Source organism: Zosterops lateralis (genome assembly GCF_965231275.1).
Source record: "Zosterops lateralis genome assembly, chromosome: 1".
NCBI lineage: Eukaryota > Metazoa > Chordata > Aves > Passeriformes > Zosteropidae > Zosterops > Zosterops lateralis.
The window spans coordinates 60,065,612-60,137,700 of NC_139762.1; the positions used below are offsets into that span (position 1 = coordinate 60,065,612).

Here is a 72,089-nt window from a genome sequence, read left to right on the forward strand (position 1 = left end):
CCATTTAAGGGATATTTTATTGTAATCCATAAAGTGAATGTAACTAGCATGGCCATAGGTAAAGACCAACAGTATTTTGAAGTATCAAAAGTGTCAAAATGGGTTCACCAATAAAATATTCAGTGTCTTACTGTGATTGTAAAAGATATGTAAAAAATGTGTGACTACAAATTAGACCTAAGATCACTAAATGTGGTAGGATCTGGTATAAAATAGCAGATTGTTGACATATCACTACTTGAATGCAAGACCATTGTGAGGGTTATCAACATTTTTGTTTTTTACTGAAAAGCATATCTTTAATAACAAAAATTTCCTTTCAGGTTACAGTAGTTCAGTGTTAAACAGTATTAATTCGAGGATGGCAAATGCTTGGCCCTCCCCGTTATTAGTTGGAAGGAGATCAGCAGCAAGTGGGGAAGTTCAGCTGTTAACCAGTAACAGTAGCATGTCTGGCTGCCCTCACCCTGAAATTGCTCTTCTTGTAATGGTTAACTGCCCTGCTGTAACTCACAGCAGGGGGGTAATTTTCTCGTCAAAGGAGGTAAGATAAAAGGGAACAAAATTCTTTCCATCCCGCGTCTTAAAGCCCATTTGAAAAGCCAGTAATCACTGTACACTACACAAACTCAGGTAGGAAGGTCTAGTGCATTTTTAGACTTGAGACTATCGGCGAGGAAAAGAGGTTGTTAAAAGAATTATATTTGAATTGAAGGCACTTTTGTTTTACTTTCTCTCAGGTTTTCCGGCTTCTCGTCCCCAGGGTGTCCCAGAGTGCGGTGGGGGCGCCTCGGCGTTTCCCCGCTGCTGCCGCTGCCCCTTCCCTTGTGGGGGCAGGTGGGTCGGGCAGGAGGAGGCAGAGCAGGGGTTTTCCTCTCTCCCTCGTTCGGATCCCGTCCCCGCGGCCCCCTCTCCCCCTCTGGGCACGCCGCCCCCCGCCCTCCGTGCCGCGGTGTCTGTGCCGGGCGGGCTCCTGGCAGCACACCCGGGTTAACTTTCCCGAGGAAAGCAGGGCGGTGGGGCTTCCCCTCATGGCACAGCCGGGGGATAAAGGTCCCCGAGGCCGCGGGTCCCCGCCAGTCCGTGTCCCTGCTGTGCTGTCACGCCGCGTTTTTCCGCCTGGCTTGGCGTTCCCCGGACCAAGCTCTCCTGGCGCCCGGAGCAGCGCGCTGGTTGCCGGGGAGGAGCCGCTGTGCACAGGCTACAGAACTGTGTACAGGCTGCAGCGCCGTGTACAGGCTGCGTACAGGCTGCAGGGCCGTGTAGAGGCTGTGTACAGGCTGCAGGGCAGTGCCCAGCCCCGGCGAGGCGCGGTCGCTCCCCGGGAGGTGTGCCCGTGGCCCGGCGGGGGCGGTGTCAGGGCCGGAGGGGTTCCCGGGCAGGAGCCTCTCCCCAGCAAACAGGTGCGGGCGGCCCGGGCAGCGCAGGGAGCCGGGAGCCGGCAGCATGACTAGTCCTGGCGCTAAGGCGTCGTGGCTCTCGCAGCCGACCGTGAAGAGCGTGCTGGTGTATCGCAACGGGGACCCTTTCTTCCCGGGGCGCCGCATTGTCATCCACGAGAAGAGAGTGTCCAACTTTGATGTGTTCCTGAAAGAGGTGACGGGCGGGGTGCAGGCGCCCTTTGGAGCTGTGAGAAACATCTACACCCCCCGGGGTGGGCATCGTGTCCGGCAGCTGGAGGAGCTTCAGAGTGGGGAGCAGTACGTGGCTGGTGGCAGGGAGGCTTTCAAGAAACTCAAGTGAGTGGCTGAAATGTCAGATTTATACAGAAATTAAATATCAGCGTTTGGGGTTTGACGCTGTGGCAGTGCTTCAGACGACTCCTGACCCTTTTATTAGTCGTTGTGGAAAGAGAACTTAGAAGCTGTGACCCAGGGCAGAAGGAAAAGAGTTTTAGAGGTGAGCCCCAGGAAGAATATTCATACCACGAGTCACATAGAGACAACTCCTTGACATGACAGTAGAAAAGGAGAAATAGCCATTTAACCCAAAGGAAAAGCAGAAATGGCATGTTGTTGTGATGTCTGTGCTTAGCTGAAGGGCCAGAATCGGTATTTGTGCTCAGGGATAAGAGAGTGAAAGTAGTAAAAGGTGGAGTGTTGACAGTCCTGCCACGAAGTTGTTGAGCCTGGGAATTCAATTCCCAATGCTTCCTTTCTTGATTATTTTTTAAAGTTCCAAAGTATTCTACCCAGCTATCTGAGTCTCTATAATTTCTGTTCATTTTGGGTATATATATAGCTTTTTAATGTCCCTCCTGGTATTTAAAAGATTACCATTTACATTCCTTTTCCTACCTGGACACCAAGAATTAAGCTGCCACTTTGTCTGTTTTCTACTGAGTCACTGAAATAATGTGAAGTAGTCTGGGCCCTTATGTGTGTTTCCAGAGTGGCTCTGCATGCGATCAGTTACTATTCTTAATTCTGTCAGTGGTCTCAATTGATTATTATATCTTTTGCTCTTTGTGGGCATTTTTTCTACAGCTGAATTTATAGAAATGAATCTCAAAATTAACAATCCCTTTCTGGAGATGTTTGAGAATTTATATCATCAACTACCACCTTTACAATGTCATCTTCATCTTGGTTCTTTGGAGTTGAGGACACTATATTTTTCAGGAGGGCTCATTAGTGGCTCATTATGTTTCAGGACGAAACTCTGTGTAATGAAGAGGATCTCTATCATCACCCTTACCGTTTCTGTCACTAGCTGCTTCTAAAGATTTATTGAAGCTTCTTGCACTTCAATAGGAAAGCCAGCGGGAAAGATGTATGGCAGGCTAAATAAAAGCCCTTTTCCAGCAGTACTTACCCTTTTCCATGTCAAATGCAGTGCTCAACTCTAAGAGATATCTACCATTTCTTTTTAATATTAAATCCTGTGATTCTCTGGATGGCTTAAAATTGGTAGCTATCAGCGCATTGTGCTACACCTCCCTAAATGTGTATTGTGTTTGATAGGCTACAAGTAAGTATTTGGCATTAGCACACACTGTTTAGAGAATTTGGCACTCCAGATTTATATTGTGTGGAGAAAAGCATTTTTTTTTTTTTCAGTTTACACTTTACGGTCAGAGTTTTATGGTGAGACTTTTCCAGACTTTTATGTTTGCAACATGCAACAAAGTACCTAGTTATTTAAGGCCAAGAAAGAGAATACTTTAAGAAAAGCTAACCTAAGGGATTGGGTAAAACCAGACTGTTTTATACATCCCTTGATAATATGTCCTAGTCCTGTGCAGTAGAGATGAAAAATGGGATGACTTGAGAGCTCTTCCATTTCTTCATTCAGAATTGGAGTTGTTCACTTATTAGTATTTGTTTACATAGTGCTGGAAATCTTGGCAGTGCTTTTATGAGCATTAAAGTTAAACGGAAGGGTTTAATGTTGAAGTTGTTCTTAATTGGGTTGTAGACAGAACAGTAATTAGAGAGACATCTTTGGCAGAAAAGTCAGAGGAGAGGAAGGGTTGGTTGGAAGGAACAGTTTTCTGGAAGGAAATGAAGGAATTAAAGAAAAGCATGCATGTTTGTGTAATGTGTCACAGGTAAACAGTTACAGTGTGACGGACCAAAGCATCTGCCCTAAAGGATGTGAATCTAGTCTGATGGCAGCAAGAACTTTAATTTATTACTATTATTATTATTATTATTATTATTATTATTTTCTCCCCCTAATGATTCTTATTGGACATATTTGTTGCTATGATAGACTATGCAGGGCTGAACTTGGAAATGGAGGCTTGTGGCACTGATGTGTGGGAGCTGGGGGAGTGTAATGGAGAAAGTATCCAAGGAGTAGCAGAAGTTGAAAGTGTTATTGTTCAGCTTCAAGCAGTGCATTTGTTTCTTCTCAGATGACTTACACTGAGAAGTGAATCTTCTTTCCTGTTCATGGTGAATTTGATTAAACTGTGCTCACCCTTAGCACATGAGCCAAACCCTGACTTTCAACATTTTGAGATAAACTGCTGAATAATTTTTAAATAAAATAAAACAATCAGCATTTAGAAATTCTGCTTTTAGAAAAAAATGTAGACATTTTCTTTAATGGAAGAATTTTTAGCCAATGTTGGTAATTTTTGTAGCATATAACAAGTTTTCCATCTTGTTTTCTCATTTAGAGATGTGCTAAGTTAACACCCCTTTTTTGGTGCATATGTGGTAAGGTGTGTTGGTATATTGTAGTTGTTGCAGTGGTGAGTGAGAATGCACATGTAGGCTGCACCCCTGGGGAGCTCTTCCCTGAAATGAATGGGCAAGGAGACCAGCTCCTTTGTAATGCCCTATTAAGATTATCTCTAGGTGAGGGCTCAAGGGGTCGCGCACACCGCCACTGCTCCCTATGGACAATGCAGGGGAGGAGGTGTTCAGCTTTGCCGCAGGGCAGAGCTGGGGCTTCCTCCACACAGGAGTCCCTGGGAAGACCCTTAACTCATTGTCAAGTCCAGGGTAGTCCTGCAGAGAGAATACTTGCAGTTATGGTGACCAGACACGAAGCCCCAGTGGGTAGTCCAATGCTTTTCTCTGCTCACTGATGTAGTTTGGAGTTCAGTCTGGGCAATGGCTCGCTTGTTTTAGGGATTTTTTGATATCAATTCCTCTTCCTCTGGGGGCTAAGGCCCATGGGAGTCCTCTTTATTTGCATGCCGGGTAGTGTCATTGGTTGCCGTGCGGTTGCCACAGGGGAAGCGGCGGGAGGGGATGGGAAAGATACAGTTTCAAAGGAGTCTGAGATAAGTATCACTTATCATTTAGGAAAGGCATTTGCAGTTATAATAGGTCTGAGATAAGGGTATCTAATAGAGAAAGCCTTACAACAGGTAAATAGTATCTAACTAAAAAGGCATCGTATCAACACTCAACTGAATTTAGGAACTTTACATTCCCCAACCCTCAGCTTCCTGAAAGAACACTGTCTATGCTGGATCTGGTTTCGATTTTTACCTTTTTTTCAGCATGCTACTTCTCCATCCTCCATCCTCCTTCCTTTGCCCATTTGCTTGGATCTGTGCTCATTTATCAGTGGTAGATTGTCCTCTCTCCAGCTGTGTCTTTCCAGGCAATGCTGTAGTTTTATCGCTGGCTTGGCTAGCGGTAGGTTGGAAGAATTTCTGCTTTCTTAGTAAGCGAGAGTAGTTTTGTAAAGTTTTTTGGGTGCCATCATCTAAAAAAAAAAAAAAAAAAGCGCCTTTGCTCCTATTTAGGACTTTTCTGATTTGCAGGTCCTTGAAATTTGATGACTGGATGCCCTGACTTCTGCACAATGAATTTAAGCCTTTGACTGTGTATTTGCTTTTCTTTGTCACTTTTCTTTGTCACTTTTCTTTGTCACTTTTCTTTGTCACTTTTCTTAGTTCTGGGTGAAGTAATTCCCAGGTGTTTGGAAAACAAGAACCACAGTCAGCAGGTATTATTACAGGCTGTTGGAACCATTTTGTCTGAGGCACTTATTTCTTTTCAATCTTTCAGACTGTAAGACTTCTTGGTTTTGGTCTAAAGAGAACTCCTCCCTTTTTATACTGAGATCTTGGAACAGTTGTTATTACTTGTTTTTAAACATGAGACTTTAAAAAAATATTATCCTATGTCTCTACACTTACCTTTTTCAAAGCATTGGCCTGCACTTTCAAGCATGGCCTGACAGCTTTGCTGTGTCTTACTATTGCCTCACAACAAAGCCTTGAAATCACTGTGACCATTCTGTGGTACCTTGACAAATGATTGCCATTCCTTCAAAGAAAGAATGATGCTTTTTCTTTCTCTCTCTCTTTTTTTTTTTTTTTTTTTTATTTTTTTTTTTTTTTTTTTTTTTTTTTATTTATTCTCTTTACTGCTTTTACACCTTCATTCAAGTCCCATGAATTCTTAACGTTGGCCAAATAAGAAAGTTTCTTCTGGCAAATGAATCTAATCCCAGTTATTACCTATAGAGTGTGACATTACTGAAGAGCTGCCAGGTGTGTTGTGAGATCTGAGGTCTTTTTTGGTGAGCCTGCAGTGATGTTTGGCTTTAGGTATACCTGACTTCTAAATAAGGTCTTCTAGTCTGAAATGTCTGTTAAAGCACCTTCCCACTGGAAGTGAGATCAGGGAACATTACAAGGCTAACATAATATTGTCCAAATTGATGTATTTTGTTTGCTTGTCCAGTCGAGGCTTGTATTTTATCCTTAAAATAATTATGAAGCTACTATTGATTCATCCAGCCACAAGAAAGGAGTGTTCAGATGTGTCCTCATTCTATGAAACCCAAGTGTAAATCCTTTTAAACTTTATCTGATGCCCTGAGTTAAACTCAGGTGTGCAGGAGAGCTTTAAATCTATCAGAGACTTACTGTGAGAAACTCAGAGGCAAGATGATGTCTTTGAATACTCAGGTAAGGTGATACTGTGCTGAGAGTTATTGATCCACCTCACAGCTGTATATGAGCTTCTTTCTGACAAGGAGGTTATTGATGGTCTGTTCTAATCACCAGTGACTTGAAGGTAGGTGGTTGCTTCTCCCCTGTCTTTTATTTTAGTCCAGAGGTCTAGCCTGAAGATTTATATTAAGAGTTAATTAATATTAATAATTACTTACTTTTTCTGTTATTTGGAAGCATAACACGTTTTAAAACCTTCAAGTATGAAAAAAAAAGTGTTGAATATTTGTATTGTGTAAGTTAGATGCTCCTGTAAATAATCAAACTTCTTTTCTTTCCACAGCTATTTGGACATTGGAGAAACAAAGAAAAAACCTGCTGAAGTCAATAATGAGGTAGGATGGCTGAAATATTGAAGAAGTAAGCCTGCAATTTATGTTAGTGACACGCCTGCATTCGTGGCTGTTTTTTTTAATATACATTTGTTTTATTTAATTTTATAATAATACAATTATTGGTATTCTGCATATATTTATTCAGTGATTATTGAGATTATTAACCAACTCTGGTTGCTCTGATTATATGTTTACTGTCTTCAGCTTTCTAAGTTGCCACATCCAGTTAAAAACTCAGTAAGAAAAAAGATCTGTTGTCTTCATTGAATCTGGTCATAAACCAAGGGAGATTTGTATTTGCAGAAAAAAAAAAAGGTAGGAATGAGAATTTTGTGAGTTTTGGACCAGCAAATTTTCTTCAAAACTTGGTATTTCCTCTTAAGAAGGGACATTTTTGTTTGAAAACATGCCAATGTAAACTTCTAAGTATTTCTAGTCCATAATTTGCCAAGCTCAGTCGTTTCTCTTCAACAGCACTTACACTGTAGTAGGAGGAGATAACTGCAAGCTCCAAAAAGCATCATATGTGGATCTATGTGAGATGTGTGGCTCTGCATTGTTTTTACTGCTTTATTGTATATGGAGGTATCAGTGACTTCAACAAACATTGGAATGATGACTTCTGCCTCACTAGAAGCATCAGCTCACTTGTTTTTCAATTTCTTTTGCCTCATGCCCTCATGCCACATTTTCAGCAATTCAGTGGTTTGTATAGCAGGTGTCTTGAGACAGTACACAGGCCTTGTACGAGAAGATCCTCAAAATTCCCCTAATGACCTTGACTGTGATACTCAGATACTTCTTACTCAGAGGCTATGAAATACAACAATTTTATAATTGAGCATAACTTGTCACCTGTATTTTTTGAATGGACTCACTGAACAAGAAGATCAAATTCAAGCTGAAGTTTTGATATGCTGCTACAACTACCCTATAAATTTATTCTTAGTTGGATAGTTATCAGTACAACTACAGCCTTGCTTTTTAAAGGCTGGTTTTAAGGCTGATTATTTTGCTGCAAATCCTTAGAAGATTTTTGATATAACAGGAAGACTGTGCAGTTGAAGAAGTACCTGTAGAAGTTGTGGGGTTTTTTACTTAGAATTGCATGTTTGATAAAAGAGGTTTTTATTATTTTGTCTGGAATCAGTGCTCATTGCATATTATCTTAACACTTTCAGCCATATCTCAGGGCTTTGAAGTAACTCGGTATAAACCCTCCATTATCTCAGCTTTCTTCTTCATATTTGACTTATGCTTTTAATCTCCACTGTCTCCCTGTGGAGAGCTTAAATCCCTGTGCTGAGTTTTAACTTTAACTGATTTAACTGATTTATTTGGGGAGAGGAGTCATAAAAATGAAATGAAACATATTGATAGTCTACAGATTTTTATCTGGGCTTATGAATAACACAATTGTCTTCATGCCCTAATAATTTAATCCTGGCAATGAACTTTCAGGGGACTAGTAACAGAAGTTTTAATGCCTAAATTAGTTTTTGTTAAAATTATGAGGCAGCAAGTCCTGGTTTTACTTTTTTTTTTCAGATGTTCACTTAGAAATCAAAACTCTAGATGTGTTGTAGGACTAAGAGAGAGAGCAATATTCTCGTCATGTTTAAGTACAAGGATGTCAATTCTGATTGTATCAAGCACGTGTAATTTGGCATTTTCTCCACTAAAACAATTACAAATATTTGTTTCTGCTTCTGGTTAGTGTTCAGGGAGTCAAAACAAAGAAAACTTTATACAGCAGCTGTACACTGTATATTTGTATGCAGCTGTATGTTTTCTTTTGTGTTAGTTAAACTGCTAAATGCCTGACATCTGCTTTTGGGAGCACTTTAATGTTGTTCTTCCAAGGCAACATCTCAATTACTTTAAATTTGCAAATAACTAGAAAATGTGTGTCAGACTGGAATTAAGCAAGAAAAAATTGATGTTCAAGATGTGGTATAAATCCTCTGGCAGAGCCATCATGCTGTAATAATATGCCTCAAAATTTTAACAGTTGTGTTACTGGTAGGAAAAATAGTAGAAAGATTTCATCCTGACCCAAGCTAAAGCTTTGTTACAAACTCTTTCTCAGGTGTGTTTCTATCTATCACTTCTTTTGGCAACTGAGCTTCTTGTTTTGCAAGAGAGATCTCTTTTGTACCAAAGCCAATGTACAAGTCCAAATACATGTTAAATGATGTGCTTGAGGAATCTAACAATTAATCTCTTGAGAAAATACAGACCAACGGAGTTACCAGTTGTTTATTATAAGCTTATTTGTTTTTAAACGGCACTGAATGTTATTTTCCAATTATAATGTGGAAAGTATGGTCATTTATATTTCTCTAGGCACTCTCTGATCTAGATGGTCTCTCCTTCTACACTCAAAATGATGAATTTTATTTGCCATTGGGGCTGGGCAAGCTGACGAAGAATCAACTGAGCTTTTGTATTCACAAACCTTGTTGAAATCTATTTATTTTAAGCTCTCTTTGCTTCATAAAAATGTATTCAGCTGATACCTCCTTTCTTCTTTGACTTCTTATGACAAATTACTCTTTGAACACACTGTAATAAATGAATCTTGCCGTGTGATATTGTAACAGCAAAGAATTACAGGTACTCAAGAAAAGCAGAAGTATTTTGATATTGAAGAATCAGTCTCTTGCAACTGAAAGAAAAAAGGAAGGTTATACTCTCTATATGGAGAAGCATCTGTTATCAGAAGGCCTAAGGAGGCCTGCAGTAAACTACTCTACTGTTGATACATTTGCCCTGTGTTGATTTTCTTAGGTAATAAGAACACTGAGGTTTTTGGCAGCACTTCACTTTTTCTCCTGGACTTCTAGGGCAAAGTGATTGTGTGGGCAGCTCTGACACAACTATGTCACATTTTCCCAGTGATAAATCACTTTTTCACTGTTTTACATAAACTTATTTTGTTGTTCCATAACTCATTTTCTATTGCAACTTCTTGTTTTATTATTTGGTTTAGATGTGCTCACATTTGTAGTATTTTTTTTAATGGAATAATCAAGGTTTTTATGAATGATTCTTTAGAGAATTAGTAGATTAGTCAAAGCTTTCCTGCATGTATGCTCAGCATATTTGTATCTGCATACAACCCCAGAACATCTCTTCCTAGTGAAAACACTTACTGATCACTAAGAATTGAGTGAATGTCTGAACACTTCTAAAATTTAAAACTTGTTCTGATCCAGTGCCTATAAGTTTCCACATTGGTAACATTCTGGATGACACAGACATGGGGTAGGACACGGAGTAAAGCACTTTTGCTTGCTAGGGAGCTTCACAGAATGTGTTTGTTGCTTCTGGTGAAGTGGGACTGCAGAGTGAAAATGTGACTGGCAGAATGTCTTCTACTGGTGGTCTCCAGGTACAGCCCATCACTTAGAAGCTGCTAGGGGTCTTCTGGATCAGACATAGTTGATTGGCAAATCTCAGTGTAGGTCAGTTGGCCGCTGTGTCCTTGGTGAGCTCCTGGGACAGGAAAAATTCCCTGTTATCCAGTGCTGACATAAGAGATGAGTACCATGGCAGAAGAGTGTGAAAATACAATGTTTGAGACTTGGTAGATATGAACTTGGAACTAAAATTTTCCCCAAAAGCATTTAAGATTATGCTATAAAAGTATTTTGAAGACTTGCAAGTCCTGCATTTCCCTCTGTTCCTCCATATTTCAAAATTAAATTATTCTAGTATCATTTTTGGCAATTGTTTTTCTTTGTCCTTTGTTACTTGACAAAGTCACCAGTTGCCTCTCAGCAATAGTATGTTTGGACTTATCTGTAAAAATTACATTTTGGAAGTTTATGCTGTTGTCTTGGTTTCACAAATTATTTTGGTATATTCATGCTGGATATACCTCGTTTCTAATTAAGCATGAGTAATTATTTTTCAAGTACCTTCTCATGAAAAATCAGAGTAGCTGTAATTATTTTTTATTTCAAAACTACTATTTTTCATATTTGACAACATACATGTTTAATCATAAGGAAAATCTTGTCATTTTTCAATTATTGGGCTCTTGATTCACTTTGACATCTAGCTGTCAGTTAGAAATGGTTCATGGATATTTTCTCTGTGCAGAAGATAGTTTTGTAAAAGGGACTGAATAGATACTAGAAATGATCCCAGGCTGTGCAAATTGCAGCCTTTTGATGTCAAAACAATGTAACTACATAAGATACTCTTTTCAGCTTTTTTCCTAAGGTTTAAAAACCCTCAAACATTATTTGTGTTACCCAAAATCGCTAAACACAAAATACTGTATGACTGGTAACAAGTTGTGTATAAAGGTCTTCTTCATATTCCCTTGCCAGAATCCAAAACTAAATCCTCTTGCTACTCCATATCTGACCCATTTGATTTCTTCTACTGCTGGTGTCACAGTCTGGGCAAGAATTTTCTCATTTTCTCATGCTAAATTATTCAGTAATTCTGCTGTATGTGTATTTTAAGGAAAAAAAACTGTTAAAATGCAAAGTTAAAAAAGATGTGATATATGTCTTTAATCTCCTGAGCAACATCTTTAATACTTAAATGTGATCTGCCATTGTTTGGTATTTTGTATCCTGGTAACATATTTAGCACAACAAGACATACAAAACAAGTACTCTCCTGAGTGTTCACAGCCTAATACCAGGAGGAATCAGAGAAGAACTACCCAGACATCATTTAGAAGATAAGCCGTGCCCTTTTTTTCCTTATTCAAACTATGGATGCATAAAATTTCTCTTTGTATACTTCTATATTATTGTGCAATTTCAAGTATTTTGATTAGCAGCTTGCTTACAAATGGATTTAGTGAATTTTGAGCAGCAGAAAGACTTTGGTTCATGCTACTGGAGAATTCCATGGTCTTTATTGAGTTTGATCTGAAACTTGAAAGTTGTTCTCTTCCTTGATTAACACCTGCCTTGCTCAGTAGGGTAACTGGTCTTCCACCTGTGAGGAGGCTGGGAGCAAGTGAAGAGGTGACAGTACTGGAGCTTTTAATGAGGCATGTGTTAATCTTGTTAATAATTTGTTGCTGCATATTAAATTGACTTACTTGAAACATTAACACTTTGCTGTTGGTTAAAAATGGTGAAGGAATAAAAAGATTTTTTGGAGGAGGTTGTTTTTTTGTTGTTCGTCTTTTGACAATTCCTAGCCTCAGGTCCTTCTGATGAGCTGTAAAGGCCAGAGACTTCTTTTTGCTTTAATTAGTCTAAGGAATTTGAGGAAAATACACAAAATGTGAGAGGCTTAACCAGTCAGAATCAGAATCATCACTTTGATGTCAGTGTCAGAAATTAATATCAGGATCTCTTTTGCTTGAATAAACTCTGTGTTATTGATGCCATCACTGTGTGTGTTGTAAACAGTGTGGGTACAGCATCATGCAACTGAGAGAAGCAATGGGGTCTATTCTTGGGATCCAGAGGGAACACAGACATGATCTATTTTGGAGCATTGCACAGGCTAAGTTTTTGGGTAAGGCCATGCCATTGTCTGACTTACCCCAGCTGAAGATTCGGCCACTAGTCCAATATCCTAAAACTGTGGCAGATCCAGACTTAAAAATTTTTCTTTCCAGGGTGTAATTAGCTAAGGTGAGATTTACTCACTAATATACCATTTCACTTACCATCGCTGAAAAGGAGGGTGATTTACCTTGGAGGTGAACAGGTTGGCTTCAAACTCTCTAGGAATTTTGTAAGAGCTTTGCAGTCTAGAAGCCTCCCTTAATTCTCTGCTGTGGAATAGCTTATTTCCAGCTCATCCATGTTTTATGTGGGCTGAGATGTTTGTGTGCAGCTGTGGTCTTGTAGCCTATTGCTCAGTAGATAGCAGTTTGAAAATTGCTTTATATCCACACCAGTAGATAAGCTCATAGTCTGTGGCTCAAGGCTGTTTTGTACTATCCAGAGTACCATCTAGCAGTGCAAGGTAGCCAGGGAAATGTGGATTATCCAGATTAGTTACTGCATAGGATAACTGAAATGGTGTTGTACTAGGCAAATGCCTCAGTGAGTTTGACTCTGCAACTTTAGTCAATGTGTAAAAAATGTCCATTAAAAAAAAAAAAGGTCATGTTTCTATGAAATAGGTAACATTTCCTGTGCTGTAATAGCTTTAGAAAACTTATTGTTCTAGTTTGGTTTTGATCACTGAACCTTGAACATTCCTTTCTTTTACATCACAGGGTGGTGATAGTGTGTATCAATGGGGTTTTGGTTCTTTTGACCCCAGTTCTACCCCAGGGAAATGTAAATATTTGTTCTCAATTTTCCTGGGCACATTGATTAATAAACCATTACAGGCCATTGTAACAAACTGGCAAGGCCATGGCTCATTGCATGAGCTGATAAATTTGGAATGTGACATTGTGTTGAAATATTTAAAGCTTCAAAAGGTTAGTTATAAAGTGATGTGAGTAATGAGTGAGATGTTCGTAGCACCCAGGAAGTTGCTACTACACTGGTAGCAACAAGAAAGGCCAGCTCTTAAATACCTACAGGTAAAAGCAGCACAGAGCATCTGGTTCAGACACATTTGACTCTTGCTTTGTTACTGTCCAGTGTGCCTTTGGAAATATATATGTTATCCTGTAAATCATGCAGCACCCCCTTTGATGGGAGGGCACTTCTGGTAAGGAAAGGAAATACATAAGTTAGTGATAACATTTCTTAGCTATGGGTAACTGGTATAGGCATTCATGGCAGCACTGTGAAAGTGCTGCCAGGCCTCTGTATTTAGCATACATCTAATTACTTGATGAACACTGAAAGGAAAAGCAAAGAATGGCATAATTCTGTTTGAACCTATTCTTGTGGGGAGCGCCATTCCCATGGTGTATTTCCAACTGTGTGCAGCTCTTGTTGCCATGCAAATTCTTAGTGGATTGATTGCTTCCTTAAATAAAGTTTGCTTTCCTTACATAAAGTTTTCTCTGAGTTTCTCCTACCTCCCCTGGACACTTTATGTTGCTGCTATGTTGTCATGTAATACCTCAGATAAGTATCTCATAATAAATTATTAATTGTTTGCAGTGTTTGTCAGTAGGAAATGGAAGCTGCCCTTAAATGGGTCTTTTCAAACAAACTGAAAATGTACAAAATTTAAAGATAAAATCATAATGGGGTCACACCACTGGTTAATGTAAATCTGCTTGCAGTTGCTGACGTAAATGGGAAAGTGCTGATTTACATCATCAGAGAATGTGGTTGGTAAAATGAAAAGAAAATAACGGGGTTAGGGGGCTAGGGATGCTGGTCTCTTAATGTAAGCACAAACTTTCACCCAAGACCACTTTGTTGTTAATATGTAACTCTGCAGTGCCAGAGGGGTCAGGCTATTCCAGACACTGCAACACTGTGGTGCCTCCTACAAGCATAATAGGAGCAGAACAATGTATTCTTTAATTAAACCCTGGACCAGGTCTTCTGTTGGAATGGTTTAATGGAACTCCATATCCTTCAAAGGAACTAAATTGATTTACTGTGGCTGAGAACTTTTATTAATACATACTTCTGTATTTTGAAGTTAGGTACCTTGCTTTTCATGATCACAAATAGCTTAACATTGATCAGACAGAAGTTATTCTAAACTCTATGAACAGAACAGTCAGATTACTGAGAAAAAAAGGCATATAATATGGAAAAGGTGGGGGTTTTCTTGCTTTTTTTTTCTTTTTTAATCACAGTGTAGTGTGATTTTTAGAACACAACTTCAGAACATGCTTCCTTGCACTGATTTTTGTAGTTTCCCTTTATCAAATGTATTATTGCAGTAACGTATTCTCTTTTTTTTATTATTATTATTTTTTTTTTTTTAATACAGAAGGTACATAGATTTAAACAGGCTTAGATAAACAAGGCAAGTTTATATTTTGTTACAGTTTAGGCCATATTTAGGTAGAAAAAACAAATATTTAGTCTTGGCCCAAGCTGATAGTGTTACAATCCCCTGCAGTTTGCTTGTTTAATAACAAGTCTAAACTTGTAAGGCAGCAGAAGGCTGCCAGAAATACTAATGATCCTCAGAGAGCAATCCAAGAGACAAATTTTGAAGTTGATGCCTCAGTATCTTTTATTGGCAGAAATACAACCCTTCAAATAATAAATGAGCTCCTAGCATCTGTCAGGTTATTGTTTTCTCCAGGGTCTTGTGATGGGAGCTATCTGCAATCACTTGGTGGCCTTCTGAGGAGCCTACACCAAAATTAATGGTTTTATCAGCCTGCAGGAACAACTAAGTAATAGTAACAGTAATAAATAACCTAGTACTATCCTTAAGGGCTCCTTTATACTTAGTGAATACTTTCTAGCTGTTCCAGTAAGGTGTAGAGCACTGGAACCTGAGTGTTGCAGGCTTCATCAGAGAACTTAGTTTGATGGACTGTTTGGAGAGATTGTGGGAGAGCTTGAGCAGCATAAGTGAGCATCAGGAATGGATGTGAAATCAACTTTTTTACTATTTGTTTATTCAATATTTTATAGAGGATTGTCCTGGCAACCCACCAGCTACAAAGTAAGGTGTAAGGGCATCCAAGGTTCAGTAACTCCTATTTTGTGTTCAACCTGTGTCTGGAGCCTAAACATTAGGACCTGATGCTATGGAAGCAAATCAGTATTGTCTTGGCCTCCAGTAGCATAAACTTTAGAAAGTTACTTTCCCCCGCCCTGTATTCTGAAGATCTTTATTAGATTGCTTACACTGAGAAAATAACCCTTCAATAGCTGACAGCAGCAATAGAAATGCTTTCATATGTAGCAGTTTAAAGGTGTATTTTCTTTTTTTTTTCCCCAGTAAATTTTCATTTCAAATTTTCGTTATGTAAATGACCAGTTATGCTCCGAAGAAGATGCTTCAAATATTTCTGCAAGAATGGCTGAGCTCCTAAGTTATTTTGATAGTTCTCAAAAAATATGTTTTCCTCCCCTAATGAGCTGTATGATAACAACCTCTTACTCTCTTTCCAAGCCTGTGGTAGAAAGTGCGAATCTTTCTACAAAATAGATCTTAAGAAGTAAATGGAAATGGCTTATGAATTACTTGTGTAAAGGGAAGTTAGGTCCCCAGCCATGCCAGGAGTCTGCTTCCTAGCCCAGTCTGCAAGCAATGCTGGCATAAGGCAGTAGTAACATCTTCCTTGCTGTCTCTCCTCTGATAAATGTTTCTGGCCAAAATATCCCTTTGCACTGAGCTTCAAATCATCATGCTCTTCTGGGGTCGATTGCTTCTGTTAGTCTTTTTAGTCTATGTAGCTGTGGAAGGGCTGATTCTGCCTTTCTCCATCCATGACCTCTGTGGGCTCTTATGTCCTCTGAGTCTCTCAAAAAACAGATGTTTGAGAGGGCTACACAGCTCATAAGGGCCTTTGAAAAATGCAGAAAGTTGAAGTGAGTTGAATTCAGAATAAATATGCTTCTTTTTTAGCAGACATTGAAAACAGATTTTGTTCAACAGATTTATCTGTTATTGAATTTTACTTGAAATGATTGTACACTAAGGAGTGCCAGTATTGCTTTTGTTGGTTCCTTTTCTCCTGACTTTGCTTTCTGACCTCCAGAATTTATGTACTTGGTGCAGAATTTGCACACAAAGCACACAAAGAATTTGTGACATTCTTTGACTCATGTGGGAAGTCAGATTTGATTTGATTATTTTAATAATAATTTTTAGCCTATTTGGAATATCTGCTAGGTTGAGCACCTTTCTTTTCAGTGTATGCAAGAGAAAGATCTGGAAAGCATTCCAGTCATTACAAAATGAGTTTGTGTGAAAATCCAAGCAAAGACTAAAAGCACTGGAGTACAGATCATTTCCCACAAATTAAATGAGAAGTACTGGTTAAATTAGTAAAGAATGTGATAAAACTGCAACATATAATATCGTTAGACTGCTTTACACAGTGACTGGAAAATTGCCAGTTTAAATAAACTTTGTACATCTATTTGAAAGCATGTCTCTCTGCCTGCTGGCTATTTAATCCTTTAAGCTTTTATGGTTTTATGTTGGTTTTTTTTTTTTTTTTTTTTTTTTTTTAGAAATGTAGCCAACTTGTTAATGCATGTACTATAACTTTTGAATGTTTGTTTGGGTTTAACACCTTATTTTGATTTGCTAATGATGAAGAATTAAAAAAATCTTCCTAATGATTTTTGAGTTTGGGTTTATCCTTTTCTTTTTTTTAAACTTTCTGTTCAGAATAACAAGATTAATGTTGATCTCAATGGAGTGTCTGTTCAAAAGAGTACAGGGAATAATGCTGGGAATTAAGTGGCCTATTTATTATTCTGAAACCTAAAAATCTACAGTTCATCTCACTTTTGAGTCATTGCTCTAAAATGAGCCAAGTATTCAGGAACCTTTGTAAATTACTGATGGATTTGGATTAAAGGCCTGTACAAGACCAAAAGTAGTTATTATAATAGCAGAGAGATCTTACAATGACATTTATTGTTAAAAAGAGAAGATAGTTAAATTGTCTTCACCATGGTTATAAGTGATAAACACTGATGCAGCAAGAACAGCATTTGGGAGTATTTCTTTGGGTCTGTAGAGCAACCAAAGCTGTCCATGCAATTCTGCCTTTGTGCAATCCATGTATTGTGCCATGGTGCACTGTGGTATGCCGTGCTGTGGTTGTTATTCATCACACACATAAACCTGCAGCAGTAATTACATGTGCTATATAGAAAGTGAAGCTGGAATGGAATAAAACGCATGCTTTAAAGACATGCTGTCCCATTTGCTGATGATGGTCAGGGTAAACTTTTTCTGACTGTGAAGACTGCATAATTTCTAATTGATTTGTTCCTGCAGGTGAAGCCAGTTACTCACAGTAGGATCACTGTGTCAGCCCGGTTTCGAAAGCCTCTCCAGGAGCCCTACACTATTTTGTAAGTTGGATTTTCACTTAGTGGGTTGCCATTTCAGGAGGGCTGGTGGCAGTATGTTCACTTCAGGTGAGCTTTGTTTAAAGGGCTCCTCCAAGTTTTTTTACTTTGTTTTATTTCAGCCTGATTGCAAATGGAGACCTTATTAGCCCTGCAGTGCGCCTCCTCATTCCCAGGAAAACACTGAATCACTGGGATCATATTCTTGAAATGGTTACAGGAAAAGTTACCCTCAGAAGTGGAGCTGTTCACAGGTACAAAATTGAATATTTGCAAGATAATTTTTTTATGCCTAGATATGTTTCTAAACATAGGTAGATATAATGGATCATTCCTATTTTATGGGAAGTTTCAGTGTAAGAAAATTAAAGTACGTCAAAAAGCCACAAAGTGGAAATACATTGATTCCAAGTAACCTTCACATTTCCTTTCAACTGCTATTTTAAAAAAGAATAGCAGCAATTTGCTTAAACTGTTATTTTTAAAATTAATATTGATTAATAAATTAATTATGAGGCCTGTAATAATACAATAATAATGCAATACACTTAGTATTAATAATTAAGTTACATGTCATAATAAAATAAATGAGCATGGTAAAGTTGGTGAAGATGTTTGGAATGTGAGATACATGTGATATGTTTTACTTTTTAATTTTGATAGTTCTTTTAATTCATTGGGGCAAGGAATTTCAAGGAAAATATTATAGATTCTTTGGGGTTTGTATACCTGGGCCAAGACTAGGATGTGCTTCATATTTGGTCCTCAGCCTCTCAATAAAAGCCAAGGCCAAAGTTGTAGTTGGGGCTTGCCAGTTCCAGTATCTCAGCTGGTCTGAGTTGTTGAGGTATCTGAGGAACAGGAGTTGACCTCTTGGATAGGTAGGTTTCAGTCCCTTAAGGCTTTTACAATGTAAAATAAGTTACCTAGAATGGCATTTGGTAATTGTTTCAAGTTTTAGAGCAAAATGATAGATGTGTAGTCCGTGACAAACACTGCAGTGTGAGTGGGCTGTCAAGGTGTGCAAGCAAATTACCAACATTCCAGTGTTGCCCCATGCAGAGCACATTACAGAAATCTCTTTATCATATGGGAAAGGATCTTTTGTGGAAAATCATTCTTCACAGCCTATGCAATGTCTGAGGCTAAGCTTGCAAAATCTGTCTCAAAACAGTGAAGATAAGATAGTCTTTTAGTTCTTCTGCTTGCTTTCCCGTTCGATATGGGTGAGAGAAGATTAAGGTAATGCTGTTGAATATTAGCTCTCATCAAGCTTTTCCTCTCAGCCCTGCACTTCTTTGCTCTTATTAGTTGGCTACTTAGGACTTTTACTTGCAGTAAAGTAAACCTGCATGTGTTGAAGCTTTCTGGATCTGTTTCTCAGCTAGTGTAATTCAGAAGTGAAGAAAGCAAGAAAAGACATTTACAACATACCAATTCTTTCTGCTCTCGGGTTGTTTAGCAATTTAAAAATCTTTCACATTTTATTCTCATTGCTTGGTGTCACTCTGGTGAAACTGAATGTTGTTCATGAAAGCATTCAATATAAAACTAAGGTTTCTTTTGAGATGTTCCCTTCAGTGCTCATCTTTAATCCTTCAGAAATAAGATAATGTACATGACATTTTAAATTATTTAATGTTTTCCCCTTGCTGGTTTTCTATTAAATTTCTATTAACTCAGTTTTCAATTTATTTTCCTTAAAACATTAGAAATACATATTAAATCCATTAGTGAAGTGATTGTAGTTCTCTAATAAATTACACATTACTTGCTGGGGTTTACTGAAACTGTATTAGCATTAGGGGAGATCTGGTAAAATCACTGACTATGGGAAGATATAACTTCTCATTAAAGAAGGATAAGTGGGCTTACAAGAACCTGCATTATGTACATGGCAGCTGTTTCTTTTCTATGTTATTAAAAGACTTAAAAAGCTACTAAGCCATACAGATTCACAAAGGGCGTTTTAAAAAGAAATTATTGATCACCCTGATCAGAAAGGGATGCAAACAAGAAATATGAGAGAGGAGATGATGAGAAAGCAGCTTTTCTGCTTGCTAGATTGTTGATGGGGATGGGGTGCGACAACCTGATGGGCAGATACTAGGTGCATCAGCAGCTTGCAATTTGGGGATATTGTCCCAGAAATTGTGTGTTTGCTGTCTCTCTTTGTCAGCCTGTATGCTTGCTTTCTTTTGGCTGTCACTTTTAGCTTGGATTCAGGAGGGAAAATGGGAGTCTGCTGACATCTCTCAAGGCAAATGTAGATCATCCTCAGAAGAAGTGACCACAGGATCATTTTTGTTACATAATAGAAGCCAGAGAGAACCCAGCTGGTCTGTGAATGGTTGTGGCAAAGTGGGTGGGTGAAAATTGTGGCTTCAAAATTCAGAAATTGTAAAAAAGTAGCTTCAGAAATTAGTGTCACAAAACTTGTGTATGCTCGTTAAGTCAGTTTAGTTAGTTTTTCATTTGAAGATCCATTTTTCAAAAATGCATTTTAGATTTCACATTCATCTTCAGAGACTGATTATGTTTGATTCCACTATCGTGATTTTTATTTTCAGGGTGAAAAATACAATTAAAGATTGCCAGATTGTATCAGTATTTTGAGTTATTAAACAAGCAACTTCTGTGCTTTAAATATAACATTAAAGCACAAGCAAAATGAAATGTCAGGAACAAAAACCCCCAGTTATTTTGTATGTACCCCTCTATATCTGCAGCCCCATACAAATATATGAACAATTCTTAAGCTGTGGTACACTTGATTTGCTGTTTTTTCCCCTGAGTTCCCTAAGTGAAGTGCAATCTAGCAGAACACAGTGAGATTAATTCAGAAATAGGCTTCCTGCTGATTTTCCGATAGCTTGTTTTATTTTCATTGTTTGTGGGTCAACTGATGTTGACTCTGTGGTAGTGAAACATAAATTGCTCTTTGAATTGCTGGCATGCCTGTGGAATGTTTGCACTATGAAATTAATATGAGTAATACAAACGAGGCATGCTCCAGAGTTAGCATGACTCTTCTCAAGGAAGCAGCAATGTGATCTAGATTTAAAATGGCTGCAATTTCACCTTTCAAAATTTTCAGTCCTTGCACTTAGAAAGGTGTTCCCATGTGGCAGGAGACATACAGAAAATTAGGGTACTTTCACGAGGATAATGCAAGAAAGACATGGGCAAGATGGAACAAGTGCAGCAAAGGGCCACAGAGAGGAGGGGCTTGTAGATACTTGCCATGTGAGGAGAGCTGGGACTCTGCAGCCTGAGGAAGAAAAGGCTCAGGGGGATCTTTTAAATGTGTTATATACCTGGTGGGAATAAGTGAAGAAGACAGGCTCTTCTAAGTGGTGTGCAGTGATAGGACGAACAGCAATGGGCATAAAATGAAATACAGGAAAATTCACTTGAACAGAAGAAAAAAGAAATTTACAGTAATGGTCATCATATACTGGAACATGTTGACCAGAGAGGCAGTGGAAACTGCATCCTTGCAGGTGTTCAAAACATACCTAGAGACAATCCTGAACAATCTACTCTAGTTGCTCTTGCTCTGCAAGGTATGATTGGACTAGGTGGTCCCCAGAGATCTTGTTCAACCTCAGATATGCTGTGATTCCTGATTCAATAAAGTGCATGATTTTCTTCTGTTTTTATTCAAGGTTATGACACTATATGTATCAATTTTAAAAGCTCCTTCTCTATTAAACTGAAAATTTTTGCACGTTGTAAATCAAAGATATACTCAAGGTAGCCTCTTGATATTCTTCCCCAGATGTTCATTGTATGCTTGTGTATATATTTTTATATCTGCTTGCATTGTGTTGAAATTTATGATTATAAATTTGTACATAGTATAGGTCCTGTAGAAGGCTTCTAGAAAGGCAGTTGAGATAGCCATTCAACATTCCTGCATTTAAGACTTAAATGAAAGTTGTTATTATTGACTTTTAAATTAAATATAAATACTATAAATATATATATTTATAAATATAAATACTATAAATACTATAAATATAAATACTATAGTTTCCAACTATGCTTTGTAGGAAAGAGCTAATTTATTATTGAATGTTCCTTCTTACTTACTGTTTTGATCATGCTAAAATAAAATGACAAACTTGACAAGGAAGTAAATTCCCCCCACCAGTCCCTGATGCAGTTCTTTCTTCTCAGAAAGAAGTCATTATGGTAAAAATCCACCTGGTGTAATAGACATAGTCATTACTGGTAGGTGCCCAAGACACATGGCTTCTTGCTTTAATGTAGTACTGAATTTCCTGTTTTTCCCACCAGTTTCCAACCTTCTGATGTACACAACATCACAATATAAATGCAATATTATTGGCATGTTCTGTGTTAGGTAGACCAGGCTTTCATTCATGAATTCCCTGTTCTTCCCAGGTTACTGCATAGTTCCCTGAGCACAGATAGAAGGTGGAACTTGGTAGGAGAGGGGGTCAGGAACTCATGGAATAGATTCCCTCTGAGGTAACAGGGAAAAGGTATTGAAGAACTTAGAAGTATAAAGTAATTTATTACTTCCTAGAAATTATGAGAGTATTTCATCTATTATAGCACTTCATACTTAGTTTTAAATAAGCTGTCATTTAAGTAGTTATTTTGCTGTTTTTCCTTGGTGGTTTGTTTGTTTGTTTTTTTTGGGTTTTAGTTTTTTTGATTGATTGGTTGGGTTTTTTAAAAAAATGTAGTAGATACTGATCATTTTATGATGTCCACTGTACTTTATTGGGTTTCGTATCTGGAAATTCAAAATATATTTAGTGAGTTTAGATTACATAACTATGAGTGCTCTTAATGCACCCAACTGAACGTTAAGGTTTATTATAATAAGCATTTTCGTACTTTTCAGACTCTACACTGTAGATGGAAAACTTGTTCAGAATGGGTCAGACTTGGAGAATGGGCAAATTTATGTTGCAGTGGGTAGAGAAAAGTTTAAGAAATTGCCGTATGGTGATCTGCTGTCCAAATCTACAACAAGAAGGCCACAGGGGTAAGTTCTAAAGGTGTGTGATACACTTCTGTGTTTGTGTGTATCAATTTGTTTACAAAGTGCCACCAGTAAAGTATAAAATTATTATTCCAAGAATGACGCATGGGTTAGCATGGATGCAAAACTTCAATGGCAGCTTCTGAGAAGGTTGAGATAAATATAACAAAAGCAGAAATGGAAATTCAGAAGACCAATTCATAAGCATTCCCTTGATCATGTATCACAAAACTAGCGTCAGAGAAAAACTAGTCTAAGTCAAAGTAATCCTGCTTTTTATTCCTTGAGATACAAATGTGTAGAGCTGAATGAGATTAGGTGCAGCTACAGCAGTTTAAGTCTACTCTTGCTTAGTAATGTTTTGTGAAATATGTACTCCTTTAAGGTTTTATGTTTGGGTCTGTTTTTTGTAGGCTAGATCACGTAATACAGTCCTAAATTGGGTGTCTGTAAGGAGAAACTTGTGCTTTTTTTACTTTTGGAAAACATGAAAATTTGGAACCAATTCATTGATATAAATGGAAAGAAATGGAAATTGTAAGGAGTATTCACATAGTAATTCACTGGATACTGCTCTGCAAGTTTTTGGTATATAAAGTATGCATTGTGGGGTAATGCACTTGTTTGAGTAAGTTAATGATTATGCACTTAAACATAGTCTAGTACACAGAATGAGTCATGCTTAATGAAAACAGGCAGGGAAAGAAACAATTACCTCTGTTGCCATAGCCATCTTGATGTTGTCTGCCTTGATTATAGATATTTAGTGTCTGTGCCAGTGACACTGTACACAATTCTAAGATATGGCTTATTTCTGCAGTTCCAAAACCTCTGTACAACCTCCGATTGTGGGATCTCGAAAGTCTAAAGGCAGTGTAAGTATCAAATTTCTAATTCAGCTAAATTCTGGCCGAGGGAAAGTCCCTGTCCTTTGGGTTTTCTGAAGAGAAAAAAATCTACAGCTACCTAGTAGCATGTTTATTAAAGCTTGATGAATCTGTAGCTATTTGCAGTGTCAATTAGACAAAAGAAATATAAGAAAATATTGTTGTGATAAGGGCTGCTTTGTTTTTTTATAAAAGCTTCCATAGCAAAGATCAGCTGCTGGCTTGAGCTCTTTCCTATAAATCTGATCATATATATTTGTGTATTTATTTATTTGTATAGGTGTATAAATTATACACCTAAAGGAAAAACACAGAACCTTTTACAAAACATTTTGCAGAAAACTGTGTTTCTGAATGCTGAGTCTGGAAAAGGCCCTAAACCGGTTTGCAATATGATATGTTTTATTCTAGGTAACCACTACATACAGAGCTTCATCCTTCAAGGATGCTTTGTATTCTGTATAGCTATTTATATGTGTACAAAATGAGTCATAGAAGCATTAAGGTTGGAAAAGACCCCCAAGGTCATCAAGTTCAATCTCTGACCTACCACCACTGTATCAAGTAAATCACAGCACAAAGTGCCACATCCAGTTGTTTCTTAAACACTTCCAGGAATGGTGACTCCACTACTTATCTGGGCAGTCTGTTCCAGTGCTTAATCACTGTTTCAATGAAGGAATTCTTCCTCATGTCCAGCCTCAACTGCCGTGGCATAGCTTGAGGCTTTTTCTCTTGTCCTGTTGCTTGTTGACTGGGAGAAGAGCCTTCATTGTTTCAAGAAGAGTCCTCTGTGGATTTAATCTGAGTGCCAAAACAGCATATAAGTGTTTTCACCAGTTCTCCACAAGTGCAGTTTACTGTACGAGTGAAAGACAGCAGGGAATCAGACTCACAGTCTGTCATTATAATTGTGCTAGTTGATCATGTCCATTCACTGTTTACAAAACAAAGCAAAAAAAATCTCTGGAGCCACTAAAAAGAAGTAAGCAATAAAATATTCAAGTTTCTGTTCTATTCTATGGAATGTGTTACTGCCCCATGAAGACTGTCATTCTCCAGCTTCTCTTGACACTTTGAATAATGTCAAGGTCTCATTTACACAGCCAGTGATTTATTAACAAGTCATATTAACATGTCTTGTGACTGTGCACACATATGAATGAGAGCTGCATATAATATGCATGCATGCATGCATAGATTCATCTAGCCATTTTCTTCATTAAATGAAACATTATTTTCTTATAATAAAGATGTGATTTTTGCCCTGGAAGTAAGTTGATAAGATAATTATGCTTTTCTGGCTAATTTAATATATCACTTAAATGTACTAATTGTAAATTATTATGCTTCTTTAACACCCGATACCAGTCCTTAATGAAATTTTAAACATAAGCTTTTTAATTTGCATCACTGATAATTACATAATCTTCTTTTCAGGGAAATGATGAGCAATCTAAATCTACCATTGCATCCAGTGACCAGGGAGAAAACAGTTCCTCACCTCAGCTTCCCAAAAGGAAAGACAAAAAAAGCCAGAATCCAGAGAATGACATGTCCAGACGACACTTTTCTAGCCGCTCTACAAAAGTAAAACAGACAGAAAAATCTTCCACAGGAGTCCTTCAAGATAATGGTCAGTACTGAGATAAACAGTGTCGTAGCATAGTGGCTTTTGGTCTTCGATTAAACCAGCGAAATAGTAGAATAACGTGCTGGAATAGTTCTTGAATTGTCCATTTACTCTGGCTAACTGGAATTGCCAAAGTTCTTCCTGCTTAGGAAATGCACCTGTGTGTGTAGCCACTACATTCCTGGCTTCATTTATAGAGCGCAAGAGGTGGTGCATGATTTTTAGTATACCTTGGAAGTTAGGCTCATATAGTTCTATGTTTATGCTTTTGGTAAAGGAAAATAAAAATATATTTTGACCATTTTCCCACTGTTCTGCCCTGCAATAAGGTGAAGGAAAGGAGCTGGTGTTCTCAAAGGACCCCTCACTGTCCCTGAGGATCCCTGATTACCTGCTTGGCTCTGTGTAACAAAACTACTAGACCCTGGGGGAAGAGCACAGACAGAAACTCCAGATAGCTGGTAGCTGCTGAGACTAATCCTAAGCAGATCTACGGGAGGCCCTTTCAGAATTTGCCCCTCTCTGTGCTGTGACATCAGTGGCAGCAGTTTGCAAATTTAGGCATTAACATCCTCTTGAGAAACTATTTTTCTTATCTTATAGTGTGATATTTCCTTACTCCCTATTTTTTTAAAGAGCTAATATATATATATATATGTATATATAGTATAGACATATAAAGGGAAAGATTTATGTCTCTGTCTGTAATGCTGTTGCTGCTCCACCTGCTGACAGAATTGGTTGGAAAGACACTAAGTTCATTGAAGAAGTGACTGCTTGCTTCTCACTTCAGCTATTCCATGCTTTGTGAGTCTTGTGTAACTAGGAGAAGCTGTTCAAGGCAGCAGATTGTCTAATTTGATCTCAAGTGTTTTTTTATAGGAGCCCTTGGTTCTTTCTGCGGTCCTCTATTTTTCCTTCATATATAAAGACCTCTTAGTAAAAGCGGGAATGGGCAGTTGTAGCCAAGTGCAATTCAATCTCTTTTCCCAGGTAAGAAGTAACAGGAAATGGCCTCAAGTTGCACCAGGGGAGGCATAGATTGGATATTAGGAAATTTTTTTCATGGAAAGGGTTGTAAAGCATTGAACCTGCTGTCCAAGGAGGTGGTGGAGTCATCATCCCTGGAAATGTTCAAAAGAGTATGCATATGGCATTCCATATCCATGGACTATATTTAATGGTGACCATGGTGATGGGTTGACGGTTAGACTTGATGATCTTAAAGGTCTTTTCCAACCTTAACTATTCTATGATTCTAACTCTTGAGAAATTAAAGTCTTTTCACTCACTCCTGGCTCACTCACTCAGTGGAGTGGGGGAGCTCTGCTGTGGTCAGAACTTCAGTAGCTTGTAGTGAAGTAGTTGAAAGAAAAGGCACTACAATGACTCTGATGGTCACCTCCTGCAAATCTGTTGTCTTTTGTGCATTCTGTTCCAGTCACACCTCAAGATGGAGTGACCTGAAGCACAGGCCAGGCAGGGTGTAGGAGCTGTGAGCTGTGATGCTGTATGAGTATCCTCTAGTCTAACCAACCCACATTGTCAAAGACTGCCCTTGACAGAAAGCCAGCATTGCAGAAGTTCTCATTATACCATGGTCCTTGTCATTTGTCTGTCTCATATAATACCTTTTATCCCATCCAGATGCATGAAGTGTAAAGTAGCTTTTCAACAAACCAGCGGCATGTTCCACCATCCTGTTTACTTAAGAATAATAAGGTTAATAATTTCATAATAATATGAAAAATTCCTTTGATACCCTTCTTTCTGTCCCAGTGCTGTAGCATCATGCTGGTCAAGAGTGATCTGGAACAGGAAGACTGGAAAAACAGTTATAGAGCCCTGAAACAGTAGTTTTGACATAAGCAAGGTTTTTTGCTTTCCCTTGGATTCTTTTAACTGTTGTTTTACCTGGTCATTTTGATATCAAAATGACAGGTTTTTTTCCCTTTATTTACTATCTCACATGCTTAGTTTATTTCGTAATTTGTTCTCTTTATTGCCATGCAGCCTTTAGGCATAATCTGCACAAGTGTAGTGTGCTTAGTGTTAAAATGATGGAAGTGTGTTGAGAACTCAACAAAGCAAAGAATATTGGGGGTTTTTATGTTTTAAGACTCTTTAATTTAGTTAAAAGGAAAGAAAACCAACAGGAAAGAAAGCCATCAGTCAAACTGGACAAATCTTGTTAAAAAACAAAGAGCTGTTTCATTTTGAACAAAAAGAAAAACTACATTGAAATTAATGTTTAAAGATACTGGCCCCCTGGGTTTCAGAATAGAAATAAGTGGGCATGGCTCTCTGGCAGCGAGACATGCTGTGTGCATACTTGTGTTTATCCTGTGCCTGTATGCTTTGTTTACATCTCTACTGAGGACCCATCATGCTTCCCTTTGGATTTGGAAGGAACTTATGATGCTGGGGCAGTATGTTGGGATCCAAATAACAGGCAAAGGATACATTCCCTTTTCTTGGGGCACTGCTTCACCTGTTGTTTTCAGTACTTTTTCATACTCTGAAGACCTGCATTAACATCCAGCCAAACTTGAAAGGGCAGAATACAGGCTGTGCAAGCTATTCCCCTTCTCCTAAAGCCTTTAGTGCTCTGAAAAGTCTCCCTGCAGCAGAGAATCTCCCTTGCTCTGTCTTGGTTTGTTGCCCTGTCTCTGGGTGAGACAGACCCCCGCAGTGGTTGTGTGACTAGTGGGGCTGCTGATGAAAATGCCTTAAAAGCTGGTAATCAGGTTGGTTTATTCTCTCAGTTGACAGTGAAATTAGAAATCTAGTTTAGACTGGGTGCTGAAGTATTGGATGTATGAAGTTGGTATGTAATTGCTGCCTTGAATGATGACATTTTCAGGTTCATTTTAAAGTGAGGAGTCTTATTCTGAAATGGAGAATTATTCTTCATGGAAAGCTAGAAGCCAGCTCCAGGAACACAGTGATAATGGTGGCTTCTAAGTACTGTTTTGATCAGTACAGCTCCACTGTATATTCTGAAGGCTCATTGCAGTTCCTAAATTGGCTTTTAGTTTTATTCCAAAACAGTCCTTCACATTCAAAGGCTTTGGATTGAGGAAGGGAAGCATTTATCACTATCTTAGGATTTTTTTAAAATTTTAATTATAATTTTATTTTTTCCTGATGGATAGTGAAAAAGACTTTTGGCATTTTAGCTGGCTGCATTTGGCTGCACTGATAAGTGATTCATTAATTTTAATCTGAAACCAATAAACTGCACAGTGAGTTTACACATGCATATTTTGGATTGTATGGAAAAAGATAAAAAGAAAATATTCATAGTAGCAAATGTATCCTGTATTCTTTGCTGTCCTTTTCCCTGCCAATTTAGCATTGTGTGGAATCTTCTCTTGAGTGCTAGACTGTTTGAAAGTGATTGTTTTCCTGGGTCTTAACATCTGAAGAATTATGCACATAGTGTATTTAAGGCTTAACCTAATCTTCCAACTGAGTTTAGTTGGGCTAGCTGTGTATTTACTTTGAATTTATTTTATTAATATGCTGAGAATTTCACCAGCATGCCATTTATATTACAACAGATCCATGTCATAATCCTCTTAAATCGAGATGATTAAAGAATTTCTTAGAGTTGAAGGCCCTTTGTGCAAGATTTAAATCCACCCTTCTCAGGACAAATCCAGTAGATTGTGAGCTGATGCTTTGGTGTTTGTAACCTATAAGACACACTATTAATGTTATGATCAGGCTTCCACTGCACTCATAGAAGCCTTAATAACATTGAATATATTGTATGCAACAGTAATTGCAACTGGAAATGTGAGGGTTAGAGATTAGACTAGTTCATCTGGTTCAGCAGAACTTGAGTTTATGAAAGTGACACCAAAGGTACATTTAATTATCAGCAGCTTGATTTGAGGTTTTAAAAAGAAAAAAGACAGCAAACCACAAAAAAAACCCCCTCAGCCTATTAATTTTTTTGTTTGTGCCACATCCTGTAAAGAGTATGTGTAAGAAGTTGATCAGGAAAGTAGCAAATTTAGAAGTGTAGCAGAAAATTCTCTGGGGAGAGAACCCTCATTTTAAAGCCTATTCCATTCAAATACAGTAGTTTAATTGTGGTCACATGGCTTGCAAAGTAACTCCCTACATAAACTGTAAAAGAAGTCCTAGAGTTAATAGAATGTGAAGTTTGAGGTTTTGCTGTGATTTGGAGAAGTCATAGAGCGGAGATGGGCTGAGCCACTCCACAGTTTTTTAGATTTATTTTTGAGTGTTATGAGGTCTTAGAAGTTAGTAGTCATTTCAATTTCCTTTTTGTTACTGGCTAAAAAAAAGGCCAACCCTAATTTATATGGAAAGTTGCACAAAACCCCAGGTATTGCTGTTCTGCTCTGAAGTGCTTTCAGTAAAATTATGTACTTCCCAAAGAGTACAAATCCACTCTGCACTGTGAGCTAAAACTGTTGTCCTTTTTTTTCCTGCTGACAACTTTTAAGATTAAAAACCTATCTGCCATTAAAACACGGACCCTATCACTTCTGTATTGTCAAAGCAGATAAAAAGGCTGCTGAAGAAAGAGAGGGCTTCTCTTCTGCACAGGTTTTACAAGACCTGTTGGCTTATTCCTTGCATAGTAGGAAACAAATCTGTGGCAAGAAATGAGAACCCTTTTTGCTGTAGGTGTGTATTATTACAGAGCTGAATCATGGTAGCCAGAGTGTTCTAATGCCAATGGGGAACTAAGATGATGATAAACCTTGCAGCCACTTTATGTGAACACACAGTGAGTTTCTTTGGGTTTGTTTTTAGGGAAGTGAATGCTTTGCAAAATGTTAAATAGGAAAATATATACTTATCAGCAGGAAAGCATGCTGCATAATTCCTAGCAGGAGGATATAAAAGTGTAGTGACGCTCAGTTTGGAATGATGGGATCAGGGCACACATTTCAGGACTTTTGCATTTGTTTTGTGTCAGTTTAGCCCCTAGCACACAACTGTACTCAAGAGAAGGCTGAGTTATGGAACAGGCACGGAATTAAAAAAAAAGATGTGGCTGAATGAGAGCTGCTTTCTTAATTTCAAAATGAGAATGGCCTTAATGATCTGTAATTTGAATCAATTAATTAATTAGATGCTGAGAAACATGGCAACTAAATGAGATAAAGGACCAAAACAGGAAGAGGGAAAAAACCTCCCTTCTATTAAGACAGTCCCTTTTTTTTTGAAGCTGTTGATGTATAAGGATGACTGGGCTATTGCAGCTTTTCCTTTGCTCCAGCATTACCATATTTCCTATCAGTAAGGGAGAGTGCTGCAGACAAGGGCAACCTCTAGAATCACCTTTTGCAGTTTCTATTGTGGTAATCAGATGTCAGTATTCTCCAAAAGCATCAAATTGTATCACAGATTCAAAATTTTTGAAAGAGAGGAAGCAATTTCTTAAAAGCTTGAGGCTGCAATAGTATCAAGGGAAGAAAAATATGTATATTTTAATATTCTCAACAGTTTCATATGTATACTGTTAACAGCTTGTTTTCAATTCCATTGCTTTTTGATGGCAGGAGTCACAGGTATGAACATGCATGCAAAACTATCAGGAAGGCAGTGGCTTTTTGTTTGAAAGGGGCCTTGTACAACAGTGATATTTTTAAATTTAATAAACCCCTAAACACACACAAAATGAGAAAATAAAATTATGTTGTATGCAGGCATAAACAGATGTCCTTTTTCCTCATAGCAAACAACTCAATTTTATGAGCCACTTTTTTCTTTTTTTTCCATTTTGTTTTTAATTTTACATACCGTTTTTTATGAGGCAGCCTCTGTTGTAAGTCACATTAATTTTTTTTATTGTCACATTAACTTCCTTCCTTATGTATAGGGCTTGCAGTTAGTAAATGCCTCAGATTTCCACAAAATATTCAGGGGAGACTATTTTTACAATGACTTTTAAAATTTCTACTACTAAACTTCAATCACTTTAAAATTTGAAATGCATTAATATCTCTATAATTTAGTAATTTTTGCTGCAATAAATGCTTTACAGTTAATGATGTTTAAGAAAGGAGCTTATATAAAAGCCATTTATTCCTGTGCTTAATTATTTAAAAGTACAGATTTCTTATGAGTTAGTTTAATATATAACTTAATTAGTATTTAATAAAGTTGTATAACCTTGTTTATCAAAGTAGAGAAAAAGAATTCCATCTGAAATACTGAATGGCATCAAACAGAAAATGATCTTTTCATTTCAGCCAGGACCTGCTTGGTTATATGTGCACCAGTTTGTGGTTTCATTCTCTACATACTGAACTGAACACACAATATACTGGACACTTCTGTGCTTAGACAACTACTAAAACATGACCAGTGAAATGTTACTAGTTAAAATCTTTTGGGCATTTATAAATTTGCTCTTGCTGGTCACTTATCTGTTCTGTACCTATCAGGAGATTAGGAATTTAAAAAGATCTAGAAAATAGCTAGAAAATTCTCCTGAATGGACAGCAGAATCCCTTTCAGACAAATGAATTTCTTGGAGCTTCAAAGCCAGTGAGAGCTGGCATGGGTAAGGGCCAGGACAGGGTAGATAACTCTCAAAATGAAGATCTTTGACTTTTAAGAGTCATTGTGCAAGTCATTAAGAAGTCTTAAAATTGTCTTAAATTGAATTGGTTCTATTTGTCCATTTGCAACAGAATCACAGAGCTGAAAAACTCTGCAGGAATACAGTACCATCTTTATGAGATAGACCTTGGCCAAGTACAAAATCAGAAACCTCACCCCCTGTTTACTAGTCATTATCCTTTTCAAGGTTTTCATCCAAACCTGTCCATAGTGCTTTTCTCTCACCCATAGCCTCTGGACCTGATTGCCAAGGACTAAGTGTTCTGGTAACATCCTGCTCATGTAATTTCACTGCCTTTTTCAGCTGAAAATTTCTCTTGTTCTTAATATTTGTGTGCCTTCACTGGTCTTAGCTGTAGAGGCTGGCCATAAAGTAGGTTCCACTGTTTCAACACCTGTGTAATTTGAATTTACTTGGGGCAGGCTGAGTTGGTCCACAGCTTTTTTGAGGCAGTAGTTACCTTTCCTTGGCAGGGTTGTTACCAGACTGCAAATGTTCCCTTTCCTGGTAACCCTGACTAGGCTTTGGGGAATTCAGAGCTTTGAGCCATCTGGATCCTCCTGAGATTTCATCAGTCTTTCTCTCTGTGGGATTATGGAGCTGGAGAAAGGCAGGAGAGAGCACAACTCTTGAAGAAGCTCCATAGGAAAACACTTATGGTTGCAGTTTTCATTAATCTCTTCAGCCTGAAACCAAAGAATCTTGTAAGAACTCTTTCCACTCTCCAGAGTCTTAATAAGTATTGTTTGTTGGAGAAATAAATATGAACAAAAAAATCAGTAAAAATACTTGTCTGAAAACAAGGAGCAATTTTTCATTGCTGCTGTTTTTTTTTTTTTTTTTTTTTTTTTTTTTTTTTTTTTTTTTTTTTTTTTTCCCTGCACTTTTGTGTGTGTGGTAACATTGGAACACAGACATTCAATTGCTGGTAGGTAGCAGTCCAACAGCATTCCTCTTCACAGGCTTTCCTAAAGGAAAACTCCTTTAGGAAGCTTAAATTGGCTTGGGTACTGACTGACTGAGTTTTTTTCCCCTCTCATTCTTTCAAGCTTCTACTCTTCTAAAAGCCATTTTTTCTGCCTTCCAGTCAGCACATTGGACCCCATTGCTTTCCCTTTTTTTCACCAGCATTTCCTCATCTTTCTATTTGCTCTTATACAGTTCCTCATTCCACATGTTTTTTTCTAATATTGCTGTGTCTTCATCATGTCCCTCAGTGTCTATATCCTCCAGCCTCTGCATATTCTCTCTCTCCACCTGGCTGCTCCTTTTGAATGCTGTTTTCTTTGCCCGTCTGCAGGTTTTTCTTCCCTGTTTTTACCTAAATTATTGAACATGACCCTGCTTTAAAATGATCAGAAATAACAGGAGATGTTTAGGTTATCTAGCTCTCTCTGTTTAGGGTATAAAAAAAAAGTGCTGATTTTTGCCTCAGGGTAGTCTATTGTCACAGAGTGACTGGCAAAACTTGAAAAACTCCAGTATCTTCTTTTTGTCTGGGCACCATGGAAAAATATTCTCACAGAAGATCATGAAACTTTCAGTAATATTTTACTTGGCCTCTTGACAGAAGCTTCACTTGCTGTGGCACAGAGAACTGAGAACCTAACTGGAATAAATCTTCTGTTTATACTTAAAGCAAAGCTGCAGGGAGACATACCTTCCTTTCTTACCCCTTTTTAGAGCTTTTCTGCCCCAGTGTCGCCATGGGCCTGTTTGTGCTCAGTTCTCAGGTAGTTTAAGGCACAAGAAAGAGCTGACTCATAAAAGAGGAGCATGTTTAATCTACAATTTTGCATGAACTGTTTAGAGTAGTCATAAATGTTCTATTTCATGGAAGCGCTGGAATTTTTATTTTCAGCAAGGTACACCACACATTTCTGCTTCAGTAGAGATTGCAATAGAAGCCCATAACAATACAGGATAAAGACTTGCTAAAATGTTTCTTCATGTAATTTATGACATTTTCTAAAATGCTTTCTTGTTTTTTTCTGCCTTAGAGATCTGTGAAGAAATTGAGTAATGATTCAGACACAGAGATGTGAAATATTGCATTAATAAAATTTTTTTCCATACTTTTTTTTCCTTGAACCAAAAACATTATCAATAAAATATGAGGCAAAGTTACCCAACTGAAAACATTTCCTTGGAAGTAACTCAGAGCACCGATAATTGTGATTAATGTGTCCTGCAAACTCCTGTTGACAGGATCTTGACACAGAATCACACAAACAAGAAACGTGTTGGCCTTTCACTCAGCTTCCATCCTCCGTGTATTTGTAACTTCACATGCAAAAAGCGTAAATACTTCTGGCTATAGAGTAGCAATGCTAATAATGTTAACATTTTAAGCTATTTTCATAATGCTCCATTTATTCAAATTAACTTTATGTAAATTATTTTGCAATCTTTGTATTTCTTCTCACTTTTTGTAGCAAAAGACAACAGTGTGTGTCCTAATGTAAGACTAATTGCATTCCTTGCCATTTCCTTTGGTATTTTTGTCCAACTTCCCCATTTTTCAGTTAGTGTAATTTCTTTCTTCATCTGTTTTGGCACATTTCAGACTTAAGTTTTTTAATTCGTTCCCCGACTGTATTTTGGACATCTGTCTTCCATTCTCTTACATTTGTCCAGAGGTAAATAATTAATTTCCCTTTTGTTGTAAATGTTCTATTTTCCTTAAATAATATTTTCAGTCTATGGAAGACCAGGGATGCTGTCTCTCTTGTTTTCTGTGCAAGACAACAGTGGTATCCCCAAGAGATGCTGCCGTGTTGTGCAGAATCCTTTTCAACTAATATCTTTTCATTTATGACCTGCTTTCTGAGAAAACACCTGCTAGAAAGTGCTTGGAGGAAATTCCATGGAGATTTCAGATTTTGCTTATTGAATTCCTGCTCTTACTACTTTCTGTGCAGTCTCTTTTAAATGTGAAATATGATTCCTTACTGAAAATTACAGTCTTCTTTTCTCTCTCCTGCTCCCTCCTGGTTCCATGTTTAAGTTTTTTCAAAGTAATCTGTGTCTGTCTCCTTGGGTTGTTCAGCATAGCCCTGAGCCTGATCTGCCCTTCTAAGAAGAGGTACTTTAAAATTGAGCATCCTCAGCTCTTTGGGTGGATTTGGTCTCCAGGGCTAACACATGTTCATCTCCCTTTTGTACTCTTCCTTTTGCCCTGGAGTAAAAACCTGATGAAAATTGCCTCTGCACCAAAATCCTTTTTACCTCTAGAGGCCAGACAGTCCCAATTTTGGTTGAAAGACTTGGGGACCTTGAAAGCAAAGGTGTTATTACAGAGTCTAAATGGAAGGATGGTGATATTAAATGCAGTTCTTTCAGACACTGGGTTGACTTTTTATAGTTCAGTGAGCCAAGGAATCTAGGGCAAGGTCATTTTCTTATGTACTTGAGGGAAGGCCTTGAAATGGGACAATCTTCATGGTGGCTTTTAGGGAACACATTACATTTTCCTCTCAGAATATGGTGGAAATCTATGACTCAAATGTCTGTGATGAGAGGCAACAATGATACTACCAGGTACGAGAAACAGAACATTCTGTCTCTTAGAGAGCTCAGAAAAATGGGAAATGTGAAGTGCATTGATTATTTGAAAACCTGTAAGTATAAGCATCTATTCAGGTGCATTTTGTTCTCAACCATTCCATGTTTTTATTGCTGATTTTGTCAAAAAACCCAAACAAGTCTTGTGTCAAAGAGGATTTGTAGCGAGATATATACAGGTAGATTGTCCAAGATTTATCATGCTGCCATCAAGTATCGAATGTCCTTAATTGGTTTCAATGGAACATCACATGCACGTGCATTGTATTTAATAAACCTCAAGAAAAAGGAAATTAAAACTGAAAGCTATTATTTTCATGTAAAGTATGAAACAGGTCTTGAAAAAGTGTGAATTATTTAGGATAAGAATCCAACCAATGATGCTAAGAGCCCTCTGGTATTTCCAACAGGGATACTTTCAGAGGATGAGCATTTATAGATCTTTTGGGAGTGTGGGGAGGTTCCAGCAGGACTGATGCCTGGGCAATCAAGCTGCTCTGTCCATCAGGAAATCTCTCTCCTAAGATGCACCCAGCCATACTACTTTGGAGTTTCATTGTGATGTGCCATAGAAACCTCCATTTCTGCCTCTTCATTTCAGACTGTGAGAACAGCCTTCATTTCTGGTCCTCTGGGCAGTGGCTGTCAGGCAACTTCTAAGGCCATCTACCACCTCCCCTCCAGTCAGCCATTTGCAGTGTTGTGCTGCCTCAGAATTTGTTCCCAGGGCAAACTCTTCCCTTGGCTGTCATAGTGAGGAGAAAGTAACTGGAAAACTACCAGAGTAGTTAGTGCTGACTTTTAATGCAGATAGACTTTGGATTTCTCTAGGTCTTGGAGTTTTATTCATTATTTTTCCACCAAAATGGTTCTGTGCAGCAATGTAGATCAATTTGCATGGTCAGTTGATATTACCAAGCTCAGATCCTTTTATGAAGATCTAGGAGGCAGTCAGAAACAGTGGAAATACTTTTTCCTCTTTCTTACTGTAGTTACATATTATGTTGTATATGGACACATCTTCATTTTTCCTAGATCAATGGAGAGAGATGATTTGGAGTAGCTTGTGCCTTTAGTTTCTGGGCTGTTTTCAGTTCAGGGGAAGATAGAGAAGATTGTGTGTCACTTGGAAATTGTTTTCTGTGTGTACCTATCTTCACTTTCCTAATTAGCTGATACCATAAGGCCTGTGTTGGAAACTTCAAAGACCCCTAATTACTACTTATGTTTAGGGGAAAGAAATTATTTGAACTAAATGGTGTAAAATCTTTGCAAAATTGAATACCAAGATAACCATTAATCCTTGTTAATCCAGGAGTACGTGCTTTTTAATGCAGATGTAGAGTTTCAGCTCTAATTCTACTTGCATGTGCCCAGAGCTGAGGAGTAGAACTAATCCAACAGTTTCTCTTAATCTTTTAACCCTGACTGATTCAGCACGTTTGTTTTTGATTCAGAGTCTGAAAATTTTGATAGATGTATGTTATAGTGCTTATTACTAAAGGATATTATAATTGACTGTAGGAACAGAAGTATTATGTTGTTGTTGTAATGTATCTAGTTCAGATTCATTCTGAACCTTTGTCCAAAGTGAAGGAACTTCAGATCCAGGATTGTCTTCAGTTCCCTTTCCCTTTGCCTTTTCTCCCCTCTTCCCCAAGTAGTGTAGTATATAAGTATTTGTTATTAAAAGGAAAGAAAACAAATTGACAATAATGGGAGACTGAAGACTTCCTTGAAAGAACTGTATGGGGAATGATGGGTCAGCTCAGAAAGCTATTCTCAGAACCAGAATTGAATCTGCAGTTCAGCAGTTGAGCCACAGTGTGTCACCATTGGACTTCACTTCTTTCCACTCTATCTTCCCCATTATAGGTGAAGGTATTTACAAAGCCAGAGAAGAGGGGTCTGAAATGTGGGAGGCAGTTGAAGTGCAAGAAGATGAAGATACTCTTGTGGAAGTTCCACTGGACCAGGTAGTGATCTTGCCATCAAAATGGCTTTGCTTTTTATTTTTCAGGATTACAGATTGTGTGTTTTTTCTCTGTCCTCAATTTCTTTCAAGTGTAAGCAAACTTCTGTGGGGATAACTCCACAGCAGCTCAACAATACTGCTTATTTTATGGCAGCATTAGCAAATCTCCCTTTTTGTGTTAATATGTCAAATGTCAGTTACCTTTTCATCAGCTTCAGAACTGCTCTGAGAGTGTTCTTAGAGAGCCTTAGAGAATCAGGATTCCCTGTTGTTACATCCTACCAAATAGGTTCACCTGAGTTGCAGTTTCTTTATATTGGCAGAGCAGTATTCCTCCAGTCCTGGACCACAACTGGTGCAGATTTTTCTTATTTTTGTTAAAGCTGACAGCACTTTGTTCTGTTGGAGCAACATGGTGCTTCGTTGGCCAATTTTTAATCCTAATATTTATGTGCAATAAATGCGTCTTGATAACTAAACATAAGATTAATCTCCCTTTTTGTACTTTGATTTGTACCCCTGTGGACTGAAATAATACAAGGAATAGGTAAATTGAAGCTTATTCCAAGGAAGAGAAGAGTAGAACTGCTTAAACTATTTGCTGAAAACATGTGGTTTCTTTCTGCTAATGAATTGCTCACAAGACAGTCCTTTTCATCTTATGTGTTTGTAGGAATTTGCCAACTTGTTCAACTTTGTTTCCTGTTGCATTGTGCTTTTGGTGTCTGTTGATGATGGCTTGGGACTAGTCACATTGGCCAAAAAATAACATTTCTGATCCATGCTTTGGTGTAAGGAATCACAGTTTATCCAAAAGGTTTCTCAGGCTAAAAATCATCCCAGTAACATTAGGAATCTTGGGCAGTTTATGACTTACTGGTGGTAAGCAGAGCTGAAGACTGGTTGTTAAGATGAGTTTATAAACAAATGGGAGTTAAAGATAATAGTTTGCGAATACACTTCAATTACCCAGGGCAACCCAATAGACCATAAACAATCTAAGGGATTTCTGTAGTGTTTTGGAGACAGGTTTTTGATGTAGGTAGTGTGAGACATAGGTGAATCATTCTGCTGGATTTGCTTCTCAAGAATAGAAACTTGTTTGGGATGTGACAATGGCAGCCTTAGTTGCACTGGCCATGAGTTTAAGCTCCTGAAGAAAGTGAGGGTGAAAAATAAAAAAATAAAAATCCTAGAAGTTAGGAGAGTTGCCTTTGGCTAGGTTGGGAAACTGGCTGCAGGATCTGTGTGAGGCTGCCCTGAAGTGTGGAGGAATTCAGGAGATCTGGTTGATTTCCAAGAGACTCTTCCTCAAACCACAAGAACTATGCCCACTGTGCAAGATAACAAGCAGACATAGCAGGAGGCCAGTTTGAGCAGAGGACTCCTGACCTCACACTAAAAGGGGCAAAAGAGGGGATAGACTCCTAAAGAGCAGTATAGAGACATTGCCTGGATATGGATATTGCAGAAATGGAATTGAGAGAGCCAAAACTTGTTGAAAAATGGGAATTGGTGCATGTGACTGGGAATAACCACCATGGATGTAATATGGACAGATCATACTTTACCCATTTCATTTCCTCAGTGATGAAATAAGTGGCTCTGTGGAGGAAGGGAGAGCGGTTATTGTCCTTTATCTTGCTTTCCATATAGACTTCCATACTTGTAGGAGAAATTGGAAGGAGTGTGTTAAATATGGGGAGGAAAATATTCTTAATGAGAGTAGGGATGGATGGATTTGAGGACTAAAAGGTAGGTGAAAAACTGGCTGGTTTGCTGAGATTTAACTGGCACCTGTTTTACAGATGGTGGTCCTGAGGGTTTGATACTGGATCTGAGACATTATAATATGTTCATGGGTAACATAGATGATGGCATGGGACACAACCTTATTCAGGCCCAGCTGTCATTATCAGGTGCATGCAGAGCTGTCTTTCAGAGAAATCTCAACAGCTTGAAGGAATAGGATGACTTGAGCCTCATGAAGTTCAACAAGAAAGAGAGGTACAAAGTTGGACATCTGTGATGCAGTAACTGTCTCAGTGCAGTCTTGACACAGATGGACTGGAAAGGAGCTGCAGAAAGGGCCATGCAGCTCCTGTGGTTGGCAAGTTGAGTCAGCAGTGCTCCCTGTGGGGATGAGGTGGACTGTACAGGCTGGGCTGGTAAAAGCACAGCCAGCACATCGAGGTCACTGGTTATCTTTCTTGACTCAGTGTCTCTGAGGTTGCATCTAGAGTATTTGTCAAGCTTTGAGTCCTTCTCAGCAGAAGAGAGAGATTTAGAAACACGAGAAAGTTCAGCACAGCAACAAACTAAAAAGTTTTTAGGGGCTAGAGCTTATGACACTATTTAATTGCTTACTAAATAGTGCTTACTATTTAGTTTGCTGATTTTTATTCAATTTATTTGTATAAAAGAATACTAAACATCTATTTCTTTAGCTTGTGTTCTGCTTTTAAAAACAATACTGGAGGGGAAATAGATGTTCTATGAACTTACTAGCCACTTCTAAGACTGACACCAAACCTAAAAAAAATTACAGATTTTATTTTAGGCTCCTGTTGCTAGAAAAGATCATTCTCATTATTTATTCACTTTAATGGCAAGGAATGTTGCTTAGCTATTTTATATATATATAATATGTATTGTTCTTGAGGACACATTATCACATAATCAGGTGATAGAGGCAAGAAGAACATGACTGTCTTGGTCCCTGATAGAAGGAATGCTACAGCTGTGTCTTCTCACAGCACATACCTGCCTCAGCCTCAGAGTCTTATATGATGAACACCATTGGGCTCATCAGCCCTGTTAATTGTGGTTGTCCTGGTGAGGTGTCATGATAATTAGGATGTGTTGCATTATATTGATAGTGCTGACATTGGGGAAGAACATGCCAGCTGTTGTCTTAATCTTTGTTTCTTATGACATCCTGAAGCACATCCTTCTCTGCTCTTGACAGTGTAATAATCAAATTCAGCAATGATTAGCCTTTTTATTGGCCTCTGAAGGTGTCTAAAAAATTCCTCTGGGTAGTGTAGAACATGTGGCTGTGTAAATTGGCTTGTCAGGCCTTAGTTTTTAGGCTGATTGCAATTTGTTTGAAATCCAGCCCTGGAGACAGGTGCCTTACTTCTCCACAGAGATCCTACAGCACAGGTTCTGTGTGTCTCACCAGTTTGCCCCTGCCAGGGGTGGTGACCATCCCTAGGGAGGGGAAAAACTCTCTACTACCACTTCTTTGTTTGGCAGTGGAACTGTTCACACAGTTGCCAGTGAGCATCAGATGTGCTGGCAAGCTTGCAGTTCTAGGAACTTGCTGGATACCTCTAAGCTCATGTACCAAGGTCCATTTGTCATGTTCAGATGGAAATATTTTTCACTTGCTACCAACAGATTCTGCTATCTGGACAAAGAACTGCAAGCAGGTGTATTTGATGGGGAAAAAATATTAAAAAGTCAGTCATGCACACTATGAATAATCTGATTTTCTTGTTTCCATAAAGCCAAACAAAGCACCAAAAATTTATTGCAACACAGGCCATAGTTTATATATAATGTTAAAATTTCATGTATAATTTTCTTGGTAATCTGGCAAGAAGCCATGTCCTTCTGAGTAGCATGGAGTACTTTTTATACCCAGATAACTAAGGTCACTCTAACCTTAGAAGCATTTAGCATTTTGCATGTTCAGGTTTGTATTAATGGCCATTTTAAATTGGTTTAAATTCTGTCATGTAAAGCTTTTTAGCTTTTTCTTATCTGCACTGCAGTTTCTGGTATTGCTAGAAATATGGGAAAGGACAGCCAGCCAGGTCTTGACTATCTTGCATAATGCATAAACATTTACATGCCAGCTTTCACTAGAATGCTGGCACTTTTGATAGGCTATCATTTCCATCAGCCACATAAATGAGGTGGTGAAGATAGCGCTTCATATTTTTTTCTTTTTATGCACCTTCTCTGTCTTGCTGTTTGAAGTACACAGTTGAACAAATGCCAGATTAGCCATTAACTAAACCTAGCGTTATACTGGCTAGACTCTCGCTTGTGTCCTGTTCTGTAAAATGCTGCCTGCCAGCTGAAAACACATTAAAAGAACAGGGTTTGCTTTACTCCAGACTAGCTGACAGTTGTAACTGAACATCAAGGATGAAAAAAATGAGTATTTTGCCTTAAACCAAACCAGACCTTTCTGTTCTATATTCTTTACCAAGACTTTCAGCTCCCAAATACAAAATTATTAGTTTCTTCTTTTGACATGCAGTCTTACTCCAAGTTGGTTGTTTGCATCACTGTGTCAACATTCATGGGGACTGATGACAGGATGTGAAATCAGTTGTGCAAATAGCAAGGGAATAAGGTGGTTCTTGACAGGGAGACAGCAAAGCAATAGTAGTTTCTTACTGGAGATGGTAATTAAGTGTATTACTTTGAATTTGCTGGTAATGATGCAAATATATTCAAAGTAACTCCAAGAAAAAAAAATTCTAACTTTTAAAGCTTTCAGAAAAAGCTACTCTTTTTCTTTCATTCTATATAAGTTCTAAAATACAAAAGCAGCAGTCTTTAGTGATAATACTGAAATAACACTGCAAGTGTGCACTGGTTTATCCATTTCCATAAGCATAGTTGTTTTTCTCCCATGCTGAGTCCTCACATGAGAGTTATGAGATCTGAAGTTATCCAGTGCATGACCCCATAAGGAATTCAGGCATGTTCTTGTGCCAGCCTGCTTTGCCATGGGGTATATGATTCTGGCTATTAAGATGTGATGTAGAAAGAGTCTCCATTTGGGTTTGGGTATTGGTTTGCTCTTTGGGTTATTTTCCCCCTCCAGATTTATCATCCTCATCTGCTTCTCTCCTTGTGTGTTTATTTGTAAAAATTAGTCGATGATAAATTTATCTAACAGACACTAGTTTGGATTTTTCTGTAGACGTTCACATTCTTGGTTTTTTCATTATCCATTTGCTTTCTACTTTTACAGACATGTCCGCTGATTAATGCAGTTCTCCACTCATTATTTCCCATTTCCTGGGCTGTGATGTGATGTGAGATTGTGTATCTCCCCTAGGTGAGCTGGAGCTGGAGTATATCATCAGTAGCAGAAAATTTGCACCTTTCATTTGCAGTTTTCATTATGGAGTATACATCTTGCTTTAGAGACCCAAGATTCACCTCAGTGAGCAGAATAAAATGTTTAGCTTCCCCATTGCTGAAGGCAAAATGTTAAAGTTTATGTTGATTCAACATTACAACAGGCTGACTGCTTGAAGAAACATTCTTTGATTAAAAAGGCTACAACTTTTCACGAGGAAACATTTTGCACTACATCAGTAAGGATTTCAAAATGGCATTTGGAAAGAAGACATGCAGAACTTCTAATACTCAAATTTCTCTACAAATGATGCAGCTGTAATTTAAGCCTTATGAATTTTGAGTGCTGACAAGCCCGTAGATAATATTTTCCACTGCATGTTCTTCTTTCAGCTCCACTGATTTACACTTAATGTTGTTATTAGTTTCTGTGTGAGATAGGGAAACTTACTCTGATTAGTTCATTGCAGTGCCAAATGAGAAGGGAGATCTTTCCTTCGATTCTGCATTGGGTGACTGTGATTTCTGAAGTTGTAGTAGCAATGCCTGATCTTGTCTTTAGAGACCTGTGTGGCCAACAGTTGAAGGACCTTCACTTCTTATGACTGAAGCCTGGAAATGAAAATCTCTTGTAAAACTAGTTTTGATACCACTTTGAAAAAAATTACCTCCATGCAACCCTGTTTTCAGAAATTTCAGCAACCCTAGAGCAGGCAGTTTCTCAAATTGCTTAACTTAAAGGGCATTTTAAATTAATTATAGAAGAACTTATAAAATTATTTTTGTATTTTTGCAGTTTCAGTAGGGCTTTTTTTAAATGCTTAACAATTTTCTCATTATCTACAGGTATGCTCAGCAGATCATACTGTATTGTAGGAAGTGAAGTATAGCAAATTTTATTTGCTTAACATATACATGAAGATGTGCAAAATGTTGTGGGAAAAAATAAACATAAGTGTCACTGACGTAGATGGAAAAAAAGTATTTTTGACTTTGGTACATATTAGAAAAGTAAAGATCTGAAAAGGTCATAAAACCATTGAATGGTTTGGGTTGAAAAGGGCTTTACAAATAATTTCATTTCAACCCCTCTACCAGGGGACACCTCAGGTTGCTCAGACCAGGTTGCTCAGAGCCTCATTATTCTGGTCTGGAGCACTTCCAATGATAGGGCATCCACAGCTTCTCTGGGCAACCTGATCCAGTTTGTCAGCACTCTCAAAATAAAGAATTTCTTCCTAATAGCCATACAACCCTGCCCTCTGTCAGTTTGAAGCCATTCCCCTTGGTCCTGTCACTACATGCCCTGGTAAAAAGATCCTTGCCAGATTACACAAAGTCCCCCTTCAGGCCCTGGAAGGTGCTGTGAGGTGTCTCTGCAGGTTTCTCTTCTCCAGACTGAACACCCCAAACTCTCTGAGTCTGTCTTCATAGGAAAGGTCTATGTCCCTCTTATGCTGGGACATGCCCCAGAGGGCAGTGCTCAAAGGTGTTGGCTTCTCTATCATGGCTGCATTGTGATTAAGGAACAAAGTATGCTTCCAGTTACTAGACAATGAAAACAATGAAGGGAGATTGAAAGGCTGCTTTTTCTACACTTCAAGTTCTTTAGTTTCCATTCACTCTTGTTGGACTTCTGGGTGCTGTGATGTTATGAAAAATTAAACTCTGTGGATTCAGGTGCTGCATGTGTTGTAAAAAAGAAATAAATTTTTGACACCCATCTCATAAAAAAAGTTGGAGTTTAAATGTTGTAGGGATAGAGACTTTTTGCCTTTAGGAACAACAGTGCATTTTGTGCAAATGTGGGAACTATGTGGGAAGTGTAAGACAGTTGAACCTTAACTATTCATTTGCTTGTTTTTAAGAGCCCGGGTTTTCTAAATGATGTGGAAGAGAAGAGGGCTGCTGTCACTTAGCAACACTTTCTAGTTCAGGAACAAAATGTTTCACTGTTGGAATCTGTGCAGTGCTGCTACAAAACATTCCTGAGTAGGAGCAGGGGAGCTCTGTTTTGAAGAGCTTTGATGCAATCAAAGTCACGTGTTCCTGTTGCTGCATTTGTGAGATGTATTCATGCCACTCTTCATGACCATTAAGATTTTTGTTGTCTACCTCATTGTTTGTCTGCTGTGACCATTAGCCAAGTAAACACTTCCAAACGACTTTGCAAATAAAGCAAAATTATGTTTTATACTAATGGTGCAAAATAATTTCTGCCATAAATGATTTGTGATAGCGCACTTTTCAGTATCAGTCATGTACAAACCTTCCGAGAGGTTTACATTAGCATCCCTAGAGGAAAAGAAGCCAAATGCTTCAATGCCTGAAGATTTCCTGACTTACTGCTTTTGAGTGATGATGGCATTTGGTAATGTAGCTCTTAATGAATGATATCATGATGAGTGTAATTAGAATACATCTTTCTTTTTTAAACACTCTGTTTTTGCTGAGATTAAAAATACTGTCAAGCAATCATACTTCTTAAATGCAAAATGAAATTGACTCTGCTCCTCATCAACCTGTTAGTTAAGTCAGGAGGTTTCCAGAAGGCGAGCTGGATCCATGTTTCCAGCAAGGAGCTAATAATTGCTTCAGTTTTTCTGCATGCTTTTGGTTGAATATGCTTTTCAATGTACAAGTCTTTTGTCAGTCAGTCTTTTCATTGCTAGTCCATGACAAGCAAAGAACTGTTCTCACATTCACAAAGGTATGGTTTGAAGACTAGTTATTTTAAGTAATGTGCTTACAAGCATGAAACTGCAAAACCATCACCTTTGCTTAAAAGATGCAGCCAGCAATGCAAAAAGCGAAGTTACTTCCTATTTTCTTTCAACCATTCAAAACGCAAAATTACAAACCTTATTATGATTAGTTCTGGCTACAGGAGGAATGGGGATAATCTAGCACAGTGACTGGAAAAGCTCTCTGCTCTAGAACTCACTTGATTGTGAAAAATACCTTAAAGAATAGGAATGCCTCTCCAATCCAAGTTCAAGTTGTGCTGTTGTTTTTTGAGGTGTGTAGATGGGACTAAACTAATGCAGGAACATTTATTCTGTAGTTCATTACAGTATCCATGTTCAGTTTCACTGGGATACAACTGGCTGGTTGCTTCCAACATGAATTTTCAATGTGCCTTTTGTTCTCTGTTACTATCCTTGATATCTTTATGATAACTGTGTAACATAGAGGTGATAGACCTCAGGTACTCAGTCCTGGAGATATATCCAGAGCTGTTTCTCTGGATTTGCGATGCCCTGAGCTTTTGTAGGAATCTCAAATGTGAGTGATAGCTTCCAACACAATGGCTGAAGGCTGAACCCTGGACGTCTGAGGAACAAGAAGAACACTCCCACATCTGTCTTGGCTATCCATCCAATTCATTCCATACAGGAAGTTCTGACTGAGAATATTTCGGTTATTTAAAAGATGAAGGATGAAAAGCTAAAAACTAAGATGGGAAATGTCACTGCTTTCCCATCAGTATGCAAGGCTGTTGCTGACTTGAGTCTGATAATTTCTGCAAGGATAGGTAGGTCTCAATCAGCATACCTGTTTTGCTTTCAGTGTGCCCATCCTGATTTATTCTGACTAAGAGAGCACAGTTTGTGGTAACTTTGGTGCATATATGATAGGCAATTTGTATACTTGTAGGTGGAGGGATGGCTGGGCTGCATCAAATTCAATGAAAAGGTTCCCAGTGACTCCAGGGAACTTTAAATTATACCTTGACCCACCAAGTACTTTAATGTAGGCTTTAGTTCATTATTTCAGGTTCACTGCTATCACTGAAACTATTCAAGAAAGTAAAGTATATACAGCATTTACAGGCTTTGGACTATTAAGACATCTGCTTTTCTCTCTTTTTCTGTTTTCTTCCCTGCATGTATACATGCAGATAAGCCTTCTCTTTTCCTAAATATGAAAAATCAAAAATTTGCTTTTTCTCAGTGAAGAAATTCTCTACTTAAAATAGAGAATACTAATTTATGCATAACGAGTAGGTCAATAAGATCTCAGTAGGAAGTATCACACATTTTTTAAGTAGAGAGCAATGTTTTATATGGTGGGTGATTTTGGCCTTCAGTTTCCTCCCTACAGTCCTGTCTTAGGTCTGCTGTGCATTCTGAAATGCAGTCAGTGGTCATATTCACATTTTAAAGGCTACCTTTGAATCTGCATGCAGAGGGAACCATACTACATTTTAGATTACCTTGTGAAAGGTCTTTTACTCAGGATAAGTGTTGTTTTTTAACTTGTTTGAAATGTCCATTCTTGTGTAGTGCAACTTGAAAGTAGATCAAATGAAGAATGCATTTTGCTTTCCAATTATTAGCTGAAAACGTGGCTCCTTATTTTTGTCTGTAATAGTAATGACATTGTAGTAATATGTTCAGCTATCTTGAAATTTTCAGTTACTAAAAAAAACAATATACTTGCACTGATGGGAGTGGTTTTTTATTCATCTTGTTTTCTACTTTTTTTTTTTTTTTTTTTTTTTTTTTCCAATTTAGCTTGATTGGCCAAGTTAAATTGTTTGGAATTTGATTGTTATTTCATGTGAGTTCTATGCTCTGTGAACTTTCAGTGACTTTCTGGGTACAGTTCAGTAAAGCTCTGTTTATATTCTTTGTTCCTCATTCTTCAAAAATTTGCATCCACACCTATTTTAGACAGATAAGGTCAAATGAGTCTAGCTAGCATAGCACTTTAGGGAGTGCTATGTCCCTCAAATGTCCATTGTGCTTCCATGCCAAAGACTGGTTCCACAGCAGTGAAACCAGTTGAAGCATTGGGATACATATGTTTACACCATGGCATAAAGCCTACACACTTTCTTCTACAGTCTAGAATGAGCCACCATGCTAAAGCCATGCAGGCAAGAGCATATATTCATTTCTGCCTGTACCCACTACCAAAAAGCTGGAAATTGTAATGTCGTGGATGACTACAACAGTTAACTGAGCAAGTCTGTGTTGACTTTTCTTATCCCCTTAATTTAGTGTGTGTAGTGTCATAGCAAGCAGGTGTCATTAAGTAAAGCCAAACACATTTTTATCTAGTGGTGTCTGGTGCATGTAAATTGTCCCACCCTCCTCTGTTTCTCGTCAGAATCCAGAGCTGCTAATTTCCTTAGCAGACTGAAAGCAAATCAGTGGATAACATGTCTAAGAGTAGCAGGTAACTTCTGAGAATTTATGGATCTACAGATTCTTTGCTATATTTATGTGCTGCAGGTTACAAAGGTTGGATCCAAATTTGCTTTGGATGGTGCCTTCTTTGAAGGTTTCTGTAAAGACTTGGTTTGTTAAAGTTTTATTTAAGTGATAATAAGGCTGGTTTGATGTTACTAGATGAAAGTAAGCCAGAAAGGATTGAATAAAAAAACACATAGAAATGACTGTACTTCAAAAATCGCTTATGGAGCCATTATTTATCTGTATTTCTGGTAATTCCGCATTCTGTGGATTATTGCAACACAATAACTTGTCCTTTTTGCAGCTGTGCCGATGTGGCATTGAGCACTGGAATAATAAAATTGTCTTATGTTGCTACTTAGATATCAAAGGAAAATCAAGATGTTTCGTCAAGAAGCTTCAATAAATTCTTGATCTTACTGAACTGGCTTTTATTAATACATTGAAGGTGATGAGAAAATTCTTTTGAAATGTTAAGATTAATGAGGAAAAGAAATTTTTAGAAGACAACTTACTTCTCTGTAGCAGATAGCTGCTTGCATAGAGCAGCTACTGAGGACAGTAAAATTCCGAAGAGTTTTGATTAAGAGATAATCTATTGCTCTCAGCTTGTTTGATTTAGATTTAGAGTCTGATGAGGCTGGGTGGGAGGCAGACACCTTGTCGCCCCTGTGGGATTTTTTTACTTTATTTTCATTTATACCTCAGCACAAATATGTAAGTAATCTTGGCAAGTAGGAGCATTGGTTGACTGAATAGTCAGGGGACTCTTCAAAGCTGAAGCTGGAAGGCAAATGACAAAGACCAGACAATTTGTGCATCCATCTCCTAGGCTGTCATGAGAAAGTGCTGCCAGCAGCTTTATCCATAGTGAGCTTCTGATAACTCTCCTACAAGGTGAGGCAAGATCTTGTTCCTTCCGGCTGCTGGTACAATTCTGTGTAGGAAAAATTGCTGCCAAATGTCCAGAAAAACCTAACCAAGCCACCCTACACAGGGATCTTTGCGAAGGGGAATAATGTCTTGGAAGTGACCAGTGGTATGTCCACCTCATCTCTCTAACTACTTTTCTGTGTATTAAAAGAAGACCAATGATCATGGCATGGCCTGGTCCATAGGTAAAATGCTTCTTGGGGAACAGTTTGTGAACTAGTAATACATGATATTTTCTTGTGACAGGACTTTATTAACAATGTAGTATGTAGTAATGTTAGAAAAACAGAGAACCTGAAACAGGTGGAACAGAGTAAGCTTTGCTGTGTCAATTAAACCTAGCTCAATCTACTTGTTTTGAATGTTGTCAAATGGATTAAACCCTGTGTAATAAATTTAAATCTCACCAACACGTTTTGGAAATGAAGAATAAGGGCATTATGGGGTGCAAGTACAGGAGCATAATTTTCTGTCCATGTCAACAAACCTCAAATTAGCATACTTACTCCTCAGTAATGATGTAATTGTGAATTTGATGTCTGTCACATTCAGAATTGCATGGAGCATTCTGATTTAAAATGCCTCATAATGCTGCTGCTTTTCCTTTCACCAGAGACCAGCAGAAACTGTAGATGAAGAAGAGAATGTAGAAGAGGAAAATGACAGGGGAGAGGAAGAATATAAAGGAGAGGAAGAATATCCAGAAGTGAATGGAGAGGAAAGTGGGGAAACTGTTAAAGAAAGAATTGAAGTGGAAGAAGACAAAAATAAATTAAATGAAAAATATGAAGATGAAGCAGGAGAAACACAGAATGTTGACCAAGCAGAGGAAAAGGAACTTATCCATTTAAATGACAAAAACAATGAAGGAAATGGTGAGGGAATGGAGAATTTGAACTACCAAGGTGATCTTCAGCCTGAAGAAGAAATAAAAGACGATTCTGGCAGTCAGAACCAGGTGAGTGTTTATTCTTTCAAACTGTTTTCCTTAAGTTATTGTTCCTCATTCATCTCAGCCTTATGCTTCTCATCTGGTCTCTAAGTAGTTAATTTTTGATAAAATCATGAGACCATTTATAAGGACTTCAGTTTGTGAATAGTTATTTTCCGTCTGTATAGGTCAATTACATCAGTAATTACATTATATGCCCTCCAACTGAGAAAGCAGATGTTTCTCACTATTTTGATGAATCTGCATCTTCTACTTTTCTTAGTATGCTGAATTTTAGAAAAAAAAAAGTAATGAAAAAAAAATCTTGTAGTTTCCAGAAAAGCAGAATCATTGTATATTTCTACACTACTTTGTCTTTTAAGACAGAGCAGAAGGGTGTGTTCAGGAACACCACAGTGCCTCAATTACTTTGATTAATTGACTTTCACAAAAGTTGCATTTCATAAAGAGCTTTTGCCATTGCTTTGTGGAAGTTTCATCTCTTTTTCTTAGAGATTGAAAAGTACAGTGGATATGAGCAAATTCCTTTAAAGCAAGGGGCTTTAGTCAGTTAAAAAGCAAATATCCTATTAATTTAGAATACATGGCAACATGCTGTTGGCTTAGATGTAGGGATGCAACCCACATAAATAAGGAGAACTCTCCTGACTGTCAGATGAACTGGCCAGCTCACAGAGTGTGGGAAACAAAGTCTTTTGTTTGATGGGGAGAATCCAGGTCTGGGAAGAGTGGGATTCATGAGTGTCAGAAGTGGAGCAATTTCTGCACATTCCCTGCCTACAGGGAAAACATGTCCCTCTTCTTTCTGTGACACTGGGAATGGTTTCTTGCATTTTGCAACTGGGCTTTCTTCTGTTCCTGTATGACACACAAGAATATTTTTCATTTGAGAGCTGAGTAACACGACATTTTCTTGGGCTCTGAATTTATTCTGTGCTTCATATATTTGAATTATTTTTTTGTTTTAGATAAGCTGAAGGTATTTATGGAAATGGAGAAAGTGAGTGAGCATTCACTTTAAATGGATTTGTGGGTAGCTGGATGCTTGATGAAAGAACTGTAGGGGGGGCCCTCTAATGTGAATGCGTTCTCCTTTGGGAGATGGATAAGTATAAAATAAATGAAAATTTTAACATGATCACTCTTTGAAAACATTTTTTTTCACATTAAGAATACCTTGCAGAAATTTTAATATGATGTGCTTAATGCTGTATTGAAATGCAGTGAAATCTTTGATACCTGATGACGTTAACAGTGCCTGTCCTTTTTCTTGAGGTTGATCCTGGTCTTGAAAAAACATCCACAAACCCAAGGGTGACAATCACCAGCCCACAGGAAGGTGAAAAGAACGACCAGAGCATTGACTGTGCGGCAGTTGCATAAACAAGAAAAATGTAATGAGTAGAAAATGAAAAAGGATAACACTTTAAATATAAAGCGTGTTATTTTTTGTGATTGGTAACTTATATTAGGAAGGCAGGTTGAGTACCCATGTAATGAGTCGTGAGATGATGATGCTCTATGGACTGATGAAAAACAAGCATTTATATCTACTAGAAGAACATAGAATTATTTTTACACGGTGAGATTTTCTGATAAGATTTGAGGGGGGAAATACAAGAGTACTTTTTAGTAGTATTAGAAAAAAATGAACTATTCTGTGGTATGAGATAGCAGCAATAGAATAACCACAAAAATTACACTGTTCCACAGAACGGAGATGAGACCCACCCAGATTCAATGTCAAAACTTCTTTATTGATTTGTTCAGAAAAAGAAACTATTTTTTACCTTTTAACTAGGACATGTGTAGTTTGTAGTTTTTCCTCTAAAATTCCACAATAGGTATAATTTTCAGGTGTAACATTAAGATATAACTAGACTATGTTCCTTGCCTAATGGATTTATGCCCACAGAAAATGGTTTACTATAATGAGGGACCAATGTTACTAAACAGTCTATTTTCAGTATATTAATTAGAATTATAAGGTTTTGCATACATAAATAGCACTTATTTAGCACTATGACTACATGTGGCCAGCCCACAATACTGCAGCTTGTTTCCATTTAGAACAGAAAATTTTGTTGATTGTCCTGCACTGATTCACTAAATGGTGAATTATCGTCATCATGAACAAAAAACAAAGGAAGTGTATGCAGTAGATTAATTTAAAAAGTTGAATTCGGATGGATTTTTCATTCCGTCTAAGAGAAACTTAATTTATTAATGAACTAAAAAAAAAAGAACATGCCTGGATTCCGACTGAAATTTCCATGAAACCATTGCTGTTGATGGAGCCATTTTAGTATGTGAGACGTCAGGACGAGCCCACCAGCTTTCTGTAAAAGTCAGGAACAATTATTTCATTTATGAACCCTTTGCATAGCCTTAATAGTTGGAAGTGTGTCATCATCCTTCTGAGCAAGCTGTCTCCTGATAGGCTGTGGCTTAATATGCATTAGTAAATAAGGCATTGATCCACAGTATTAGTTCTCTTGATGACACTGATTCCATTGCTCTTATCATTTCTCTGTTAGTAATGGGAATAATTTGTAGTTCGTAGAAATACAGCCCTGAGCATAATTTTATTAATTATACAAAAGAAATAGTGAGTTTCCTTATCGTTAATGCCAGTAAATTATTGCTACAAGAAACTTAATGTCATTTTTGTTGATTTAATGCCATTAAGACAAGAATTACATTTATGAACAAATTGAACTTGAAGCACTGTTTAAGGAATGTGAAGAACCACTTGTCATAACTGAGACTCAAATGTCTTCCCTTCTTCTACTAGTTATTAAGTATATTTTTCCAATGTAATAGAAATACGTGGAGATCTTTCAGCATATTTCTGTGCTTTGGCAATGTAAGTATAGAAAACATGTTAAAAAACATATGAATAGGGTTAGAACAGTTTGCCCTATGGCATCTCTGAATTGTCTGTGAAACCTTCTGTCTATGAAACCTGTAGCTTTTGTTGAGCTGTCTAACAAAGACCAAAGGGAATATTTCATTTGTGATCAGTTCTAAATAATCTCCTAATTTATCCAAGCTCTTAAACAAAGTATGCATGCTTTCTTTTTTTGTGATAGCAGTTAAGCCTATGCTTAAATATATTTGATTTCTCTGGTATTTAAAAAGATATTTATAGTTAAGCAGAAGTAAAAACCAACCAACTCTTCCCCCAACAAAAAAAAAAAACAAACAAAAAACACAAAACAAACAAACAAACAAACAAACAAAAACCCCAAACAAACAAACAAAAAAAATCAACCAACCAAAAAAAAAATCCAAACAAACAAAACAAAAAGCAATCAAACAAACAACCCCCCACAAAAAACAACAAAAACAAAAAAGCTTGAACCAGAATGGATAAAATAACTGTGGGCGATAGTGAAGTAAAATGACACAGGTGCCTTTATTGTTGGTTTCTATTTATAGCTTCTGAGTGACATCAGTTTCTGTCATTTCTTTCCTTTCCCCAGAAGTTTGGTATTTTGCATGCTTAAAAGACTTAGAGATATCAATAAGAATATTTCAAAGGATTAAACTAAATTCTAGGGAATTGTAATGTTATCAATTTCCTTTATAGAAACATGAAATTCCTGTGAGTGTTACTCAACTTCAAAAATGTTTCCCCTTCTGTTCTCTTGTAAGAAAGGATATATTTCTTCAGAAAAGCAAACCAGACTGTTTGGAAATAGAGATATAACCATTTTATGATTCACCTTGCGACACTGACAATATGAATTTTGTATCAGGTTCTTTTATTTAGGGAAACTAGTTTAAGCCTAACAAATAATTCTAGTAGAAATTAAACAAGAATGACACAGGTGGTCTTGCTAATAGTTTTTCTGTCCTGATTTGCTGTGTGTGATGGCTTAACTCATTTTTACCCAAGAAATACATAATTTTGTAAAGTTTATATAATGTTATTTTATTACGCTTATGTGCAACAATTCTGAGGGTTTTTTAAAGAATTGTTTTCTTGTTTTGCTTTTATTTTTAAAAACAATTTGCTAATAAAGAGAACTAGTAAAGATATTCCTGTGTTTTCTCTCATATCAAGGCCTGTTTGATGTTAAATATGTCTTTGGGTTACTGACTTAATAAATTTGGTGATTTTGCAGCTGATAGGATTCTCCCATAACCAGAACTTTAAAAAACCCCAACAAACAACAGAAGAGGGATTTGGTAGTTTTTGTATTGCAACTGTGAAAGAAAATATGTTGCCAATTTAGCTGATACATAGTTATAAATGTAAGACTAATGGCACAGTTAAACTTGCTCAGGGAGTTTTTTAATGTCACAATTCAGGTTAGGCCTGGGTTATTGGTATGTGTGTGCTGCTCAGGCAATACTCAGCAAATGAAGTGAGTTTTATCTGTTCATTGGCAATTCCTGGGAACATTACCAAACTTCTACATGTCTCCCTGCAGAGATTCCTAATTTCAGCAAAGTGTTAAAGCATAAGCTTAAATCCCATAGGATTGCAGTTTTAATTGAGCTTTAACTAATGCTTTGGTGCCTTGACATGTCAGAGCCAAAATAAAGTTAGTTTGTGTAAAACATGGGTGAAAATAAGGAAAATATAATCCCTGGTCAGTTTCATCTAATAAACCTATGTGCAGAAGGATAAAAGAGTGAGTATTCTGATCACTTGAAAATACAGGGGAAAGGTTGTTGCTGGTCTATTTTGATTGATTGATTACCCCAAATGTATATTAAAACAACCATTAGATAATAAATGTAAATACCAAATGAAGTATCTCCAGGAAGGGTGTATTTATTAAGTGGTTGCAATCAGAATGATTGAATGGGATGCACTCAAGGATGTTTTGTCCTGGGTGGCTGACAGCCTTCAATCTAAGTTTTAATCAAAAGAAGTGCAGTGGACATGGCAATAGACATGGAGCCATCTGCTCTCTGTAGATTATTCTGTGCGTACACGTTTGTATCCATCAACTTATAGATGTGTGTGAGTGCTGAAACTAGAGGCATTTGCTATCTGCTCACACTGCACACATAAATAATCTGAATATTAATAGTTTAATCTTCTTATAATGTTAGTGATGGGAAAATATTACTGGTTGTAGCTGAAATTTGCTATAATTATACAAGATTATATAATCTTATATATGTCAAAACCTAGTAATAACCTCATGAAAAGGGTGACATATGTTCTAATGTGTGTACACTTCAGTGCTTTGCTGAACCAAGCTCAGAATTCTTGAAACACTGGCGTAAAAAAGAAATATTGGCCTGGGAGCTACTGGAAGCTATGGGGGACATAAGGAAGCAGACAGGATTCAGAAAATTCAAGAAAGAAAGTACAAGTCTAGAGTGCAACACCTGATACCAAAGCATTTGAAAGGTCTTTAGTATTAACCTAGTGAGTGGTGAAGTCCCCCAGTACTGCCAGATGGGGCTGTCAGAGGACCCTGCTTGGGACTGTCCTGCAAGAACTAGGCTGTGCTTAAAAAGCCTCCACCCAGCATCTACAGCCTGAGTGTGCCCCCAGAATGTGCAGCCAGTGGGGTGAGCTGGTGTAGGAGAGGGGAGGGAGGGAGGGAGGGAGAGAGGAAAGGCCCTGCAGTGTCTCTGAAGGAGTGGAGAGGGTTGGGAGCCATCAGAAACACCAACATATCCATGCTGGCAGTACTGGGAGGAAAAACCTGCCTCAAAGGACCCCCTCAAAGGAGTCCCCAGACCCTGCACCAGAGCACCAAAACATGATGCAACTGATCCACAGTGGTGCAAGGGACAGCAACTGGCTCCCTGCATGGGAGGTACATGGGTGTTCCTGCCTGGCCCAAATGTATATTAATCCATTAAATTTTATACTCTTTGGCAGCAGGAGGTGGGGGACCCTTGCCACCAAGAAGACCAGATGGAGGGGAGCAAGACATCATTGGGACCCTTGGGAGAGTGATATGTTTCTACCTAACCCCTGTCACTCTCTCCTTGTGTCACCTCCCCCCCACCCTTTTCTATTCCTTTCTTTCTTTTCTTTTTCTTTCTGTTTGCCTCTTTTACTGTTAAGTTAAATATATAAACTTTTTTGGCACCAACATCTAACCTCATTTGGTTTTAATGAAATTTTGGGGTATATTTTGAACCTTTCTGGGTTCGATCCATTTTATTCATGGAGACTTAGCTTTCTTTACTCTTCTGTGTTTAAACTGATTTGTAACACCTAGGTGCACTACTTGGCTCTTGCCCTGGTTGAGCTGCAGGCTGATCCTGCCATCCCCTCTCTACAGGCCATCAAAGCCTCTATGCTTGGCAGCAAGGAGAGGTTTTTACTCACCATTTGGAATAACACGACTTCTTCCTATAGTGGAGTACTGTGCTGAGACACAGAACAAAAGGTTTAATAAGGATCCAAGGGAAAGTACATTTCTTTAAACTCACTATATTGCTTTCAATTCTTAGTTTAGGGCTGTTCTTGTTTTCTTCTTTCTCATCCTATCAGAAACTAAAAAATCCTGTCCAGATTTTAAGATTTTAAATATGAATCCATATAAGTTTACTTCTTCTACAAAGCTGCTCAACATGGTAGAATGAAAAAGCATCTCTAGAAATGGATATTCCAATTTAAATGCTACACTTGGTAAGAAAGTCGAATGCTAAAATCCCCCTCCTTCCCAGTATTACACCACTTATTTATAAGCAATTTTTTTTTCTTTAAAATTAGATTATTCTCATAAATATTTGTCATTAAGAAATCTCATGTAGACCAGTGGTCAAACACAAGACACGTTTAAACCAACAAACTCAATTTGTCACTTTCCAATTACACGATCACAGGTCAGAACAAGCTCATTGCTATCCATTCTGTTGTGAATTTAAGCTAAAGATGGGCTGGCTGCTTGTGCTGCAATCATCTGTCTTTGACTGGTGTTCACTGCAAGGGACCAAGCTCTTACTACTCCTCCCATGGCATAAGATGGTAATGTCTCCCTCCAGGGAAATCTGAGACCTTGGCTCTCAGAGCACAAGGGAGTTTGCATGGCTACTATGGTGATTTTTGGAAGACTGCTGGAGCTACCTGTGCCCCAAAAACTCATCTACAAGCCAGAGCTAAAAGCTGTCACTGGTTTCTGTGGCTGTCCTGGGTCTCAGAGAATACCTCTGCTCTGATTTGCACTGATGTGTGCCTTGCCCAGGGCTTTCTCAGTCACCTCTGATATGCAAGGGAGGGGGGGTGCAGATGAACCCACTCATTTGTGACCTTACAAAGCAGGGAGCCAGAAACCAAATCAGCCTGTACATAAGGGATACTGGGGCACCCTCTGATTTGTGCTCCTTGGAGATAGTGGCTCTGTTCAGCAGTCTTTGAAGTGAGGATTTTTGTCTGGGCAAAAACTTGCTCTATCTTCAGAAGGAAGAGGCCATTCGAGAGCTGAACCCATTCTGAACAAAAGCAATGTGAAGAAATTGTTTTTTAATCCTAAAGGGCAAAATGTGTCCTTACATTAGAGATAATACACTTGTCCAACAATAAGGTCCTCATGCTTATCTAGCCATGCGTGGGGGCCAGAATACTGATGTCAAAAGTTGATTTTTTTTTTTTTAATGTCTACTTCCATGAAGAATTTAGCCACTGTACTTACGTTATTCTGGTCACAATTTTTAGACCTGCAGCAAGTTTTTCTATGCTTTTAATATTCACTGACTGTACCTTCTGATACTCATTGACAGATGACCACAACAACTCCAACACATCTTTTTATCCTCAGGCTGAAGTGTGCCTTTAGCTAGGAAATTGCCTGAAGTGATGACTGCAGTAAGTTTGGAGGCTGAAATTGATGGAGCAGCATAACAGATATTGTTAAATTGACTAGCTTATTAGCATTGTTTAAAACTGATCATCCATCTATATTTGCAGAAGTCCATGAATGGAAAATTATGGGGAAAAAAAGAGTGCCTTCAAAACTTAGCTGTAAATAATTAGGAAATAAACAATAAAAGAGGTAATAACCTCTTGCTGGCTCTTTTCTCTGAAGAGCTGTTAGAATTACTTGCCTCACCTACTATCAATATGCAGAGATTATTTTCATCCCAATACCTCTGTAAATTATCTGACAGCAAAACTGAGCTTTGGCCTGCTTAATGTGCATCAAGTGAACTGATGCAGGAAATGCACACTGTGTGGTCTGCCACGTGTCCAGATAAGAACAGAAGAAAAATGAGGGGGTGGATGGATTGTTTGCCCAGAGAGCAGAAGGCTCCAGAAAAATCATACACGGCCTCAAAATATTTGAAATAGGAGGAAACTAGGTGGGTCTTCCTGTTTACCATGATTTTCCTCTGGGACAAACTGTCCCATGGGGATGAACTGGCAAAAATCAAGTGTTGTTTCTCTAAGAGGTGCATGAGTATTAACCCCAAATGACTGGTGCAGGGTAATGCTCTGTAGAGATGCTGCTTCCTTCAGCTGTCTAATGGGAAGCACACAGAAGAGGTGCTTCCACAACCTGCTCATGCAACTTGTATTTTATTGTATCTCTACCCCTGACCTGATATGCAGTGAGCTGAGAGGACAGCCTGCTGTGTAATGGCAGGCTGACTTGTCACTGCTGAATAACCACAAGTACAAATTCCTTTATTTTACCAAAATTGTTCCATTCTTAGCCCTTTTTAGAAAGCTGCTGGGAAAGTACAGCCAGCTAAGGTACTTGCAGTCTTTTGCTGTCTCCTTTGCATTTCATGTCCTCAGGGGCTGAGTGGCCTCCCTGGTGTGCAGGTTGGGCTGCTGCTCCTCCCCTGCCAAACCTCTCTCTCTGCAGCCTCCCCATTCTGCCGCTTCTGCTTCCATGAAGAGCTGTTTGCTTGTACTTGTGCATGATTAAAAGTCTCATACTTGGAAATGGCAGGCTGAGGCTGTAGCTGAAACTGGGAATTAAATCTGCTTATAGGCAGCTCAAGAGGAGGAATGTTTCTGTCTCTGCCTTTTGCCTGTGATTCACCATGCGCTGGGAAAAAATGGAAAATAAAGGGGTCGAGACAGCCTGGAGAGTGGAGGACAAAGCAGATGCTAACAGAATTCTTTTTGCACAGTGTGCTGGGGAAGCAGAGCTAACCTTCAGGAGAACATCTATTAACTAAAATGAAGCCAGTAATTACCACTCAGATGAAAATTGTGATTTCTTTCACTACAATTGCAGAGAAAATGGTGTTGGGCTGGGAGAGATTGCACTGTAATTTCAAGACAAATGAGGCTAGAAGAGGGGCAAGAAATAAGGTGGGCATGAAGAAACTGAAAGAAACCTCTGGAGCAGGGAGGTCAAAGGGTTGAAAAAAGGAGAGCTTGGCTGCTTAAACCATTACATTTGCACTGGGGTCTCCATTAACCTGTCCTTTAGAAAGCTGATGGCAGTCAGTGCTTGGAGAGGAAGTCCCAGGCAGTCCCATGGTTGAGTATGCTGCAATTTAGTAGGGATGGGAAAAGTGAAAAAGTTACATGGTAGGGAAATTGATATGTGTAGGGGCAGATTGCCCTCAATCTCACTAGGAATTCCCCAGGGAGCATGATGCTTCTTGCTGGATCCCATCTGGAGGCCATATCATAGGCATTTTCCATAAGAACAGCACACAGTTCATTTCCACTGCCTTTTGCTAATGCTTAAGTTCCTGCAGCAAAGGGTGAAGGTGTTAAAACATTGCAAGAAAATGGATCTTAAAAATGTTCCTGAGGTGTCCTTATCTTTCCAGTATGTCGCTTCTTAATAGTAACAGAGCAATTTTCTGCTCAATATTTCTACAAAAGCTGTGTGTGGTACTGATTCTCTGCTGTGAAGGATTGCAGCCTCTGGAGGTCTCAGTTCCAGAAAAGCTCCAAGCAACCGAAACAAGGGTTTAATGAGATGAAACGTGTGTGGCAACGTTAGCCATGACAGCATTATCAGCTTTGCTGCTGCTGCTAAATCCCAAGTGCATTTCCTATCCCAGCAAGCTTCAGTAAAATCCTCAAGGGCATTCCTTTTCCCCTAGCACCTGGGTAATGTCATGCCATGACTCATCTGCTTTTGTACTGTCAAAGCATGCTCGGATCTGTGCAATGTGACTGAGCACCTGATGTTTGGATCTGCTCCATCAATTACCTGTTGGGTCAGTTGTCCTCTGGATGAAAATGTAGTAACACTTGCATGTGTGGTGGAGTGTGTTTTGAATAGAACTATGTACCCATATAGCTAGTTTGGGTGAACTACCCCAACCTCTGCTTTCTTTTCCAGATGGATTTTCAGCCAAACTTCCAGTACACTGTTAATAAAATGAAGATGAAGGGAAGGGACTCAGCTACAAAGCCCTCAGTCTTCTGTGAACTTCACTGTAAAACTTAAAATGTCACATTTCCTCCATGCACAATTAAAAAGTCTCAGTTGAAAAGGCCAGAACAGCTTGACTCTGCTGCCCACACACTGATAGCCTGACAGCAGTGAAAGTCAATGACAGTAAACAACACTCCTCGCAACCTGGACAGGAAATGCTGGGGACCCTCTCTACCTAGAATAACTAACAAACAGCAGCAGTGACAGGCTCTTCATGTGCCTGGTGAGTAATCAGTATTCCTCACCCCTGTTCTTGATGGGTTTCTTTATAATACATAGCTCACTTTGCCAGTCTTCTGATCTTTTCCTCTTTAGCACTGCTTTATCTATTTCTCCCCAGAGATTAGTCTTATTTTGAAGTACTGGGTGCAATGTTCCTTTGCATTTCTAATATATGGGTACCAGTGAATTGCTAGATGCCTTTACACCTTCTTTATTCCATTCTCTGTGGCCACGTGCATGTGAGCTCAACTGTCCATCTTTTCAGTGCTAATGCTTGAACTCAGGAACTGTGCTGCCAAGATGGGAACTTTCTATGCAGAAGAAAATGTTACTTCCTATGGTATTGTGGGCCGTGATAAATACTGCAGATTCTGCTGAAATTTCCAAACACATATGATCTGGTTTTTTGGTGTTGTAAGTCTGAACTGAATGTCACAGACAACAAAATGTTTTATGAGCAAGGGAAAGAGCACAGCTCTTACAACATACCTGCCATTATTGTGGCAGAATCTGTTTAATTCAGCACCAAAGTGGCTTCCTCACCGCTGCTGAAAGATGAAAACAGACTGCATTAGGAGACCATTGAGTTTCAACTGCTGATTTTTTCCTTTAAGCAGTGTCCTTAAATTTTTTGACTAGAAAGAGACTTTTCACAAAATCCATGGCTGGCTCACGCCTAGAATTTTATTCAATCCATTCAAAAAATAGACAGAAATATAAGGTGGCACATATTGTCAGAGAGTACAAATGTCACATCTTTCTTTATACAGTTTAATTTAAATCCATAGATTAAGACAGCAAAATAATTGCCCTGGGTGAGAAAATAATTAGGAGTCTTCCATGAAAGGACAAGTCTTTAGGTAAGCATTTACACAGATGTATCTGGTTAAGCATAACTTTTTCTATTCTCTATAAAAATATAAACAGCATTTCAAAATGTCTTCAGATACGTACATTGAGATCATCTAACATGGCATTGATGAACCGACAGAATACAGGGCCGGGGCATGTCAAACCACATTTATTCATTCTCACCCAGACAAAACAAAAACATTTTGTATTAGCCTCAACATAATACAATCTAATGAAAGAAACAATATCAAAGCAAAGACACACAAGTATGATGTTCCTCCTCCCACAGGAATTCCTTATCTTTATTTTGTTCGTAGTTTTTGCTAGCATGGCAATGACTAAGACAAAAGTGGCACTTTAGCACAGGTTAGTTGTAACTCAGGATCAAATATAACTTGCCTTTCCCAGGAAGTTACACTGTGCCAGGGTCAAATTAAGGGCTCTCCCTGACATGTATGTTTTACCTGTGCAGTATTACTTTGATACAGACTGTAGCATGTGACAGGAGGACAAGTGCAAATTACAAGGGCAGAATCTTGGCTTCCCAGACAGCAGAACCAGGTGGGAAATGTAACACTGAACAGTATTTAAAGGCAAAAAACATAAAAATTAAACAAATTAATGAAATTGAAAAAATAGCAAATTCATGTAGACTTTAAATAATGGGATGTAGAGTGTTCCTGGTATAGCTGTCATAAGTGCACCTTAGGTTTCCCAGGGATGCAATCTGATAAGCTAAACACCTAATAATTGTTGCAAGAACTTACTGTACCCACACAGATTAAAAGGTTCAAATGTACTGAATATATTAGTCACAGGTCTAATCACATAATTTCCTTTTTCCCAATCCTAAATTTTTACTAGAGCAGCTTCCCCATTAGCTGCATGTTTATATAGCAGAGCACTCGATGTTTTACTTGACTAGCACAGATGCTAACAAGGGCTGATATTTTCCAGTTAAAGTGATCTACAGGAAAAACAAAACCCAAGGGAAGGGTCAGGTTTCAGATAAAGGCTGGACATTTTGAACTCTGGACAAAGTGACAGGTATCTTTGATTCTCCTGGTGCTGGCGCTTTTGTGACTGGGTTTGCATGGGCTTTTATATCAGCTATTCTCTCTTTAAATCTTTGCTGGAGGTACTTCTCTTCTTTGGAGTAACTTTTAGCAAAAGCAGACATCAGCAGACATGCTGCCACAGTGGACCCTCCAACACAGAACAAGATTGCTCCTGCCAGCTTGCATATATCAAGGGACCCATTGAACTGAACAGCATGGGTATCCACAACAACAAAATCATCCTTCCCAAGGGCTTCGATTTTTGGTGGCACAAGAAAACCCACTACAAGAACAGCTACACCTATCAGCATAAAAGCCGTCCCAGAGATGAGTCCGACCTGGAAAACAAAGAAACAAAGAAATCCCTGATTAATTTCCAGTTTTTCCATTTCCCTTTCCAGTTTTCAGTTGAGAAGTGATCCTAGTCCATTCCTAGATGGGAAGTGCACTTATTTTTCACTGTGTCTTGCAGATACAGTGCTCCCTCCTAGCAGAGGGTGGGCATTTTTCTTCTAGGGTATATGAGGCCTTAATAGAACTAGAATATATGGAAAAATGTTCTTTTTACAACTCATATTCATATAATTGACTACTGACAATTCTGGAAAACAATGGAATATGCATTACTATCTCTAAACAGTATTTCATGTTGAAAGGCCCAATCAGAGAGAGGATCAGAGTTTAACCCCAGTGCAGTGTAACTGATTGTTTTTTTAGCTTTAGCTGGTGGTTAGCACCAACAGTTCAGTCCCTGCTGGTAGTCTGTCATATCCACCACTTGCTTTTACTTCATGAGATGCCATTCCATTGCAGGGATCAGAATGAAGTTGGTCTTGGCATACAAACAGATCACAGGGTGTTTATAGCACATTTCAAGTGCAAGTACAAAATTTGGTTCACCTCGAATGATCCTGGGGGTAGGGACTGGATGGCCTCACAGGCCCCACCCAACCTCTGCTCTTCTCCAATTTTGTCAAATTCCCTGACCTTAATGGAGATCTTTTGGTTTTCTTAATCCCTACATCACACTCTGCTCTTCACCTACCAGTCCTGTTCCCAACAATCTGGCAGGACTTCTACAGGCACAGAGCAGAGGTAAACCACCCTTTCAAGATGCACATGGGGTTCCCAGACAAGACTTTGCTGTTTCAGTGACATTGGGACAGAGAAATTAGATGCTCCAAAGACCCCAGGGAGCTGATGTATTTTGCTAAGAGTGGCCTGCTTTCAGACATACTTATTTGGCCACCTCAGAAAAACTGTGCAACAAAAGGCCTTTCTGGATGAATAGGTAACACACAGGGAAAGTCCTGAAATGGGAGTCTCTCTCTCTCCAGTAAAAAGCAACAGGCCATACCTTCCAGAATACAGAGCTCCACCTGCTCGGCGATCTCTGGATCTGAAAATCATCCTCATACTCCCAAATTGAAGCTGTGCAGTCCTCATAAAACTGATGCAGGTAGGACCGAACTCCGTAGCGTTGGTACCCTCCCTCGGTGCTGCCCTGCGCGTGCTTGGACCCGCAGATGTCAGCATAGGAGCTCATCCTTCCTGCCTGCAATGAGAGGTTTCACACAGAGCACATCACTGTCAGTGTGCTGGGGGAGCAAACATGGCTGCAAACTCTCCAGATGTGATGAAAAAAACACGGCCCAGGAGAGATCTTCCCTTCATTTTTTCCCAACTGAGAAATGAGCCGGGTACAGTTGCATGCAGTGACTCAGCTCAAGCAAACCCAAGGAACTCAGTGACTTGGCACAGCACAGCCCAAAGGTGCTGCAGGGAACATTCACTCCCTTACACAGGGTGCTCACTCCCCATCTTTCACACTAGTGTGCTACTGTGTTTCCATGGAGACTGAAAAAAGCAGGATATGCCAGGTAACAAAATCCAGCATCCCTCAAGGGCTCATGTTGCCTCTCCTCCAGACTGTCTCTGTCAGTCTCTGGAGTTTGCCACCTTATGAACTTTCCAAACTGCTGCATAAGAGAGGGTTTTTAAAATGTTTTTTTTTTTTTTTTCTGAGCTTTTGAAGTGCAGGACTAAGCACTGATATACCATTCACAGCCGTGGGAAACAAAGGCAAAATAAGTCTTAGATAGACTAAAGAGTCTAATATAACTTGTATTTAAATAGAGATACTTAAAAAAATAAAAGTAAAAATGGAATGCCATAACAGCATCAATCTGCTCAGCAAGACTGAAACAGAAACACTAAGCTTACAGCCAAGTACTGCTCTCTTGAAGAAGTCAATGCCCAAGCTCCTGCTGACTTTAATAAAACCAGAATTTTGCTTGCTATGAAAACTACCAACAAAGTTTCTTACTCTTTCCATTTCATGTAAGTTCTCCTAACACACAAAATCATCAATATTTAACTATGCAAGTCCAAGGCCCGAACTTGCTTGCGCAAGTGTGATGCTACTGAATTAATTGAAATAATACTAGCCCCTAAAAACAACTTGAGCAATAGCTCAAAGTCACTTAGGCTCATTGGCTTCTCTTTAAAGAAGTTCAAAAAGCCTTAGTCCAAAGGGAACTGTTAATCAGAACTTGCACCTGGAAGTCATGGCTTAATTTATATCAGCTTCAAGCAGTACCTCAGATTTCTGCAGCAATTTCACTTAGAGGGAGGGAGGTTTGATGTGCTCATGGCAGCTGAGACCTCCCAGTTTTGCCACCCTAGTCCTTTGCCCTTTGGGAATGAATGATCTGGCTGAGTATGAAATACCTGAGTATGCAAGCATTCAAATTAAGGAGAATCCAGAAAATATTGATGGGGAATAGCAACAGTCTGACTGAATCTTTTGGCTGGCTCTGCTAGAAATCAGTGCTAACATAAACAGTGACTTTCCAGCCTATTTGTGTTTTTGGCTTAGGAATAGAGAGGGATTGGCTTCTTCCTCTTTACAGAAACCCATTATCTTGGGGTTTTATTTATTCTGTATATCTAATATGCATTTAGTTTGGGATTTCATGATCTCAACACCTTACAGTTGCAAATATCTCTCATACAGCACAGTGATGAGGTTTCAAGGCTCTCACGGAAGTCATGACCCAGTGGAGGAGGCAGCCCACGTGCTGCTGGGAGATGTGCTACGGGCCAGAAGGAACATTGCTGGTAACTGAGCTTTGCAGAGCAACAGGGGCAGCACCAAGAACAGCTACTGTCAGGAGCCCCTTTTTTGAACCCCTAACTACCTCTGTCCTCCCCAGAAGTTTCCCTTTCCCACCTCAGCCACTGAAAAGCCTTAGGAAATTAAAGAAGTGCTCTCCAAGTCTGTGCATGGGCTTGCTCTCTGCTGACAGTACAGCACCAGTGTCCATCAGAGTGTGCTCAAGGTGCTGGCCTTCCAAGGAATGGTGGGAAAACAGGCATGGTGGAGAGAGACCTTGAGAGAGCAGGAAACTCCTGAGCAGCACCAGCTGCTCACCAGGTGAACTGGGAGAGCCTGGCCCTGGGGCCACCCTGTGTCAAGCTGTACACAGCTAACGCTGATGTTTCCAACCACAGTTAATATACTGAAAAAACATTCGTTTGTGTCATGGTTTAAGCCCAGCTGGCAGCCAAGCACCTTGCAGCCCCTCCCTCATATCTACCCCTCCACCACGGTAGAATAGGAAGGAGAATCAAAAATAAAGCTTGTAGGCTGAGATAAAAGCAGTTTAATGATTGAAAAGAAGTAAAATATAATACTACCAGTACTAAATAAAAAAAGGAGAGATAAAACCCAAGAAAAAGAAGTGATGCACAATACAGTTGCTCACCACCGCAACCAATGCCAAACCTTGTCTCCCAACTGCCTTCATCTCCCTCCTGGTAACTCCCACAGTTTATCTGTGGGGCATGATATTCTACAGTGTGGAATACTCCTTTAGCTAGCTCACATCAGCTGTCCTGGCTGCTCCTGCTCTCACCTTTTAGTGTAACTTCTCACTGGCAGAGTATAAGACACTGAGAATGTCCTTGGTTTAGGGCAAGCATGAAGTAACAACCAAAACATCAGTGTGTTATCAACACTGCTCTCATACTGAATCCCAAACACAGCACTGTAATGGCTACGGAGGAAAAAAAGAAGAATTCTATCCCAGTTGAAAACAGGACAGTTTGTTGTGCTTTTTTTATCATGCTATGAAGTTTTGAACACTATCATTTTCTGAGGTACAAAAAAAAAAAAAAGTAATAAAAAAAGTAAGTATATAATCTTGACTGTTGTGGGGAAAAGCTGCAAGTTATTTTACTTTTGAAGGTTCTTTTTGTTTCCCTCAGGAAAACTGTTTATTCCTACCCAAAAAAAGGGGACAAGAAGTCCTCTTTGCTCAGGGCCACCATTTCTTCAACAGCTAGCTGCCATCTTTAACAGCACAAGCACTGAGGAGTTCTCAGATTTCTCATAAAACCAGAGTTCTGCTCACCTCATAAAAATACCTCAGGGGTAAAGAAGAGGAAAAGATGGTGTAGTTTACCATGTAGTTTACCATGGCTGCCCCAGCTCTCTCATGCAGGGTCACACTGTCTGTACCTCAATGATAAGAACACTTTAAATCCATACCCCTCAGCCTGTCTTTTGGTTAAGAAAAGATTCCATCTCACACATCAGAAATGGAATAAAGAGGTCAACTAAAGTTCTGCAGAGACTCATTCTCTTGGGTCCTTACTGAGATCTTTGCTCTCAAATCAACCCTATCTCTTAATAAATTATTCTTAAATTTTGGAAAACTTAAATCATGCAGGTAAGCAAATTTAGCATCATATAATGAGCAGAATGGTAGGTATTTTCCCCAGGTGTAAGTGACTCCAGAAGGTCAACCCAGCAAAGAATTAACATAACTGGATAATGTGGCCTGCCAAAGCTTGCTTGTATTACTCCAGCTGCCACCAGGAGCATTCACAAAGCATGAATCTGAACCTGCAACTTTAGTTATTGTGAGAAATTTGAGAAAACCCAATGTGACATAACAGAGACCTCTATGAACATGATCTTGCATTCATTGCACTGTCTGTAGATTTAGTCAAGAAAGAAAAAGGAGGATGCAGTGTTTCTAGCAGCTTGATGAAGAACTGCCTGTAAGGACCACACAGCTTACATGACACTTAGATTATTTTTCTTTAGCAATCTAAAAGGCTAATGGGTGCTTTTGGTCAGGTATACGAGCAAAAGGATGAATAAGAGCTGGGAGGTGAGATAGAAAACAAAAGAATTATCTTATGCCTGAAAGAGTTGTGATACCATCAAGTAGTATGACCTTTTAAAAGGGAAGGGGAAAAAAAAGAAAAAAGACTGCCAGAATCATTAATTCTTTTCAAACACTGCATAATATTAATTTTACTGAGCATTTTCTTCATGATCAGACTCTTTCACTTAGAAAAAATCTCCCATCTTTTGAAAAATATCTTGCCCCTTAAGAGAGAAGGATCCCCAGCCCTATATGAAGCAGCCTGGTAATCTGGGCTAAAACGGTCTCTTTTCTCAGCTGCAATGTAAATGTGGTGCTCTTGCTACTCACAGATAGGGCACAGGAACTGAACAGTCGGAGAGAAAACAGTTCTCCACGAGTAGGAAGGAAACGTGTGTCACAGCATCAATTTACATTGGATGAATAAATACTGCAGTAGCTATGATCTCTTGAGTGTTGATATCTATTTGCATGTCTTGCCTTCAGGGCTGAGAAACTAAACACTGAAATGTTGGGAAACTTCTGCTAAAAAGAGAGTGGCTGTTACCCAAATCTGTGTTATCGACGATCTGAAAACATACACCAGGCTAAAAGAAGTGGCTTAATCATTAAGTTTTTCAGTGCCTAAACCCAAGGTGCTCAGGAAGATGTGGGATGTAGGATCACAGCTTCAGAGAACACCACTGTGTAGTAGCAATCCATCCCCTAGCAACTTTTGTTTCCATGGCAAAAGCTGTCCTGTTTACTTTAGAGCTTTACTATCCTCTGCTGATCTGGGGACGTGTGATTGGATTGGTGAACAAACAGATTAAAAGATGAGCAAGCTCCATGAAAAATTCCCCCCAAAATTTCCAAATACCTTCCTTTATTGTGCCAGGCTTTAACGCGTTAAAAAAAAAAAAAAAAAAAAAAAAAAAAAAAAAAAAAAAAAGTAAGGAATTGCCATTTTAAGAGAAGCACAAAAGGAAATAAAGATGTGTCATTGCTCTGTGACACCACACCGCCACCGAATGCAAGCCACGAACGCTGATGGTTGGCACAGGTGAAGTCGCCCTCCCCTTTCTTCAGATTTACACACTTTGGCCCTTGTTCTCAGAGCCATGTCTCCAGTCCTTACCTACAGAGAGCGTTCCTTGCGAGGGGGGAACAGGCACACACAGCCCGCCTTTGCCAGGTCCCCGAGGTGCCCTTTCTGATGTCCCTGCCCCGAGGGATGTCCGGCTGCCTCCGGGAGCCGCTCCTGCTCCCCTGCCCCGCACGGGGGTGCGAGCAGCACCTTCTCCTGTGTCCCTGGGCTGGGGGGCGGCTCCGCCCGCTTGGCCGCCGCCAGGGCCCGGGGCGGGATGCTGGGATGCTCTCCATCCCCCGTCTCCCGGCCCCAGCGGAAGAACTCCGCAGCGCCCGGACGCGGACGAGATTTCGGCCCCCGCCACCCTCCCGGGCAGAAGAAATCCCGGTCCGGCCACCCCATTCCCGATTCCCGATCCCCGGCGGCGGCGGGGCGGCACAGCCCGCCCGGGGACAGCGCGTCCTCCCCGGGCCGGGAGGCGAATCCATGGCGGGATGCTCCGCGCCGTGAGCCCCCCGCGGCCACAGGAGCCCCCGCCGAAGTGCCGATGCCAAGTCTGGCGAGGTTACCTGTCCCTCCCGGCGCTGCCCTCGGCCGGCGAGCCCCCGCGCTGGCGGCGCTAGCTGCGGCTGTCCCGGCCCGGCCCCATCCCCGCTCTGCGCCGCGCCGGCCGCACACACACGTATTATGTACGGCCCGGAGCGCCGCTCGCTCCCGCGCCGTGCCTGCGCACTGAGCCCGAGCCTGAGCCGGGCCGGGCTCGCCACGCCGCCCCCGCGCTCGCCACGCCGCCCCCGCCCGCGGCCAGCCCGGCCCGCAGGGGCACGCCGAGGTCACGGCCGTGCCCGCCCTGGGGTGGGCGCAGAGGGCTCTGATCGCGCCCCACACATCACCCCCCGCCCGCCGCCCCTGTCAGTCAGCAGCGAAAACCGCAGGGACGCGGTGCTGTGCTGTCTGTCCGTCTGTCCGTCTGTCTGTCCGTCTGTCCGTCTGTCTGTCCGTCTGTCCGGCCGAGAGGATAGACGTGACAAAGTGTCCTGCGAAGGACAAGGCGCTGAGATCTGGGGCTTGGGAAGTGGATACTTAGGGACACTCCTCAGAGAGACAGTGAGGCTGAGGGCCAAGCGTTGGTTGGTTGTTCAGTGGGAAAAGATTGCAAGAAAGTGTTATGAATGCAACGGCAAAAATTGGATTAATAAAGAAAACAATTTATTAATAAAACAATCCCAATCACCAATAAAGAGAAAAACCACAAATAGGATTTGCAGCGCAGCACTGGGTGGATGAGGGGTCCGCACCCTAAGGTACAGTTTTCCCAAATTCACACGGAGCGGATCGCAGCCCGGGGTTTTATAGAGTTTTTCATGTCCCGAGGCGAAACAGGTGCATGGAATAGTCCAGCAAATAATCCAAGTAATTTTCGGATGGGTTTCCCAGATTTGTCAAACTTTGCAAATTGTATTCTGGGAAGGTTCCTTTCACATGTGGATGGGGCTCACCTGGTCCATGGTTATTTCAATGTGTATTCCGGTGGAGAATTCCCCTTCGTTTGGGGAGGAATTTCTCTGTCTGGGTATGATGCCAATTCTTATCTGGATTGGCTAGTGTCTTTGTTCCTCCCAATGGCTCCTGTCCTGTTCTTTGTCCCAGGGCTGGGGGACAGCAGCAGCCTGGCTTGGAGGGAATTTTCTACAGACTATACCTTTTCACATTTTTTATATTAACACCAATCTAACATATATTTCTATATTCTTTTATCACGAATTTTTACCCCAATGCCACATTTATCACAAAAGCAAGTTTGGAGACCAAGGAAGACACTGAGGAAAGAGTTAACATGACAAGGCGCCAAGAGCTGGAGATGCTAAAGTGTATCCCACAAAGATGCAATATGCAATTCCTCTGAAAAAATAATGAGAATGCAAAAGGCAGGAGTTCTAAAGACTCATAGTCGTGTGGTGCACTGAAATATGCACAGAAATAGTGTTGTTGCATGCAGAAAAAGTGGAAGTGCATTAAAGCAAAATGAGGTAGTATTAGCCAAAAGAAAAACGAGGTATTTCCAAAGTGCCTTAATCACTGTAGTATATAAAGAAGAAGGTGAGATTAATGATTTCATTAATAGCCCACGCTTTTTTGGGAAAAAACCTTGCATTTGATGACGACAGTGTGTTTGGGTAGTGGCAAACTAGGAATCATAAAAATAGCTATTAAAAAAAGAGCAAGTAAGGGATTAGATTTGGAGGAAGAAGTGCTGGTTTCAGTGCATTTCGTCTTGTCCTTCCAAAACTGTTACGCCTCTCTTGTTTCTGGCAATGAGTAATTCCAAAAGCGTTCCCCTGACCTGAGCAGAACTAGTTCACAGCAGTGTGCTGTTCAGTGAGTATAATAAGCATACCCCAGCCCACAGCAGCTAGCACGTAATAAACTGACAACGATTTGTGAAAAGAAAACAGGAAAATACAGTGAGGTGATAGATGAGAAGCCAGATGGGCTATCAGTCTTAAAAGAGATTCTGTGAGTAATTGTCCTGTTAAATTAACACCAGATTTATATGTAGTATCACAGTTACAACTGAATGCTGCTTTATCTCAATCAGGAAGATGTTTTCTATAGAAAAAAAAAATACATGACCAGTCTTCCCTCTGTTTATGAAGCTTCTTTTGCTTGCTTACCTATTGACAAAAGCAATAAATTAAAAATCATGAAATACCTGTGTTGGCCCAGTTTTGTTTCCTGACACAGAAGTTACATGCTTAGCTAGCCAAGACAAATTAATGTTTTAGCAATGGGAACATTTGCAATAATGTTGATCTATGAACTCCAAATTAACAACTCTTGAAGGGGATTCCCAAGGGTTAACCATTGCTGGTGTCATAGGTTGATTTTAGTGCACATAAGGAAAAATTTAAACTCAGCCTGAAATCAGGGCTGTTCTTGAAGTGTAGCTGGGTTTGGTTATGAGAAACATTGAACAGAAGGGTGTAAATGCACTGTTTAGCCTTGAAATAGGTAACATCAATACAAAGATGTTTTAAAACACCAGGACCTATAGGTCGTGGTGGGACTCAGGGTTTGAGCTGCTGGTATATGAAGGAAATTCCAAATGTAGGTCTTTCCTCAGTTACCAGCTTTCAAAAAATTTAGACTGTGTTTATCCTCAGGGCTTCAGCTGGTAGTGGCATGGAGAGGAGGCGCAATATTTCCTACCTCAAGCTGTATATATGGTTTGTTTTTTTTCCCCCCTGGAGAGGAAACCCAAGTCTAGTGCTTTCTTTATCTTCCATCTGCTGTTCTAAAGGTTTATAATGGGCAGTAGTGAGCATACTAAGGAAAAAATCCTGTCAAGAACTTCTGTAGGTGTTGGTGTTGGTTGCCATAGAGTTTACAGGCTTCTCTCTTACTGAGAGCTAAAGTGGTTTTATCAGCTGGTTTAATGAACATGGCTTAGGCTTCTGGGAGGCCGTGCTGAATTGGAGAAATTACAGCTCCTGCAAAACATGTTACTCCTGTAGCAAAATGCAGCAATTGCTGTGAGACTCAAGTTCACTGAGTTGCAGATGTCTGTTCCTATTTGCTTAATGGTGATGGCAAGATTCCAGAGGCTGTTCTTCTGTTTCACGTGTTGCTGCCAGAGTAGTTCTGCTGTAATGACATTATTGACACAGTTGCCTGTCCTTACCTTCCTAATGACTGGCTCACCTTCATCTGGAGAGCAAGGCCCACAAAGCTCCCACTTCTGGAAAATCTGCAGTTGACATAGATCCACAAGAAGCAGGACTAATGACTAATAGCTGTCTGCCCTTCTGGCTTGGAGTCTCCTC

The 72,089-nt window shown here is 39.2% G+C and overlaps 2 protein-coding genes across 2 annotated transcripts; one reads left to right on the plus strand and one right to left on the minus strand.

The window, feature by feature from the left end:
* Window positions 1–1,409: 1,409 nt before the first annotated feature.
* Window positions 1,410–53,597, plus strand: DCDC2 (doublecortin domain containing 2). Its single transcript, XM_083861664.1, has 10 exons — window positions 1,410–1,739; window positions 6,711–6,762; window positions 17,596–17,672; window positions 17,792–17,923; window positions 22,549–22,692; window positions 23,510–23,564; window positions 25,017–25,212; window positions 37,262–37,362; window positions 49,215–49,559; window positions 50,829–53,597. Exons 1-10 carry the CDS (start codon window positions 1,447–1,449, stop codon window positions 50,934–50,936), a joined length of 1,503 nt encoding a protein of 500 aa, XP_083717790.1. The 5' UTR covers window positions 1,410–1,446; the 3' UTR covers window positions 50,937–53,597.
* A 7,210-nt stretch (window positions 53,598–60,807) lies between these two features.
* NRSN1 (neurensin 1) lies at window positions 60,808–68,903 on the minus strand. The gene is made up of 3 exons (XM_083870921.1): window positions 68,835–68,903; window positions 63,377–63,574; window positions 60,808–62,357 (listed from the first exon to the last, which is right to left on the minus strand). The coding sequence occupies exons 2-3, from the start codon at window positions 63,563–63,565 to the stop codon at window positions 61,959–61,961; spliced, it is 588 nt and encodes a 195-aa protein (XP_083727047.1). The 5' UTR covers window positions 63,566–63,574; window positions 68,835–68,903; the 3' UTR covers window positions 60,808–61,958.
* Window positions 68,904–72,089: the final 3,186 nt, after the last annotated feature.

Coding starts and splice junctions, on each gene's coding strand:
- DCDC2 (XM_083861664.1), top strand. CDS start 1,447: ATGACTAGTCCTGGCGCTAAGGCGTCGTGGCTCTCGCAGCCGACCGTG. Junction 17,924..22,548: donor AGAAGTGGAGCTGTTCACAG/GTACAAAATTGA, acceptor CGTACTTTTCAG/ACTCTACACTGTAGATGGAA. Junction 49,560..50,828: donor ATTCTGGCAGTCAGAACCAG/GTGAGTGTTTAT, acceptor CTTTTTCTTGAG/GTTGATCCTGGTCTTGAAAA.
- NRSN1 (XM_083870921.1), bottom strand. CDS start 63,565: ATGAGCTCCTATGCTGACATCTGCGGGTCCAAGCACGCGCAGGGCAGC. Junction 62,358..63,376: donor GGAGCTCTGTATTCTGGAAG/GTATGGCCTGTT, acceptor TTTGTTTTCCAG/GTCGGACTCATCTCTGGGAC.